We start from the raw sequence: 71,369 nt of genomic DNA, 5'->3' as shown, positions 1-71,369 counted from the left end.
TATGACAGAAAGAATGGTATGACTAAAAGAAACCAATTCAGAAAGTTTCTTAAAAAGAAAATTCATATTATTGATTTGAAATTCTGAATGCGTGAGGAGTAAGTGCCTATTCATGTGATTCTTTTTTTTACTTTTATCAAAAGGGAAAATAAGTTCTAATAGAAGACAAGAGTTCCTACTCATACTTACGATAACATCTACAACAAAAGATAATGCGACATGTGTAGAATCATACATATTTATCAACTCAAGGTGAAATGCATCCATCCTATGGAGCTAACCTAAACAAGACACATGCAAATTGCAAAACAATTTAAAACTAGGATCCACCTTTAGCAAGAAATTTGCTCCAGCAACAAGACAATCCATTTCATCTTCTTTGTCCAGACTAACTCCAAGTCTTTCTTTGAAAAGGTCAGTATACTTGTATGCTCCACCACCAGTAGCCTTTGTCACAAAATTGGAGAATTAGTATAGTACTTTAATAGCAAGACCACAGAAAGAAGCAAAAGAAGTGCTACCAAATTTCTTAAATCCATGGTTTTGCAGAACAGACACTGTTTATGAGCAATACTACAAGCAACAAACAAAACCAATGGAAACATCCATGATTTTTGTTTTCCAATACAAGGGAAAAATAACACAGTCATTATTTTACAATCACCACAAGTGATAAATAAATTACAAACAATAATTTGAGGATATACCCACTGTGCGTTTACACACACCCACTATAAAGAACAACCGTCCAAATATGTTAAAAATAAAATAGCAGACTCAGAGGCACCTTAATTATCGCATTCCCATCAGTTGCACCATCAGCGTACGGTGATTCTGCCCCTATAAGCCAGACAAATCAATAATTCATTAAGCCTTAGAAGTGTTGAGTGAAGTTGAAGGAATGGTATCAAAATTACAAAATAATATTGCATGCATAATAATATCTTAGAAAAAAAATGTGGTAGAGAAGAGACTAATACAAGTATTGTAGTGAATAAGACTATACCGCCTCGATGAAGTTGCTTTGAATTAATGAAATCTAAGCACTCATTAATCTTTCTTGTCTCAAACTTCACAAAGTGAAGCCTCCCACCAAGAATAGGGAAGCTTCTCCTATTACCATTAGAAAGTCCAAGTCTCTCCTTCACACTCCTCTTCCTTTTATCATCAGTTGATTGGTCTTCATGTCTTGAGAAATATACCAACTTTATCAGTGATCCTGCCCACATATTTGAACAAGCTCAAGCTTTAGACATATTTCATATGCGACCAAACTTTCCTTTCTTAAAATTAACTATGTAAAATAGAATTGACCAAATCCTAAGTCATTAACTATGAAGCAAAAGTTTGGAAATCCCTTAAGGAAAAAAGATCAACAAACTGCTATGGGTACCATCACAGGATCCAATAAAGTTTGTTTTATTTCCCACAGTGGAGAGCTCAATTAACAACACAAAATTCCCAGAGGAAAGGAACAAGACCAGGCTAAAAAGTGTAACATAAACATGAAGAAAATAGAGTAAAGAACCCTTTTAGGCAGAAATAAAGGAAGCCCCTAATTTACTGTTTTCATATTAGAAGAGTAAGCATAAAATGCACTATAACTTCTCCCTGAAAATGAGAAACCATAAAAAAAACTGCATGCAATGAATGTGACAAAATAAAATTGTGGATAGAGAGTAGAAAGGGGTAAGCAACCTCACATCACCACCAACAACAACAACAACAAAGCCTTGTCCCACTAGGTGGGATCGGCTACATGCACCACCATTAAATCATTAACAATGCAGAAACAAGAACAAACCATAGCATAATCAATCAATACCTCCAATGTCAAGAGCAAGGTGAGACAAGTCATCAGACTGATTTGGCAACAAAATAGTTGGATACTTCTCTTCTACATTCCCTTGAATCTCGGCTTTGCTAACATCAAGTTGAGGCCTTGAACCTGACCTCTTGATTGAGCTCCCAGCAGAAGGAGACATATCACCCCCTTGACCTCCCTCTTCCTTGTCCTTCTCCAAAAGCCTGTTGTGTACACTCTTCTTGTTGCTGCTGCTATTCTTATTAGCTTCAGCACTTTCTTGGTCAATTCCAAGAGCTTGAGGTTTTTCTGATAAGCCAGCCATTTAACTTTATATATACCCCTAAACTCCCAAACTCCCTCCCTAACCCTTACCTAACTGCTTCCTTTCAAAGGCTATACTTTGGTCACTGGTCCAACCTACACTCAAACAAACAACAAACACATGTTTTTTATCCATTCATTCTTCATGGTGAAAAATAATAATCAATAAATGGGCAAATTACAATATTACTTATTCACTACGGAAACATTAACATAAGATGAACGCATTCATTTGAGGGTTTGTCATTGACCAATGGATAAAATTCTAACCCTACATTTCCTTCTGCGACCCAATAAACTGATCACTCGACCAATCCACAATCCAGGATGTTACACAAAAGGTAGCTTGTACTTGTACACCAAAAATAATCCAATGACAAAAGGACAGCTGAAAACAAATTCAATTCTACAAAAATTGTCCGTGGAATTCTTATCTAAACTAAAAGGTGGGCATTGAATGGCCCTAAGTCCCTAACCTAAAACGCCGTAGAAACGGGTGTCGAATTAACTTAACAATTTTTATTTGTTGTACGAAAAATATAGGCTTGGGAGTGAGATCATATAGAGACATAGACCAACCCCATGATAATTAAAGGTCTGAGTTAGACATAAAAACCACGGTGAATGAATGAAAAGGACGTGAGGGAAGAGGTGAAGACATAAGCTAAACTAAGAACAAAAAGAGAATAATATCAAATGAAAACGATAAATTACCTGAGAAGTGCGGTGTGTGAAGATGGAAGAAGTGAAAGGTTATGTTTTTGTATTCGATGGCTTCTTGATTGTTGGTGGTGAGTGTTGGAGGCGGCGCGCGTGCTGACACGGGTTTTGATCAGATTTGATTTGGAATCAGAGCTGAGTTAAACTCACGGACATTTACCATGTACGCGCCGCGTTAGCGCGTGGTGCTTCTTTGATTGCGACTTTTTCTCGGCTCTGTTCTCGTGCGTGACCAAATTATTGTACTTGTAACTTTTGTAGCTTGTAAGAATCTAATAAGAAGAAAATGGATAACTCGGACCAAAATCAAAAAGAGAAGAAAACATAAACCATCGGTTTTGAAAAATGAATTAATCTAATCCAATATTATATATATATATATAAAGATGAATTAATCTTAACTTAAACTTTAAATTTATTTTAAATTATATTTAAAATTTTGCTACTGTTTGGTTCAAATTATTTATTCGATTTAAATTTTAAATATTAGAAGATAAAACTAATTTAAAGTTAATAAATTAAAAAAAAACAAAAATAAGAAATCATTTTTAACTATAAAAGATTTAAACGTCAACAAAATTAATTATAAAAGAATAAAACTAACTTTATACCCATAAAAGATGAATTATGTTCGGCAAAAGTGATCAATCGTTAATTTTCTTTTATCAACTTTGCTAAGTAATCAACTAAGGTACCAGAAAACTACAATGTGGCACTACAAGAAATACACTAAGTACCGTTGGATTTAGTGTCAAACGTTAGCAGCGAGATTCCCTCGGATTTACCGTCAAATTAGGTAGAAAATTTATAACCCTAAAATATTACCGTCCGAATAATATTTCCGACGGTAACGTCAATGGTAATATTTGGAGGGAAAAAAAGAAATTTTTGCTGCGCCCACTACTGTCGGATTAATCCGACGGTGAATCCGATGGTAACAGTGCCCTAAACAAAAGCGCGAACGTTGTCTCCTCCATTTCGAATTTCACACACTCTCTCTTCATCTCCATCCTCTCTCTCTCATCACTGCCACCACCTCCGTTTCCTGCCCCCTCTCGTCGCCGCCGAGAGCACCGCCGTCATCACCCCCTCTCCGTCGTCACCACCATTTGCCGCCACAGCAAGTCAGCAACTTTGACAACCACCACTACAACATTCACGTCTTTCTTTATTTCTGTTGTTCTTTATTACAGGTTTAATGAACAACTCTTTTTCCAATTCATTTAATTTTAGTTTAATGTAGTTTAGGTTTGAGTAGAATTTCAATTTTAATTTTGAATCGGTTTTAAAGTTAGTTCAATTTAGTTTTCTGATCTTAGTGAATTTAGGTTGATTAAGTTAGGTTAGATTCAATACATTAGGTTTTGAATAGTTGAAGTGTTTGAAATTGTCTAATTATGTTAATTGTTGTGTGGATGACTATTTTGCGGAGAGTATTTGATAATTGTTTATTTTAGTTTTGGTTTGAGTAGAATACTAGAATTAGAATTTTAATTTTGAATCAGTTTTAAAGTTAGTTCAGTTTAGTTTTCTAATCTTAGTGTATTTAGGTTGATTAAGTTGTGTTTGATTCAATATATTAGATTTTGAATGCTTGAAGTGTTTGAGATTGTTTAATTGTGTTAATTGTTGTGTTGATGATTGTTTTGCTGAGAAATTGTTGCTAAAATTATTTTGTAATTTTTTAATTTTGGTTTGATTTAGTTTAGGTTCGAGTAGAATTAGAATTTTAATTTTGAATCAGTTTCGAAGTTAGTTCAGTTTAGTTTTCTAATCTTAGTGGATTTATGTTAATTAAGTTATGTTTCATTCAATTCATTAGGTTTTACATTATTAAAGTGTTTAGAATTGTCTAATTGTGTTAATTGTTGTTAATTTCTATGTTCATGACTGTTTTATTGAAAAATTGTTGCTAAAATTGTTTGATAATTTGATATAAGCAAAGGAAGGTGGGTCGACCACTCCGGCTGTCAATGATTCAATTTGGGGTCACCCGTATGACCTACAGATAGAACAAAATCCACCTGATAGGTTTACTCTGTCGCGGTTCGGTCAGGACATGATGGGCAAGGGACTGAACTGGTTGGTTCGAAAGAAGTGAGCAGAGGTTTAGTATGTTTAGGTTCAATTTTAAAAATTAAGTTAATGTAATTTTTTGTTAACCTTTTGTATGTTTACCTAATCGAATTTTAAATTATGCTTTAAGAATTAAGTTAATGTAATTCTTAATTAATCTTTTGTATGTTTACCTAATTTAAAATACAAACACGACGAACATGAAAAACAATAATGGATTAACCCTAATTTAAAAATACAAACACAATGAATGGTATAGTTGAACTTTGATTGGACTTCCGCAATTATAGATTTGACCTTGATGGACGGGTCAGTCTCAACCAATGGCCTTATAGTCTCAGCAACTGTGTCCGAGTCCAACTTGGAATGATCCTATGAAATCATTCCTATGGTGCACATGTGCCTACCATTGTATCTCCGTATCTCCCAACAACCTTCTTTTTGTATCAAGCTGGCTCGAATAAGCCAGTCGCACCTACGCTTATACGTCTTGCATTTTGCATAGAACGTCTGTGGCTCAGACTCATAAACATTGTAGTCGACTCCTCTAGAGATAGTATAACTTCTGATTGCTGCGACGACAGACTTTCTAGAACTATATTCCATTCCGATCCTAAACTCCATGTCCTCAGGATCAGTAACACCTACATAAAATAGAAATCGTTACTGATTGAACCATCCAAAATATAAATGAAGACAAACGTATTATTCACTCATCACATACCTATGTTTACATATTCGGGAAATTCCGGTGCATGCAGGGCATCAAGATCCAAGATACGCATAAAAGGTGGAACGCTCATCAGTTGACTTACTGCGGGAGGAACCAATACATTCTCCACTGCTACCTCACCTCCCACAACACCATCCTCATCTTCGTCACCGGCTTCATAAGTAGCTTCGAAGACCTCTTCGCTATCACTGTTCATTACTTCATACACTTCAACTCTATCATCCTCTATATCTGAATAATGTTGAATCCCATCTTTTTCTACATTTTCAAACTCAACATAAAGCTCAATCTTTGGCTGTCGCACTTGAGTCTGCCGGTGAATTTGGAACATATTTTGCATACTGGCTTTGTCAATGATCGGCATAATATCAAACTGTATTAGACCACCAAAAACTATAACAGGATTTCGATACGGAATATTGCTCACTCTCCTCAACATATCGTTCTCCATGCTTTCACAAAGACCGTTCTTAAGCTTAATGAACGTCATGGTAAATGGAACTACAAACGAAAATGGATTCTCGCACACAAAGCTCACTCCCTCATGAGTATTCTGTATAATCTCACCGTTGTGATACACCAACAAATTTTCGGTACCCTCCATTACACTAGTAAAACACTAAAAAACTCTCTTCTTCGCAATGAAATGGTACTGAGCTTTGCTTTATATAGGGGGAGCACTCAGCACACCTTCCACGTGTTGCACCACCAACCAACAAGAGTGAGAAACGTGTCAACATGCCCCCACGTGCTAACTCAACACGGCCCCACGTGTTGCATCACCAAGCAAGCAGACTTCGCCACGTGGCAACCACGCCCTCCACGTACTGCTGGCAACACGCTCCCTGCATGTTGGAGCTTCTTCTGACATGTCCACTAATTTGCAAATACACTCACTGCACCCATTTTCAACTAAAACACCAATAATATTTCTATTTTATAAAAAATTAGCTGCGTTATCTATCACACTACTGCAATAATATTGTTGAAATCTTATATTAATAAAACAAATAATAGTTAGAATTCTACTTTTTATTTATATAAATAAAATGAAAGATCTATTATATTTATTACTAATTTTACAACCAAAATGTGCCACATATCACTTTCTCATTGCAACTAAAATCAAATCTTTTCTTCCAAAATTAAGGAATTCTCTCCTTCTTCTTACTAACTTTACAACCAAAATATGCCACATGTCACTCCCTCATTGTAATTGAAATCAAATCTTTTCCTCCAAAATAAAAAAATTACAAGTGTAATAACCCGTGCCATGCACATGATAAAATTAAAATCATAATTTTAAGTTGTTTTGTTAAAATTAATATGAATTATAATCATTTGATTAATAAAAAAGCAACATTTCATGCGTTGTTCATTTTTTCTTAATCTGGTGTTAAATATATAAACTCTAATGTAGTTATTAATCATTTTCATTAATATACTCTAATGGCGAACACGTGACAATGTGACTGGGTGGGCGGCGATGGCGAGCATTTGATGACGCAATAAGTTTGTTCTTTATGTCGTTAAGTGACCGCTAGATTTGTTCACTTCTTTGGGTTTAGAGTTGTTTGTGGGTTTGGTTATAACAGGTAGCAGTTAGACCCCAATTATGATGAGTTTCGTGATCCTGGTCAGCGAAAGAGGGGAATTGCTAGGTAGATTTATGAAAGTAGGTGAGGTAGTTAAATGGGTGGGTTAGGGAATTCTTTGCTGTGATTCTGTTTGGAGCTGGGTTAAATGGATTATGTCTGTGTTTGTGTTTGTAATATCTATTTAGTTTAAATTTTATTTTTATCATATGTTACAGTTAATTTTAAAATATTTATTTAATACACTATGTGCTAATACTAAGAGTATTTTTTAAAAAGATATATACGTAAAAATAGATATAATATGATTACAGATATAACGTAAATAAATATATTAAATAAAAGGTTAAACCAATATGCTTACCAATGCATTTGTTAAGTTTCGCAAATTGGAGAATAAGCATGTATTCGGTTGCTTGGTGATCACGTAAATAATTGAGTAATTGGGTTGCAAATTGATTCCACAGTGTGCACCTTATTTTTTCATCATTTCTAAATAAAAGCAAAAATTAAGAGAAATAAGTAGTAATATATCATGAAAAAGATAAAAGATTTTTGCATATGAATAGATAATTGTTACAAAACAAAATCTCGTTATAAAATATTAAAATTTCACATACTGCAAATCGTAAAGATCAACCACAATGTAATAGCCACTTCTCCTTATTTTTGACCATGATATAAGCTCTCTTTTTTCAGTCAAGAGTCCAATAACATCTAATTAAAAAAAACTGAATTAAAAGTATCAAATTAAGGACAAATAAATGAATAATATAATAAATTACTTATAATTTAAAGAGATTTTATCAATTTATTTTATACTAAACGATAAAACTAACAATATATTAGTAAAAGGATATACCTTTAAAAAAAATTAGAATACAATTTCAAACATTTGCATAACTTAAATGTTAAAATTTATGTTATCGATAAAATGATGCTATTATATAATTTCTTGAAAAAATTAAAATAAAAAAATAATTTTGTGTAGGTTAATACAACTTAACTACATACCAAATAAGTTAGACTGTTCATTTATTTGTTTTAATATATCAGCATGAGCAAGAAAATTGAAATGATTGTCAGAAATTTTACGATCATTGACCGTATTTACTATACGTGACTCCTTCTTAAAAGTTATTCTACACACGTGTGCAGTTGGAAAATAAATTTTGCTTGATTCCTTAATCACAAAATTTGAGAAGACATAGACCCTCCACTCGATCAGTTCATTCTCAAATATTTTTGTCAAATAACTCTTGATTGAATAATGAGTTTTATCACACTATAAAACAAATTAAATATAAAAGCTGTTAGCACTTATAAAGCTATTAAAAATATTTATAAACTAGACCTAGCATCATCTGAAAGAATCATAAAAAATAATCAACTAACCTTATTATCCATTAGAACCATTTCTATGTAAGCCATCTTGCTCTTATCAAATTTAGATGGGACTTTTCATAACCTTATAATTCTTACCTTTATTTTCCAAACTTTTTCATCACATAATCTATCATAGGTAATACTATTGATAGAATCGTAGCTTTTTTTTTGTTGCCCACGGTATCCCCCAGCCCGACAGGCCAAGAACTAATCCGTCGTGGATCGGAGCTCCATTTAAGGGTATGCCGCTGGCCAATGGGTTGCTGCATGTACAAGGCGGGATTCAAACCCCTGACACTTGCTTAAGCGGACGAGTGAGCTGACCACTCGACCAACCCAAGTTGGTTTGATAGAATCGTAGCTAGTAGCCATTAAGTATAAAAAATAAAAAATAGAAGAGAAACTATGTCTCAATTATGAATCTTTAAATGATAAATAATTATAAAACATCACTGTTACTCAATATCTATTAATATATAATGGTTAACTAGCCAAACAATAAATTCACACACTGTTTTGCACTGTGACCAATTTCTCACAAAACGACGCATGGAGCCAGACTTTTTGAATAACAAAACCCTATTTTCCATTGCGGCAACTTGCTTTCAGCGATACCTGGGCGTTTTAATGGTTTGTCCAGCGAGTAATACATAATTCTACAATTAGCATCTCTTAAACTGCATCCCCTAATTCGTTTTTTCCTCCTTGATGAAAAATTCCCACCTGAAAAGGGAGGAGGGAGAGGTTTGTCCAGTGAGTTGAAGGGAGGCAATGTTGCAGCAATCCCAAAACAACGATTTAGAGAAAGAAATCGGAAATGCTAGCTTTTGATTGGTGGATTAAGGTTAACAATGGATTGCCAGCCACGTTCTTTCTTGGTAAATAGGGGTTTAATTTTGGCGTCGTAATTTGATTTTCAAATTCATGGTTGTACTGCCTGTGTTTCAGTTGTGTTGAACCTATCCAAGAGAAAGCTCTATTTCCTTTGGTTCTCACATTTTAATTTTAGTAATCCCAAATTTGAGAGAAAATTTTTCTGCCTAAATTTGACTCTAGAAATCAAATTTCAGTACTCATTTATCTCTCTCTCCTGAGTCTCTCTTCCTCTTCCCTTTACTCTCATGACCACCTCCTTCTATCTGAACCATTCCCTTATTCTCTTCTCATGATCACCCTCTAGAAGCCATGACAGCAAGAGCTGCGCACAACGTAAGAAGAGAGATGGCGAGAAGATTTAGTGGAAGAGAAAAGGTAAAGGAGCATGGATAAGCTTCGAAGTCAACATAAACAAGGTCCAGTATCGAGGTTAGTGACTTAATGGCTACTTAACAGACATTCTGCTGAAATTCTCAATTAGAAATACTACTTGATGCTTTTAACTACTGATTCTTGCATCGTCTGAAAATTAGGTTCCGGTGACGATTTTGTCATTTTTATTGTCGGTGGTAGTTGTTTTAAAGCATCTAGATATTTTTTTTGGTTATCTTGCAACTCAACTTAATTATTTGAGCTAGAATTTAGTCACTCTGGAATGGTTGTTGAAACCTATAATTGCAACATGAAATCTGGATGCCAAGTAAGAACTTTGTCGGGCCGTATTGGTGAACCTTCAAGTTACCAAGCTAAAAAAATTTCACCTCCTTGACCAAAGATTCGCTTCAGATAACAACATTATATAATTAATTAACAATCTGAAATGTTTCTATATGTATATAGAAATTATGCTGATGTACAATGTATGCTATTTATTTAGTGGGTTGGTACTTTATTTGGTACACTTTAAGAAACACAATTCCTGTCCAATGGCATAAAATAACTTTGAATGCTTTTGAACTTGGAAGGATCTCACATAAAAATGAACTAAATTTGATTACTTGACCGAATTTTATATTGATAATTATCTACAATTTTTAGTTAAAAATACTCAAAAAGTGTACTCATTTGGGTAAGGTAGACAATTTATGTTGTTGTTACCTAATTCTTGGTTGGTTGCAACAATTATGTGTAATAATTGAAGATGAAGTTGTTCTTCTCATTTACACTACACTACATGATCGGGGTTGTTTCAAAAGGAATAAAAAAATATATTTTATGTACTCACATTTTAAGTAGATAAAGCTTTTAAAAATTATTCTTTACATCAGATTTTATAATATTTGTTGTATTTTATTGTTTTTTTTTTTGAAAATTGCTCTTTACATTATCTATAATATTTTATTATATTTTGTTGTATTTTTTAAAAAGCATCTAATTATTTGATTAAAATTGCATTTTGTTTGCTGTTGCAATAAAAAATTTAAATAATCTTTTTTAAAGCATATTCTCATTCTTGACACATTAAATCCACCATCACTTAGACAGTGTTTGTTTTGTCATACATGTCCATCAACACGGTGGTACATGTTCACCGTTTGGTTTATTAGACACAAATTTTCGATGAACACAGTAGCACAGAAAAACACATAAAATATATGTCTTTAGTGTCTCTCCTTTAATCTAAGACACTAAGACACAAATGATAAGACATAAACTTTTTCAATATTATCCCTTCTTTTTTTCTTTAATTCAAATTTTATCCTTTTTTCCTTACCCTCTCAACTTCTCTTTTCTCTTTCTCTGATTCACCTCCTTCCATCGTACATTTTCATCTTCTTCTCCTACTCTTCCTTCATTCTACCACCGTCTCTCTCCATTGCAATTCTTCGCCGCCGTCGCCGTCGCCACTACTGTCATCTCCTCCTTCACATGTTGTCACAACCACTGTCGCGTTCCTTTGTCACGCCGCCTCCGCCATTGTTGTCCCCTCCTTCACATGTTGTTGCAGTCACTGTCGCTCTCCTCCTTTCTCGTTGTCATCGCCACTATCGTATCCCTCATTCATGCATTGCCACCGTTCTCTGCCTTACTGTCGTTGTCGAGGCTTCCTCCAATATTTGATATTGAGGCATTTTCAAATCTAACTCGCACCTCGCTTTCTAGATCTGCCTCCGTCTCTCTTTCACGCCTCTGCCTCTCTTCCACCATGTGGTCATCTATCTTGATCTGGTTCTATTCCTGCTGTTTTTTTCTTTTCAATTCTTTGAGGTTTTTTGTGATGAGAATAATTCTCTATTTTTAATTTCAATTTCAATTTTTTTTGTTTGTGACTGTAACTCGATTGTGCTTTTTGCATGCAAGATGAGATGAAGATAATTGGGAAGAGAGTTCTCTGTTTTTTTTATTTATTTTTTATTTGAATTTTGATTAATCTTTTTGTTAGAGTGATTTTGTGATAGTTTGTTGATTTGTTGAATTGAATTTGTAATTGTATTAAAAATTATTAATGGTGATAATCTGAGTTAACATGATAATGGTGATGGTGATAGAGACAGAAAGGTGATATTAGTGGTAGGGTTAATAGTGTCATTTTATTAGAATTGTAATTTGAATGCAGGGTCATGTATTTGAATATCAAACAAGTTTAAAAATTTATGTCCCACTGTGTCTATGTCATTTTATGTCTTTATGTCTTATGTATTACCACCCACTAACCAAACGGAGCCTTATGTCTCATTATCAATTCATTCTTATTTCCTATGTTAGATATTTTAATCACTCTGACCAAATTAAAAGAGTAGGGTTAACAACGTTTATGTTGCTATTGGCCATATAGCTATTGTTATTCTCATGACAAATTAACATACTCAAATAATCTACTTTTATTTAGTTTTTATTGCCTTGATGAATGAAGCAAGAGAGGTTAGTCCTTTCTTCTCTCTCTATATCTCTTACAAATTTTAGTGTATTATATTTGATGAAAAGGCTTTGTGTACACCACAAAATCAATCATGACTTAAACTAGACAATATATTGCTGAAATTTTTCAAGTTTATTGTTTACTTTCTCCTATCATTTTTCCACTATGACATTGTTTGAGCTTCATAACTCTATCTTACTAAAAATAAGTTACTCAAATCATGACTAGATTTTATTATTGTGACTACTAATTTGTGATATGTAGTTTAGTTATACAATTATCAATTTGTGATCTTTCAAGTTTTATTTATCTCAATCTTTTATTTATCTATAACTTCTGAACCAATGAGTTTGTGTTAATTGTCTAGTCATTTTCATATTAAATTTCTTGCAATACACAAATATTTAGTTTTTTAATAATCCAACCCACTAAAGTTTATAGTGAGCTGTTCTTATTAATGCACTATGTGGATATCTAGGCTCAAAATTGCCTTTTATTGAAAGCCTATTTTTGAATCGAGAATAAGTATCACTGCTGGAATAACATCATATATGAGAATCACTATATGACTTTGGTGGAATCAGTTGATCTTTTAGCTTAGTTTTCTTGAAAGCACTTGGTTTCATTGAAATGGTGTGTTATATTTGTTCAACAAATAATATAATTTGCAGATTGACTAGCTAAACTATAACTATTTCTATTTGGATTGTTTGGGTGAATCTGTTTTGTATGAGATTGATGATTTGATATGTGAATATGGCTGCAGATATTCTTTCACTAAGGCTTTCGGCATAGCATTTGTGATGATTTTCTTTTCCATATTTGATGCTCCTTTCTTCTAGCCAATCTTGCTCTGTTACTGGAGTCTTCTCTTTGTCTTTACAATGAGACGCCAAATTGCACACATGATAAAGTACAAATATATTCATTTTAACATTGGAAATCAAAATTATTGCTTACTGCACTCTATTGCTTTTGCAAGTTTTTAAAATGCAATTTATGCATGATTCGAGGTACAATGTTGCTAATTAATGATGTATGATTTTTCCTAAGTGACTCAATCTTTTTTTTATTTGTGAATAATATCTGATTTCAACAGATATGATGAGCAGGCAATATTCCTTGATGAATCAATTAGAAATGCAAAATGAAAGCAATTGGAGTCTAAGGCATTGGATGTAAGTCTTTCTGCTACCTTCTATTTGCTTTATTTATTTATTTATTTTTATTCATTTAGATTAAATTTGAATACTAGCTACAAGTGTTGTTTGAATGATTCTGTAATTCAGTATTCTAAAATTTTAAGATAAGCAAATGAATTCAATCATATAAAAGTAACAATGCAGCAACATTCTTTAATCTAAAAAAGTGTTATTATGCTTGCTCTTTTGTTATTACTTTCTATAATTTAGCATTCTGTCTAAACACATGATAATTAGTTTAATTACTTGCTCTTCTTTCAGTTATACTTACCAAATAAAGGAATGCATGGAAAATTTTATGAATGAAGCTCATGAGAAGTTGAAGGTTAGTTTAGTTGCTTTTGTATTAATAAGTATCTTTTTAAGGGATAGGTTATATTGGTTAGTGGTTACTTTAGGTGGAGAGGGCTGATGTAGTGACGTGTTAGTGTAATTTGAACTTATTATTCTTATTATAGTATACATTATAATTATGCATTTGGCCTTTTTTTTATTAATTCATATGTTTTTTTACTGATCTATTCGGATTTAATTTTTTCGTTCTGTTGATAAGTTTCTTGCTAATTTGCTCTTTTTTTCTATTGATATTTGATATGGTGAAGTTTTGCTCAAGGAGTTTCTTGCAAAGCATGTCAGTGAGAAGAACAAGAAAAATTCTGAAGAAGTGTGTAGCTACCAATTGAAAAGGAAGAAATTACATAAGTCGAGAGGGTTCATTGATATCTCGGTTTGTGTTTCTAGGGAAAAAAAAGAGCCAATTTCCCATTTAGGTATGTGTTTATTCTTTATCTTTTCTATCACTATTAGTAGTATTTTTTATTTATGTTTATTTGAAGGGTAAGTTGAGTGTTATGTTATTTTATTTGAAAAATAATTGACAAAAATTAACAGCTTAGGAATGAGGGTGGGTGATACTGACAGAATCATTTTGCATATTTGAATTATGGGTCAGATATATCACTGTGTGTTTAAGTTGTTAACTGCCCTAATAATTTCTCATAACTCTTTAAGTTTACAGGACCTTTAAATTAGTTTTGGACTTTTTCAAGATAAAGTTAATAGATTTTTTTTGTATATATTTTCAGATATCTAAAAAACAACACCTTCTCATCTATTTTTATTTTTATTTTATCATAGCATATATTTCACTCTAATAAAGTAGGGATTTTTTTCTTGCAGAGTTTTTGAAGGCGAAGTGCTTGATGAATGGTGAAGTTTCATTGATTCTTGAGTATGAGCAGCTTCAACAAACTTATGATGATCCCATGAATCAAGTTGCTCAGAGAGTGAAATCCCTTCTTTTGCTAATGTGTGGGTTCAGCATAAAGATCAGTTATGTAGTTCCTTTTCAGGGTCTTTAGACTGTCATGGCATTCATGGTATTAAGATAAAGAGCAGACTCCTGTTTTCTTTTTTGACAGTTTTAAGGTATTTGAAAAATAATTCCAGGATGTGAAGCGCTTTAGCCACTACAAAGATCCTGCTAAAGATTAAAGTACTATTTTAGAATTCACTCTCAAGGCTGCATCATTTGAATTATTTATTTTTAAATACTTTATATGAAAATTGGTGAGTAATCTACTATTTCTTTTTTCAGAAAAAGAGGTCATAAAGATTAAGGTAAACGTGGCACTTAACTATGTATATAAATGACTAGTATAGTCAATTCCACTACTTTTATTAATTGAAGTTTTGTCTGATCACTTCTTTCAGAGGAGGGCAATGTCCAATCAGCCAGGATAAAACGAGAACCTGATCAATTGAGTATAATATTTGGGAGACAAATCTCAAGCATTTGAAAATTGAAACTCAAATTTCTCGGGATTGTAGTTCAGGGGTATAGACGATCTCACTATGTGTTGTTATGGTTTCAATTTTTATCTAATCAGCTCTTCTATTAAACCAAATTTAAAGGCACTATGAGTGAAAACTTTAGAATTTTTCAAAGTGGCTAGGAATCCACAAAAATAAGTATTTGTGTTAAGTATCTAAGGAAAGTGGAAAACCACACCTTAAAAGCTAGCTGATAAGGGGAAAGAACCACTCTCCTTATATATAACATCAAGTATCCCATACTACCCGATGTGGGACTTTGAGCATCTCATAATACCCAAGTCCCTAACAATACACCGCCCCTAGAGAGCCGATGTCCACGGCCGCTTCACTCTATTGACACTGACCCAATGGTAGCCACTTTGCTACGGCTATTAGTATTCGGTACTACGGCTATAAGTATTCGGTATTCACCTTAATACAGCCTATAGGTAGCCCTTTCCATGGCGCCGATAACCACGTTCTGATACCATTGTTAAGTATATAAGAAAAGTGGAAAACCACACCTTAAAAGCTAGTTGATAAGGGGGAAGAACTATTCTCTTTATATACAACATCAAGCATCCCATACTACCCGATGTGGGACTTTGAACACCCCATAATACCCAAGTCCCTAACAATCTGCTTTCAAAATAAAAAGCTGAAAATATTGGTTTTGGATTTTTTCTTGCTCCTGTTTAACAATTCCCTGAATTTGAATTCTCAATTCTCATGTGTGCCTTTTAATTTATTATTTTTGAGATATTTGTATCCATACATTTTGGAATAATTGAGTTTACAAACTTATATATGCTAGGATTGTGTTGGAACTTTGTGATGATCTGAAAAAGACTTCATCTTTGTTTGAGCAAGCAATTCAGGTTACATCTAGAAACTGGTACAAATTTTGATTAATGGTAAATTAGGATATAAAATAGCTCAAGTGTGTCTCATGTATTATTATTATCCTTTTCTCATGTCATCATTATTTGAATGTATAATGGAAATGGACACGAAGTTTGCTGACAAGGGGTGGGTGAGTAGTGATGAGATAATTTAGAGGTTGCAATTCCATGATTGTTTGTGGTTATGGTCTTATCTGTTGTATGGATAGTTTGTTTAGGTATCCTAATGTAACAGTCTTTTTTTGGTTATTTTAGTTTATGTTATTTTTTTGTATTAGTTTGCCTTGGATGTACCTTGTGAAATTGATCTTACTCATTGTCTTTTGGCTTTGTTGAGTTGAATTTATTGGGAGAAAAAATATAGAAAATAACTTGATAGCATATTTTGTGTTCAAGTTTCCATTTATGAAGCTATTCAATTGTTTGATTTTTTTAGTTAACGACTAAAAAATATTTGTGAGGAGCATACTAAAGACTTAATTGATGTTTCTGTTTAATGTTGGATGGATTTTATTTATCTTAATGCTTGATTTGACATGAGTAGTAATGTTTATTTGAATCAGTGAATTATTACTAAGTTTAATTTATGTTTTGAGAGATCTAAAAGAAGATTTATTACTAATATTAGGCATGTATAGGATGATCATTTTCTGCAAAATAAATTCTCTACTGTTAAAGCAAACCATTTTAGTTTGCTTAATTCAGTGATCTGATGGAAATGTATTCACTAACTTTAGTTAAAGCAAACCATTTTTCTCTTTAATCTAAATCTGTTTCATTTTTAAAGTTATTGTTTCTATCTGAATGTTGTTTTGCTAATTCTTTTTTCCACTTTGCTCAAATTCTCCCCCTTTACACTAGATAGAGGACTTGAGTGGAGTCTCTTCTTCCCAAATGAAAATATATACGTTGTGGTGGCTATTCATATGATGGATATATAAGCTTGCATAATTGTATTATTAGGTGTTTTATCACTATTGTAAATGAAGTGAATCCTTAAATGATAATTTTGATTAGGTATTTTATTCTTTTTTTTATGTACATGTATTTGTACATGTCTAATTTTCTTATCACAAACTTATTAAGGACTTCTTTTTTTAAGGGCGGTTTAAATGAATGTTGTGAGTAGGATTTCAATCACAAATTGGAATTTGTGCTTCTAAAATTATTTAATTTAATGATGGTGTATTGGATGACCTAGCTAAACATGCGTTGGCTTCTCTAGCATTGCTAATGTTGGGATATCCTTCTTTGATGTCTAATTTACTGATGGTGTGTTTTCTGTTCCACCAAACTTATCCAATTCTTCGCTGCCTATCTTAGTTGTCATGAGAAAATAATAGTATGTATAGTTTGATATTCTTTTTCATTTATTTTAAAGAAAATAACAGTTCATGATATTTATTGTTTTTTTTTAATGTCAATCTTTTTCGTACCTCAAAACATTCAATAGCTTAATAGTTTATATCCCTGTCAAGTTCTAACATATATATATTACAACATCACAATCTAAGCAACTACCTAGCCCCAAAAGATTCGAGTTGCCCATGATTTGCATACATACAAATACGAATAATATCTACCTTATAATGACTTGGATGACTTGATAGCATTCACCACCTCCATAGCCTCATGTTTTAGTTTCTTATACAGTGATAAGCTTTTGGTACATATTTATGTGTATTTTTATTTTTCAATTGTTCATTATGCACTATTGGATACGTGTTCTTAGTCATTGAGAGTTTGGAGAGTGTTGAAACCTATGGTGTTAATTAATTGCTTAAAAATAATGCCATGGGTGCTATTTTGAACATACAAAATAATAATATCGTAAAGTATATTTTGAGTCTTTTGATATATGTAATAAGTTGGTGGCTCCTTTTGGGTTAACCCCTCTTTTCTTAAACATTGAACATCTGACATCGTAGTTGACCTACAATTAAAATTTGTTCCAAATATTTTATTGTTGGATAACTTACCATATTTATCTTCTATTAACTATATTGCTGATTTTTTTTTTTTTTGCTTTTTCCATGTCTTATGTCATTTTTTAAACATGGAGGGTGTAAAGTTTTGATTGACCTGTTAAAAGTTTAAGTCTCTCTAATTATTTGTAGGAAAAATAGCAGGCAAAGGTAAAGGAGAGGATTAACAAATGTGTACAAGAAAAACGATGTTGAAATTTGTTTTTTTATATTTGCTTATAAGAGTCTGATTGGAACTATGTTAGCATAATTGTCCAGAATTTAATTGGCAGTTTTCTTTTATGCCTCAATATCAATGAACTTTGTATCTTTTTTATGCTAGAGTAATATATTTTGTGATAGAGTTCTATATCTTCTGTTGAATATGCTGAGCTAAAAAAGCAAAAAGTTTCTGAAGCGAAGACTGTGTTAACCAATTATAGTTTAGCCAAATATATATGCTTAAGTAGAATAAAAATGTTGATTATGTTGTATCAATTACTGTGTTAGGTAACTGCACATCTCAACTACTACTTTTTTTTATTGGAATCATTATGCTAATGAAACTATACGAGGAATGTGTGTAATTTTTTAGTACATATTATTAGTTTATGTGATTAAATACTTAGAATTTGTTTGATGTGTTTGAGCAAGTTTTATTGGATATAAGTTTGAAAAAATACTTTCAATTTTTTTTTTAGTTGTACAGCAAAATGACCTTTTAGATATGCTAAACATATTATTCATAAAATACTCATTAAATAATAACTTATAAATAAAATAAAAATATGTAACAAATTAAATAAATTTAAGTAAAATGTTAAATTCAATCATTAAATAATAATAAAATTTTAAATTTTATAATATATGATATTTTATAAGAAAAAATTACAATGAAAAGTAGGCTTAATGTATTATGGTTATATATAAAAAGTTATGCATAAAATAAAATATGTTAATGCTTAATTTTAGAGAAATGTTAGGACCAATACTTTAGACCAATATTTTTTTATACTATTAAAATTTTATAATAAAATTAATATTTAATGTTTAAAGTGTAAATCAAGTATTGAAAAAATAATAAATTTTATTGGTCAAGAATACATATAAAATAATTAATTTCATCTTTATATAACAAATTTATATACTTATTTGTTTTATAAATTTAATCAAAATATACTCTAGAATTTACTAATTAAAAAATTATTAAAAAATACAAATAAAATATTAACTATTTTTAAAGGAATATGTTCGGTTGTTCGGGTCCGAAGCGGATCTGATTCTACTGAATTCGAGAGTTGGTGGGTGGTTGGATGCCTGGCTTGGGCGAGCTCCGAAGGGCAGGTGAGCGAGACTCTTTCGAGCTGATGAGGAGGGGGATGCCACCTGCAAGGACTCCAACGCTCAAGTCAGTGTTCGTACAAGAGGCAACAATTAGAATAATGTGAGTGACGTACCTGGGGGGAGGGGTAGGGCCTATAATCTGTACTAGAGCGGGTCTCACATGTGTAGACCCTCTTTTTTGGAAGTTTTCTTTCCAGCTGTCTAGGGGTTCTGATCAGGTAGGGGAGTAAGGTGAGTTGGCGGGTCAGGAAACCCGTCGGGTCGGCTCTCGGGGAGCACCCAAACTCAACTTGCTTGTAGGCTGGGCCGGAACAGTGCCCCCCAACGCGTTAATCACTAAAATAGGTGATTGGCGTGTTAGTGTAACTCGCCTCTTCTCTGGTTGAGCTCCCTGTAGATCGGGAGTCCGTTGATCGAGGACACGACTTCGTGCGCGTGTTCTGCCCCTACGCGTAGCCTGGCGTGTCGCTTCGTTCTTTGCACTGAGTATTTAATGCTCATAATGATTGATTTGAAAACCCAGGAAAAAATACTATTGTGCCCCTATCTTTTCGCGCTTCCTCTTTTGACGGTTACCATTCCGATTTTCTCAAAACCACCATCTTTTTCATTTGCTTCCACACTTTCGTCCCCCTTCTCATATGCTTCTGTTTATTGCCTCATTTTCTGGATCGCTCTCAAGGGAACTTCTGCGCGCAGTTCTTCATCTGATTATTATCTTCTTTCTGCACATTTCTCTGTAAGTGCTTTACGCTCCTTCTGCTATTTCATTGCTTTGTTCCTTCTTGTTCTATTCTGTGACTGTCACTTTCGTTATGCATGCCATTTTTTCCTTTTCGCCTTGGTTCATGTTCGCTTGAATAAATATAGTTCATGTTAGATAGTTGCTAGGGGATACCATTCAGGTGTTTATAGTGAATCCAGGCTTTAGGTACTAGCGCAGGTATCATAGATCAGTAATATACTTGGTCGCAGATCTGTTTTGTTTATTTTCCGACTTAGCGATCTCCCGGGTAAACTTGAGTGGTGCCCCTACTGTAGGTATGGTGCGACCGCCGGCTCCAAACGTTATTGACTTTTATGCCTGGGTGACCTCGGATGTGAAGGACACACCGTCTCGGGTGACCAGGGAGGAGCTCTAGGCTCTCCGGGACACGGGTTCTTTATGCGGGGGAGGTCCTAAGGAAGTCGATACGAAGTCTATGTCTCTAGCGATCGCGAGAGGGTGTGCCATAAAAACATGGCTTCACCTCGGGTGGCCGACTGGCTGTGGGTATATAAGCCCATGTTTAATATGTTGGGTCTTCGGCTTCCTTTCTCCCCTTTCGTGATGTCACTACTCAACCGCTGCGATGTTGCCCCGTCACAGCTTCATCCAAATAGCTGGGTTGTCGTTTGGTGTTTCGAACTGGTTTGTGAGTACTTGGAGATCCCGGCCTCTATAAACGTCTTCCTTTATCCCTTTCTTCTAACGAACCCCTCTTGTGAGGGGAAGACGAAAAAGGGGTATATGTCCTTCCAAGCCGTTCAAGGCCGTAGAATATTTGACCTCTTCGAAGATTCCTTCCATCACTTCAAGAGTACCTTCTTTAAGGTATGGCCTGCCCTGGGTCATCACCCCTTCTGGCTTACCCTGGAGGGGAAAAGAAGGATCCCGACCTACTGAGTTTTGGGGCGAGCTCGGACTATTTGATAAAACAAACTTACAAAGGGATAAGTGAGGAGAACCACCGGATTGCCGATATTCTGTTGGCAATTTTTGGTTCCAAAAATCTGAATCCCCACCTAGTGATGGGGGACCGGGAAGTCAATCGAACTCATGTCGGTAGGTTATCGCCTCGTTTTCTTAGACGCTTCCTTTCCATTTATTCTGGTGTTTCTTATTGCCAACTTTGGTATCTTATTTATGTTTCTTCTGCAGTTTCCATGGATGATGGGAAGACCACCATGGCCGATCTTATGGCCCACTTCCTTGGAAGTGATGACGATGATTCCTCGGCTACCCATTCAGACAACCTGGGCTCCAACACCGTTGGCGAAGGGAGCGACCAAGTTGTTGCAGGAGGTTAGGACGACTCTCAGCCTTCCGGGAGGTTTCAGGCCGAACACCCTCCAGAGAACGCGGCTGTGGAGGAGCCGATCTTGGAGCAGGAAACTGGCCTTGAGGCTGATCCTGATTTAACCATCATGCCCAATCCTAAGAAACGAAAAAGGACCTGTTGGGGAGACTCTAACAGTAATGGAGAGGAGTTTTGATGCTGGGGGCTTTATTGACTCTCAACTCCTCCCGGAGATCGAGGAGTTCTTTCGGGAAGAGGATTTTACTGCCCAAGCAAAGTGGGTTTATCGCAGCCTCCTTCAAGCTGCAACCATTGCCCGGAAGGCAGAGCCTGTTTTGGCCCATCGCCAGGTTCTAGAGGGAAAGCTTTGCGCCACCCACAAAGATATTTCCAACCTGACGGCCTGGGAAGGGTCCCTCAAGACTCAGCTCACCGAGAAGGATAAGAAGGCGGAGGAAGATGCCACCGAGATCAACAGGCTGGCGGAGCGTAACCTTTCCCTTTCTAAGGATTTGAATACCCCCCGGGGTCAGGCTATCTCTGCGGAGGCCAAGGTCAAGGAGTTGGAGAAAAAAATTGAAAGAGCTAGAGGAAAAGCACGGTGAAGTCAAGAGGTCGGCTCAGGCTGCTCAGCAGGTGGTTGCCTTCTTGAAGAGGAAGAACAAGGACATTGTGAGGGACGCCAAGAAGGTCGTCATGGCAACCAAGGAGGGGATCAAAGCTCAGATTGCCGTGTTGGCACATGATCTCGATACTTCCTCGGTTGGGGCCTTTAAAATGGTTCAAGACGGCAAGATCGTGGACATTCCCAAGAAGGCGGGAGCTCCTTAGTAGCTATGGCCTGTTTTATGTTTCTATAATTTGAACTTTCCTTTCGGGCCGACGTGTTGTTCTTGTTGTAATACTTTGACGTGTTGCCATTGTTTTGTAACTTTTGATTTGTTGGGCCAATGTGTTGCCCTTGTTTTGTAACTTTTGACTTATTGGGCTGATGTGTTGCCCTTGTTTTGTTGCGCTGACTCGTTGTATACATATTTTTTAGCCGATTAATTACCTTTGAAAATGTATTATTTTCCTTATCATCAAGCCGGTAGGCTTTGAAGGCCGATTAGTTACCTTTGAAAAATAATTGCATGTTGCTATTTGCTAGCCTTATCATTTGGCTAGTAGACCGCATATTTTACTTATGGCACTTAACACCGATTATGGATTCCGGGGTGATCAGTCCCGGTTAGCCGTGTAAAAAATAAAGGCGTAACCCTTAAAATTAGCAAAATGGCAAAATGCAATGTTCATGAAATTTAGAATGAAACAAAACATGATAGCAAGTGAGATAAATCATGGTAACAAATGAAATAACAAAAACTAGATGACGAAAGAGCGGAAACCCGTTAAGTTGTCATGTCGCCTTTCAAGAGTAAAATCTTTTCACGTTCACTACGTTTCATGTCCTGGGTACCTCGCTTCCATCCAAGCGTTCCAGCTTGTAAGCTCCTTTGCCGAGCACTTCTCTTAAACTGTATGGGCCTTTCCAATCTGCTGCCAACTTGCCTTCTCCTGGGGTCAGTGATCCGATGTCATTTCTCCGCAACACCAGGTCGCCTGTCTCGAAGCTTCTCTTCAGCACTTTGGCATTGTATCTTAAAGGCACTCTTTGCTTCAACGCTGTTTCTGTCAAGTGGATCATCTCCCTGGTTTCGTCAATCAGATCCTTCTCCACCGCTTCGTCTACGCCCCCAAGGAGCAGTCTCGGGCTTGGTTTCCCGATTTCAATTGGGATGACGGCGTCGACCCCATAAGTAAGCCGAAACAGGGTTTCCCCGGTAGAAGATTGGGGTATCGTCCTGTATGACCATAAAACCAAGGCGAGCTTGTCAGCCCAGGAACCTTTCTTCTGGTCTATCGTTTCTTTAGGCCACGAAGAATGACCTTGTTCGTAGCTTCCACTTGGCCATTACTCTGCGGGTGTTCTATCAAAGAGAATTTCTGCTTGACCCCCAGTCTTGAGAGGAACTCCCCAAACTTCCTGTCTGCGAACTGTGTCCCGTTGTCCGAGATGACGACCTCTGAAATTCCAAACATGGAGATCACTTGTCTCCATATGAACTTCCGACAATTCGCCGAAGATATACTGGCCATCGATTCTTCCTCGATCCACTTAGTGTAGTAATTGATCGCCACAATTAGATACTTGACCTGCCTGAGACCTACTGGAAATGGGCCCAAAAGGTCTACCCCCCATTAGGCGAATGGTCGCGACGTCAGCATCGAATTTAGCTCCATTGCTGGGGAATTATGGAAGTTAGCATTCTCCTAGCACTTCTTACACCTTTTTACAAATTCTTGGGCATCCGACATTATGGAGCGCCAATAGTATCCGGCTCTGATGAACTTTCTGGCTAACGCCTTTCCTCCAATATGGTGGCGGCAGCATCCTTCATGGACTTCGCTAAGAACGTAGTCCATTTAGTCGGGGCGTAAGCACTTCAACAGTGGCTGATTGAGCCCTCGTTTGTATAGCTGGCCTTGTATTGCTACATACCTGGTTACTTCCCGCCTTACCGCCCTGGCTTCCCATTCGCCTTTAGGGAGCTTGCCATTTTCTAGGAAATGGCGGATTGGATCAATCCATGAGGGGGGGTTCAGTGCCTGTATGACACAGAGGGTTACCGACGCCTCCTTGATCAACCCCTGGATCAGAGATCGGTTTCCCATCCCTGGCTTTGTACTTGCTAACTTTGACAAGAGGTCGGCCCTCGCGTTTCTTTCTCTGGGTACATGTTGAATCATGACCTCTTCAAAGTCTTCACATAACCTTTTTACCATCTCCAAATACTTCTGGAGTAGGGAATCTTTGGCCTGATAGGTCCCATTAACTTGGGAAGTAACGATCTGGGAGTCGCTGTTGACTTTGACCCGCAATGCCCCGACCTCTCTGGCCAAGAGTAGACCCCCTATCAAGGCTTCATATTCCGCTGGATTGTTAGATACCGGGAAATCAAACTTGACTGATTGCTCGTAAGTCATTCCAGCTGGGCTTTCAAGTATTATCCCTGCCTTTCCAAATGCCTGGTTGGAAGCTCCGTTCATATAGAGCTTCCACCGTGTGCTCGTGTGCTCGGGCGGGTCACCGATTACCTCTACCAGGAAGTCCACTATTTCTTGGGCCTTGATTGCATGCCTAGGTTCGTAGTGCAAATCGTACTGGGGCAACTTGATAGCCCACGCCATCATGCGGCCCGCTAAATCAAGTATCTGGAGAACTTGTCTAATGGCTTGGTCGGTCCTGACAGTGACCGGGTGCCCTTGGAAGTATTGTTTCAACCTTATGGATGAGATCAACAGGCCATAGGCCAATTTTTCTAACTTAGTGTACCTCAGCTCTGCTCCTTGGAGTGCCTTACTGACAAAGTATACTGGTTGCTGGATCTTGCGTTCCTCTCGAATGAGGGCAGTTGCTAGGGCTTGATCTGTAACTGCCAGGTATAAGAACAATGATTCCCCTTCTTTCGGCTTGCCGAGGATAGGAGGTGTTGATAATATCCTTTTGAAATGGTCGAATGCTTCTTCACATGCTGGGGTCCATTCGAAGGCTATCCCTTTCTTCATCAGATTGAAGAAGGGGAGGGCCTTTGTTGCCAATGTGCCCAGGAAACAAGATAGGGCAGTGAGCCTTCCTGCCAATTTTTGCACATCCTTAACATAACCCGAGCTTGTCATTTGCAAGACAACTTCGCACTTATCCGGGTTGGCTTCTATCCCCCTTTGCGTTATCATGAAGCTGAGAAACTTCCCAGTTTCCATGGCAAAAGCGCACTTAAAGGGGTTGAGCCTCATGTTGTGCTTTGAAGAGACTCGAAAACGGTCTCGAGGTCTCTTACCAGATCATTTGGCTCACTGGTCTTTACGAGGATGTCGTCGACATATACCTCAACCGACTTGCCGATGAGGTCACCGAAGACTCTGTTCATCATCCTTTGATAGGTTGCCCCAGCATTTTTCAGTCCAAATGGCATCACTTTGTAACAGTACGTACCGGTTGGCGTTATGAACACCGTCTTTTCCTTGTCAGGTTGGTGCATGGGTATTTGATTGTACCCAAACTAACCGTCCATGAAACTCAAGAAACGATATCACGCTGCTGCGTCGACCAGGGCATCGATATTTGGGAGGGGAAAGGAGTCTTTGGGGCAGGCTTTATTGAGGTCCGAGTAGTCCACACACATTTTCCACTTCCCGTTGGCTTTCTTAACAAGGACTACGTTGGACAGCCATGTCGAGTACTCGAACTCTCTTATAAACTCGGCATCTAGCAGGCTGGCCGTCTGCTTGGCCACCTCGTTTGCTATTTCCTGCGACATTTTCCTCCTCCGCTGTGCTACGGACTTGGTGTCCAGCTTTATGGCCAGCTGGTGGGACATGAAGTTGGGGTCCACTCCTGGCATATCGGCTGGGGTCCAGGCAAAGAGATTGCCGTTCGCTCTCATAGTCTTCATGAGAGGCTCCTTTAGGTTGTGGGGGAGATTTCTATTCACGAAGGTAAACTTTTCCTCCGAGTCCCCAAATCGAAACTTCTCTAGGTCACCTTGGGGCTTTGGCCTCGGGTTCTCGTCTAGCCTTGCATCTAAATTGGCCAGAAAAACACCGGCTGCCTCCTTCGACCTCTTTCTCAGGGAAAGGCTGGTGTTATCGCATGCAATGGTCATTTCCACATCACCTCTTATGGATCCGACGACCCCATCATCTGTGACGAATTTCATGACCAAAAACTTAGTGCATATTACAGCCGAGAATTCGTTGATTGTCTTTCTTCCCATAATAACATTGTAAGTTGTGGAGTCTCGTAAGACGACGAACTCCGCCATTACTGACTTCTTTGCTTCATTCGACCCTATATAGACTGAGAGGGTGATCACTCCGTCGGGCCTTATGTAGTTGTCCCCTAGGCCTATGACGCTGTGTTAGTGGGCCTTGAGGTCAGCTTCCTCGAGCCCCAGGGCATCAAATACGTTTCTGAACATGATATTTGAGTCAGCTCCCGTGTCAACGAGGATTCGTTTGACTAGACCTGTGCCAATCCTTGCTGTGATCACCATAGGCGGGTTCTCTAGGAGGTCATGCAGCCATTGGTCCTCTGGGCCGAAGGACATCCTGGGTGGGTCCTTGGATAGGGTCCTCGGATTCCCTGACGACGCAGTTGCTGATTTTGACATCCTTCCTTGTTGTCGATTTTGACTTGGGAGGTCAGTCGCGCTCTACCACTACGTTGACAACTACCGTGGGGGTGTTGTCCGCGTTCTCTGTGCTATCTTGCCTTTGCTTCACAGCCCGACTGCGATCCTCCTCGGACCGTTCGCGCTCCCGTCTTCGGGCTCCCTGATGAATTGGGAGAATTCAACTATCTTTCCCTCACGAATAGCTTGCTCCAGGGCATCCTTGAGGTCGAAGCAGTCTTGCGTCTTGTGGCCGAAGCCTTTGTGATAGTCATAGTACAAGTTCTTGTTCCCCCTGTCCTGTCCTTCAACTGTTGAGGCTTTAACAGGATCCCTTTGTCTGCTATTTGTTGGTACACCTCTGTTATAAGGGCTGTGAGGGGGGTATAGTTTGTGAACTTACCCACCCGAGGAAATGGTTTGGGTAGCTTTGTCGGTGCTCCTTCCCTGGGGGTCTCCCTTTGTTTTTTTGAGTAGACGGGTTGCCTAGGAGGGGGGTTAGCTGGCTGCCATTTATTGGGTGCCACCACCTGACTAACTTCCTCATCATTGATGTATTCTTTGGCTGCATTCTGAATTTCTTGCATCGTCTAGACGGGTCTAGTGGTGAGGTGCTTTCTGAAATCCTCATTTAGTAGGCCGTTTTTCAAACACAAACTCGCCACCGAGTTTGTTAGGCCGTCTATTTCTAAGCACTCATTGTTGAACCTGTCTAGGAACTTCCTGGTCAGTTCTCCGATTTTCTGGGTGATCCCTAGTAGGTTGATTAGGTGCTTTGCCTTGACAATACACGTGGTGAACCGGGCTAAGAAGCTGTGCGATATGTCCGCGAAGGTCGTAATGGACTCTTGCGGGAGTGCGTTAAACCAACAGATCGCCGGGCCTGCCAGCGTCACCGGGAATGCACGATACCTCACTGCATCGCCTACCCCTTCGAGATTCATCCTGGCTTCAAAAGTCGTCAGATGTTCTTGAATGTCCTTGGTCCCATCGTACTTCATGTCTATCAGTTTGTCGAAGTGTTTGGGTAGGCAAACTTTGAGGATGGAGGGGTGGAAAGGGGTTGGTTGCCCCTATGATGACGGGGTCCCGTTTTTCCTTCCTCCGTTTCCCCATGGCCCTCGGTCCTTTCGGGCATACGGGAACAGGTTCGAGCATTGGTCTCAGCTCACCCGTCATCTCCTCCCCAGCTTCCCTCACGGCCTTCCACTCTCCTGAGTGGAGAGCGGGTGCGGGATAGGCTTGGCCGGGAGTCCCTGCTACGGGAGGGGCGATATCGATCTCGTGCCGCTAGCTCGCGTTCGAGATTTTGCACCCTGTGTCTGAGCTCCTGCATGATCCTTGCGTAGTCGTCTCCCGTTCCTCCGAAAGGATGCCTCTCGGGCGCGGGAGGCGCCTGCAGAGCTCACCCTGCTCCTTAGGCGGGCCCCTCCTTCTTCGCGAAGCTCGTCCAAGTGTAGGAACAACGATGCCATTCAATCCAGGTCCCCACAGACGGCACCAATATTCGGTTGCTTGGGTCCGAAGCGGATTTGGTTCTATTAAATTCGAGAGTTGGTGGGTGGTTGGATGCTTGGCTTGGACGAGCTCTGGATGGCAGGTGAGCGAGACTCTTCCGAGCTGGCGAGGAGGGGGATGCCACCTGCAAGGACTCCAACGCTCAAGTCAGTGTCCGTACAAGAGGCGGCAATTAGGGTAATGTGAGTGACGTACCTGGAGGGAGGGGTAGGGCCCTCCCCTTATATAGTCTGTATTAGAGCGGGTCCCACATGTGCAGACCCTCTTTCCTGAAAGTTTCCTTTCCAGCTGTCCAGAAATTCTGATGAGGTAGGGGAATAAGGTGAGTTGGTGGGTCAGGAAACCCGTCGGGTCAGCTCTCAGAAAGTACCCGAATTGCTTGTGTGCTGGGCCGGAACAGAATTAACCATTCTAAATTTTATATATTGAACTTTTATAATTTGATTAAACATTAACATAAGAAGAGATTAACTACTCAATTCATGTATATGCTAATTAAATTAATTCTTTTATTTGTGAACCTTTAATATAATAGTACGTTTGCTATTGCAACTTGCAACAATAATACGGTGTAGATAAATTTATTTGGATATTGGTCTATATTGTATTAAATTTTATTAAAGCTTCTAATTTTATTTGAAGCCTGAAATAATTTGTATATGCTAATTAAATTTTATTCCAATTTTGCAACTTTTTATTTTTTTAAATTATTTATTTTTGTCCTTTATTTATGTGTCATGTGTGTGTTTGATATACAAAATATCAAGAATGATGTATTTCAAAAAATATTTTTATAGTTGTATTGACAATATTTACACGATTAATTTTTTTAGTAGGATTTTGATTGAGAATGAAAGCTGTGAACTATTTGTGGTGGCGACTGTTATAATAATTTGTTCTCAACTTTTGGTATTGATGATTAGTCTGTGGCTTTGGATTTGACGATATATAGTTGTAGTAAAATTAACTCTAACTTTTAAGTAGTTGGAGAAATGAAAAAATCATGATGTTTTGTATTTTCTTGAAATGTATTTAAAGAAGGTTAGTCATGTATAATTTTTTAACTAAATTACATACTTTTGTAGCTTTTAATATGGTTGATGATTAACTATGTGACATATATCTTGCTAATTGATGATGTGAGATATATCAATGATGTAGATTTAATATAAATTTATTTCATTTTTACTCATTAATATTCTGAACATATCAAGAGCTAATGTATAAAGATAATAAACTACCTCTAGCTTAAGACATGTCTCTAGATAGTTTCTAAAAAATTAATCTTAGTTTTCAACCTTTCTCTTAGTAATGCTTTAATTTTAATAATTTATAAATTCTATTAATATAACATATTTATGTCTCTATTTATTTTTATATAACAAAAAAAAGCCAAGTTTGAATTTATTTTTATATGTAGTTATGCATGATTCCAAATATAAACATATCTTGTAAGTTTGTTTTCTTTACTTTCAAACGTTAATTTGAGAGCTAATAATATAGGTGGCTTGCAGATTTTGCAACATGTCGAAAGTATTCAGGTTCCAACAAAATAGAAGCAATTATGAAAGCTTTATTTTTACTTTTCTCCCTCCCCTTTTTGTGTATCTTCCTATAGTTTATCTATCAATTTATGTAGGTGAGGTTATTAGCAAGAGAGATAGATCTACTCAATACAAGAAAAACAAGGTCACTTAAAGAAAAGAAGGTGCTTAAAGTGCATGTTGTCAAGGGATGCAACAAGGCCAGAAGATTGTATTTGAAGGTTTAACTGATGAAGTGGTAGGATGAAATTACAATTTAAAAATGGACCATGATCTTATCCAAGTAATGGAGAGATATATACACATGCTTGAAATAAATGATAGCAAATTCTCCCAATTCCATATTACTAGATATAACCCCATAAATGATACAAGAAGGAGGCTTCAGTGGATTGTTTATGACGATAAGGTGAGACTGAAATCACTTATGAAACTTTGTATCGTCGTGTATGACATAATGCATTTAGAAATGGCAAAGTTGTACTTAACAAAAGTGTAGGGGTTTGTTGTTAGTCATTTTTACTGGGAATTAAGGTCTAGATCTAAGTTGTAATGTTGTGTAATGTCAACTTGGTGTGTCTATTTTTCTTTTATTTTTTGTTTTGCCTTTATTGCACTACTTTTGGAGCTGGCGTCTTTAGTATGGAAGTACTTAGTACAATGGCACTATATCAGCAATTGGTCTTTTGTTTGTATGTTCTTTTTAAAATTCAGTCTTTATCTATATTATGTGTTGTTACAGTATGTTGAAATCAATAAAAAAAAACATGATGTACGTAATATAGAATTTTAGTAATCTATTTTTAAATACAAAAATATCACATTATATCTTGATACAAAATCGAATACTTAATATTAAAAAAATATTAATTAATTCCTATGACTTAACTACAACATTTTTTGTTCATATTTATAGACCAATAAATCATACCAATAAATGTCAAATATTCATGAATTACAATTATAATGTAATAAAAAGAAAGTCTAAACATTTAAAGTGTAAAAATCCTTACGTTAAATACATAAATAGTTAATTCTGATAAGGAGCTATAATAAATCAATATGCCTTATAATAATACCATTTTAATCAATTTAAGAGTATAATGTAGTTTATCCAGTTTATAATTAGAGTCGACAAGTCATCAATTTTCTATTAATAGTACACAATTTTTTATATCATCTCCTTAAGTTCATATACATTTCACTTGGTTTAATAGAAATACAAAGTTTAGTAATATGTTAAATTCTTTCCAAATTTAACATGTACTTTAACAATTTATATAACTTTTTAAGTATTAATACTTTTCGCAACGTATCTTATATAGATAACTATAAAGATAAACAAATAAATAATTACAAAAAAATAACATAAGTCCATCACAAAGTTATTTAAATGTTTTAAAGAGTAGTTATAATAATTAAACACTACTACCCGCTACCCGCGCGTATGCGTGGGCTTCTGCTAGTGTATATATATATATACACACTAATTGTACACGATAATAATTAGCCAATATTTTTAATGGAGATATTTGCTACAATTAGGTGAAAATTATGTCATTATATTTTATTAATCTTTATGATTAATTCAATAAAAATACTTGCTCAATATATATATTATCTAAATAGTTAAAGAAGTCAAGAAGAGAAAAAATATATAATACTAAATAAATAAATAATTGACAAATAATATAGAGTAAAAATTTTGTATTTTATAAAGAATGATATAATCTCCAATGTATTCATTATATAAAATAAGTAAGTTAAACTTATTATCAAAATTTAAACACAACTAAAAATATTATTGGACATGTAAAACTTTTAATAAATATTATTGTTGATTTATTCGTACATAATTATTAATTATTTTATTATTTATTTACAATAATTTTACATAATTGATTAAAATAATTGTCATATAAAAAATAATATTTATTATTTGCAGTTTTTTTAACTTAACTATTTTTTTTCCTTAGTTATAATGAGAGCAAATAAAAATAACTTAAAAACCAAAAAAAGAAAGAAATTTCATATTCAAAAATTTAAAAATAACATATTAAAGAAGAAGAGTCGTAATATATAAATTGAGATAACAATTTAAATTTAAATTAATCTAAAACTAATTTAATCAAATACCAATATTAGAACTAAATTACTTAAATATATTTAATCTATTCTTGTCCTTAGACACATATAGATTAGAGTCATTCTCGTAATAAAAATCAACTAAAATATCATAAGTTCGAACATTTAGAATTCATGCAAATCAGACCATCCCCTTGTTAAATAAGTTTCATCATCCGCTATCCATGCAATGCGACAAAGTATAGAATTGCCACACCGAGAATCTAAAAAGACGTTTATTTCCCTTAATTACATTGCATTGATACAAAAAAAATGCTGGTAATTTAAAAAAAAAACACAATATGTTATAAAATTATTTTAATTACAAAAAGCTAAAAATAAGAAAATTTGAATATATTACCAATTGTTGAAATTGCATCTGCAAGTTTGACACGAATTTACCAAAACTGAACTTAAATTAAGGAAATTCAATCTCATTATGTGCTCCAATTTGAAGATTTCCGAGCAGACGTAGAAAGCATGGAGGGGATGAAACTTGAACTTGGCCTACAAAGCTCCGAGAAAATAATTCCTCAATAAAAAATCGAACTCCTCCCTAAAAAACTAACTTTACCCATATTTCATTAGGTTGGTCATAATATGTGAGTAGATCCAACCATCCTTTGGTAAAATAAAGAGTTTACTGCCCATTCACTGGACACTTGCATCCATATAATTAGAATCCAAATAAGTGAATACAACTTAGATGGTATTTGATGGATGTGGTGCATTGTAAATTATTGCGGCAAAAGACAATCGCACTGGAACATTAGACGAAAAGAATAAGTTGGAGTAAGAACAATCATTAAATTATTAAAAGAATAATATAATAGAATGAGTCTATAAAAATACTATAAAAAATTATAAATTGTACCTTAAAGGATCAACTTCGATGAAAAACGAAGAATACATTCTTAATTTCTTATTCTATGAAGTAGTCAAAGAAGTAATAAATTAAAAAAAATTGAGTTGGTTCTCAAATTTAGGCTCACAAAAAAATTATATATAGCATTTATTAGAACAACAATAATTATATAAATTAGTTATTATTAAGTTAATTTTTTATTATTTACTTTATACATCATATATTTACCGTGATTGAATAAGTCATTATCATATTATATACATTTTTATTATGATTAAAATCATAAATTTTTGTTTTAATTTTTCAAGGCAGAAATCAATATCAACTTGTCGAAAGTTACGGTTAATTTAAAATTATATTACAATGATTGAAAATTAAAATTATTGACAATTAACATAATTATATATTAAATGCTGATTTGATGTATAATTATAAAAAAATTATTGACAATTAACATAATTATGTAGAAAATAAAATATAACAACTAAAATTAAATTTGTTAACTAATTGAATATAGGTAAACAATGTTTGACAATTATCTATTATTATTATTATTATAAATAGGCCACCATTAACATAACAACTTGCCACTAATAAAATTATTGCATAATAAATGAGAATTAATTAAAATTGTATCAATATAATTAAAACGATTAAAAATATTTTTGATTAATAATTAGTTTAATAATGTATTAAATATTGATTTTATATAATTATAATAAAGATATTTTTCTAAATTAGTATAATAATGTATTATTCATTAAATGCTAATTGTAATATAATTATAATAAAGATATTTTTCTAAAATAAATTTAGAAGACAGAATAGTGTTTTCATTTTGGAGGAAAAATAAATTCATGAGAAATTGGCACATCACTTTTATTAGTCGATAATGTATTAAATATTAATTTTATATAATTATAATAAAAATATTTTTCTTAAATTAGTATGTATAATCATGCATTATTTATTAGATGCTAATTGTAATATAATTATAATAAAGATATTTTTCTAAAATAAATTTAGAAGAGAGAATAGTGCTTTCATTTTGGAGGAAAAATGAATTCACAAGGAATTAATACCTCACTTTAATTAGTTGGGAAAAAATTCAGTTTTAATATATTAAGTAGATTTTCTCCTCCCTATTAATTTTGCAACCAAAATGTACTACATGTCACTCTTTCATTATAATTGAAATCAAATCTTTTCCTCCAAAATTAAAGAATTATTCTCTCCTCCTTACTAATTTTACAACCAAAATGTGCCACATGTCACTCTTTCATTGTAATTGAAATCAAATATTTTCCTCCAAAATTAAAAAGTCTCCCCTCCTCCATCTTCCTTTCTCTATCTCTCTCATTCCTTCAACCACTCTATCTCTTTTATATATCATTATTCATTATCAATGACTAATTATGAATTTGACAATCAAAATGTACAACATGATATTCTTTAATTGCATTAAAATTAAAATATTAAAATTGAAATTAAAATATACCTATATTATGTATCATATATTACTATATAATTTAATAACCAAATGTGTCACATGACACTCTCTTATTAAAATTGAGAGAAAATATTTTCCTCTAAAATTAATAAACTCCCTTCCTAAATTCTCACATCTACCTCTCTCTATTTTTCTATTTCTCTCTACCATTTTCACTCTATATATAATTTATATTTTATATTAGTAATTTGACAAATCAAAATATATCATCCGATATTTTTTTATTATAATTAAAATAAAATTTTTCTTCTAAAATTAACAAACTATCACTCTTATTCTTCATCTTTATCTTTTTCTCTTTTTTTCTCATTCTCTATTTTTTATACCTTTCTATTCTACAGAAAACAAAATTAATAAAATAATATAATTCAAATAAAAAATAATATTATTATATACATATTTTTTTATTTTTTATTTAGTTTTAAATTTTCACCGCTTATCTTTTTAATTTATATTTTTATTTATTTTTTTCAAATATTTATTACATATAATTTGGAGAGAATACTAATGTTATAATTAAAAGTTAGAATCAAGATTCAAGTGTTTAAAAAATATTAATTTTGAATTAATTTTATAACTGTCAATATAATTTTTTATGCTAATATCTAATTATATTTTTATATACATAGAGAGAAAAAATATTATTTTTAAATAACAAGTATAAAAATTAATTATTTCTATTTGTGCAACAGACTTAACGTCTAATTAAATGTAAAAGTATATACGTTAAATTATTTTAAATTTTAAATAACGAATGTTAAAATTAATTATTAATAAAAAATTAGACTTTTTATATAAAAATAATAATTAAAAATTTTATTATTTGATTTTTTATCTACAAAGACCTTGGTCTTCTTAGTTAGAAACTTTTGTCAACTTACAATTTTTTTTGTAAAAATAATTTTATTTTATAAATCTTTTATATTATGCATAATTTATATTGTCAAAACAAAGTAGACCGTAATTTTAAAAAAATTATATTATTCCCGTAACAACTAAAAATACTAATTATATTATAATTTCATGTCATTGGGATTTAACGAAGCATCGAAGGGTGAGGATTTCTTTCCCCACCTCCATCCCAATTTATTCGTAGGGACAGGTCTTCATTCTCGTAAAAACTTCGCAGATCTTTGTTTTCGTCCCAGTAGTGGGTAATTTTTGCCGATACCTGTTTTATAAAACCTTTTTTGAAATCCCAAAACATAACCCTTGCGTAGTAGCTTACAAAATCCCACAATTATACACGGGATAATGTAAGAATACAGATAATCAAAATCAAACTTGAAGATTTAGTATTATATATGCCTGCACAATTCATAAAGGTACACTAGATACAGACATTAACACCAATGAATCACATGGTCTTTTATTAGAGTCATCAACATGTTGGCACATTATGTAGATTGATAAGTGTATGTGAATTCGTGGATTCTGCTGTAAACACAACTGGAGGATCTATATACTTTATCAACATTTTTGCTGGGCTTTCTGAACAGAATTCCTCAGTAAGGATATTACTTCAGCTGGTTCAGGGGCTCCAAAAACCGAACTTCCTGCGACAATGCAGTTTGCCCCGGCAGACGCAGCCATCTCTATGGTCGAAGGCCCTAAACCACCATCGACCTGCAATTGAAATTGAGCATGTTTTGATCATTGTAAAACAAAGTATCACTAGTGTTCATGAATATCACTTCTCCATGAACTCAAGAAGTGAGCACTTAACGAAAAATGTAGAAAGGAAAGTTTCAGTGACAAACTTATACAAGATATGGAAACATGCAGAAGCAACAACTAATAAACATAATTTCACTGGCACGGCCAGAGTCATTCGATGAAGTGTGAGAACATAACTGAGTGTAAAATGTGAAAATCAATCAAAGCGAAAGAGTCTCGAAGAATATGCATGCAACATGTGATGTTAAAGGAAAGAAAATATGATTAGATAATACCTCTATATCAAGTGATGGATACTTCTTCCTCAGTATCCGTACCTGGTTACAAATTTAGAAGGGAAAACAAATTAAGCAAAATACCTAATCAAAAACTGATTCCCACCATTAGAAGAAAATAACACCACATGATAATATACGAAAATTAAACGTAACCATACCTTATCCATCATCTCTGGCATAAATTTTTGTCCGCCAAATCCAGGCTCTACAGTCATCACAAGAACCATTTCAACAGGGGCTTCAGCTTCAACCTGAGAAAGGAATAAAGATAAAAAGGGGCACAAAAAGAAGGAAAAGTAACACATACTTAAGAATAAATTATCTATTAGAACACACTTTAAGGATAAATCTTCTAAGTGAGTGGATATATTGCATGTTCCCTAAATTTATAAACACTGATTTGGGACAATCTCAAAAAGATAATGATGATAATAAAATCCATACAGTTATGACAAGATGAGAACCAAGGGGGATCATACCAGAGGATAAACATCTCCAATAGGTGTCCCAGGCTTTAATGCTACACCAGGCCTCATGCCCAGTGACTTAATTCTTTGAATAAGTTCTTGCCAGTTATCTGTTTGTAGGAAACATGAATAAGAAAGTGAAAAGTAAATAAATAATAGATAAATGTGTGAATAAGAAAATAGCATACCATGAAGAATAACCAAAAGAAGGAAGCGTAAGGACCAACCTTTAGATGCTTCTACATGAAATGTAAAACCAGAAGCACCAGCTTTCCCCAGAGGCTCAACATAATCAATAGGATTTGTAACCATCAGGTGACAGTCCAAATAAGCCCTGCAAGGGTTAATGAATCATGATTTAAATGCACACTTTATAATGTTATGAGAAAAATACAATTTTCGGCTTTAAAAAAGATTTAGACCAGTATGGAAGGAAGATAGTTACGTTGTGTGCTTTCTCAAACTTTCAATAACTGGAGCACCAATGGTCAAATTCGGGACAAAGTGCCTGCATGAAATCGAAAAAGAAGGGGAAATGGAAAAAGGCACCATGAGCTGACTCTAATTCATCCAAAACAACAAAGTCAATTTGACAAATAAAATTTCTCCTATTATTACAAAATTAATCATGAAAAGAACTAGCACCCAAAAAAGTTATAAGATTTTATGCTTCAAATCATAGCAGCTACTATTAAATATTAATATTCAAAGCATCTAACTCTATGCCTGTTTAATGAAATGAACAAACTACATGTCACTTATACAATTAGAGGGAATTCAGAATAGAGAATGCAGCACTGAAAGCCCTAGCAGAACCTAGAATGAGTTCTTGACATTGCTTGGATCCTGTTATTGCTGTTATTTAACTTGAACGAAGATCTACTTCCTAGTTCCTATGTAGTGAAAAGAAAGCCTTAATGATGATAATCCAGTCAATAAACAACCTGAACAGATACAGCATGACCAGCCTTAATGACGATAATCCAGTCAATAAACAACCTGAACAGATACAGCATGACCTTCCACAACTGAACAATAATTCTTATCCCTACTGCTAAAATATCACTATTAAGAAAAAATACTTATTTGAATGAACTGGGATGAATACCTCAAAGACCAAAGCTACGCAAAAAAAAGATGTACCTTTTGAAAGAGTACCAGAAAAAAAAGAGAACCAAGAATATGATCCGAACTTGTTACGTCTAACGAATCATCCCATGTACATATATTGCAGTTTTTAGAAATAAAGCTACTATTTGCACGAAAAATTACCAACCGCTCTTAATTCCAAAAGATCAAAACCTTCTTATTTTCCACAGATGTAGAGACACTCAACAATACCAATCAACTATAACAAACTAACAAAGAAGTCAATAACTACCCTGCCCGCCGCGGGGTGGGATTTGGAAAGCACAGAAATAAAATGAATTGAGAAAAAAACCCCAGTGGCCAGTAGTCAACTCGGCGTAGGCCAGCGTAGCAACAACCTCAGGGTTCATTGGTTCAGGACAAAGATAGCAGCATAAGAAAAACAAAGACACCTTACCCGTCCTGCAAACGAATAAAAATGAGAAATATGAGAAATCATGATCAACTTATGAAACAAAAGATGCACAATCTCATCAATTCTTGACTAATTATACTAACAAATACACATGTCGTATTCATCCACCATAAGAACATTAATATGATATGTTTATTGAATTGCTAGAAAATCCTAAAGTTATGGCATATAAAATACATCAAACTGAGGCTAATAACAATAACAAGTTCTTTTAAGAGCAGCCAATCATAGCGTGGATCTTGCGCATTGTTTCAGAAGCAATCGAATTTTTAAGCTAAGGTTAAAAATGACACGCAGCAAGTTACTGACTAAAAGTTGAATTGAGTCAGAAAGAGTATGAAACAATACCATGATGTCCATGTGGAGCCAATCGGCGCCGGAATTGAGCATCCGTTGAGTCTCAGAGGCCAAATTGGCGAAGTCAGAGGACAGCATCGAAGGAGCGATTTTTGCTTTCACTTCCATCTCTTTACTCCTTTTTTCTTTTTCAAAATTTGTTTGGTTTCGTCTCTGAGGATTTATCTGTAAGGCTATGGTGTATGGACGGAGGGTGCCGACGGCGGTTGATAAAGGAGATAGAGGACGCTGAAGGGTGGCGCGTGGTTGTACTTGCGGCTGCTGTGCTGTTGCTGTTGGGGTTAGTATTTGTGTTTGGCGTTGGGGGTAGTTGAAGTTTATAGCTTTTCATTTCATTTTTTAGTTTAATTTTCTCATGTCCTAAAATACAATCACGTTTATTATTTTAAATAATTATTCACGAGATTAATGTTAAAAGACAATTTTTTTTTGTAATGTCATATATTTAAATTTTTTTGGTAATTAAAATTAAACAAATTGGTTCAAATATAAGAGTAAACTACCATTTGTACCCATGGAAGTTGAAAACGCTGACAAATCTACCCACAAGAGACGGAAACTACCAAATGTATCCATCAATCATGATTTCTGTGTGCGAAACTAACCAATCCGTATTCCGGCGTTGACTCCGTCAGTAACACTCCCTACGTGGCATTTCACGGCGTGACATGGCTTAGGAGGCTGCACACGTGGATTGCTGACATGTCTGACCGTTATAGTATACCCTAAATTCCCAAATTTCCCAAATTCAAACATTCTTTCATCCGTTATAATATACCCTAAATTCCCAAATTTCCCAAATTCAAACATTCTTTCATCCAAAGCACGAACCCTAGATTCTCAGTAATCTTCGAAATAATACCAATGTCGAGGCGAAGACTCTTCACTCCACCTTCGAATGGCAGCGGTAGTGTCTCTGGAAGATCAATTTCAAAACGGGCGCAGGACAGGAAGTTCAATGGCAGATGTTTCTGTGGGTTGGGGGTGACGCTGTTACAGTCTGGGACGGCGATGAATCCTGGGAGGTAGTTCGTCCGTTGTCCCAATTGGAAGGTAACCCGTTGTACACCCTATTCTGTGGGAGTTGAATGTGCATCTGATTTTAGTTTTTTGCCATGGATAGAACTCGGACTGCAACTTCTTTGCATGGCTAGACGAAATCGAAGGGCAGTGGGAGGGTGAGGGTTTGAGGAGAGCACTGTCGGAAAGAAGGGTGCAGGAAAATGTTGATGAGGCTGAGGCTCAAGTGAAGATGCTCACCAGAGTAGGGAGCGTCGAAGCTGAGTTTAGCAAAATTAGGTTCTGGCTGATGATGATATCAATGGCAGTTGTTTGTAATGCTGTCTGCACTGTGTATCTGATTATTAGGAGGGTTTGATCCTTATTAGTTCTTAGTGTAAGATCATGACAAATCTACCCACGATCGATTCAAAAAATGTCATTTGTACACAATGGTTTTTCAATTAAAGTCAGATGTAGCCTTATAAGTTATGTAAGATGCAAAAATTAGCTGGTACTAAATGCAATTGTTGTTTGCTTTCTGGTCCAAAATAACATCAAAGACATGCATAATATCCTGATAAGTATGTAGTAACTGGCTTACACAAATGTGCAAGATACTGCTAATAGTTATCAAAACGTAAAGAAAATAAGGCATAGTGTGTGACATGTCCAACAATTGTGCGATAAACTTCCAATAGGATTACACAAAAAACATAACTTATAAAACTATTGCTTCACGGAATTGGAGTGGAGTTGCTGCTTCCGCTCGACCCCTCCTTCAAGTGTGCAGTTGTTGACCCCCTTTTGGCTGGTGGACGGAAGGCTGGCTGCGGCCACCTCCTTGAGGTTGATACTCGAACTGTGGGAGTTGGCATGAACTCCATGAACCTTGATGTAATTCCCTGGGAGGCAGCTTGCATAGTTTGAGGTGTCACGGTGGGTGGCACATCAGAGGCTGGGGGTGGTGGACTAGTAGTAGTTGGTCTTGTTGGGCTGACAATAGGTGGAGGAGGTCGTGGTTGCTGGGTAGTTGGTGGCGGTCTCCTCACATTCTTCCTCTTCTTTGGTGGCCTTTTTGCAATGGGTGGCCTAACTGGGGTAGTCTCCTGTTCAGATAGAAACGTATGAGTGACATAATGACATATAAATTGTAACTTGTATAATGGGATAGCAAAATAAATCAATAGACTTACAGGCGGGGGCTGAGTTGCTGCTGCTTCAGCTGCTTCAACAGCTTCAAGAGTTTCCTCCCAGAACATTTCCTCCAGTCTTGCCGCCTCCTCTTCGTCATCCTCAGCGGCTGGCTGTTGACTTGAAGTTTGTCCCCCAGCACTCCCAGCCATTGCCTCTTTTTTCTTGGGGCAGCTGCGACTGTTATGTCCAGTCTGCAGTAACATATGGCATGAGGCAAAACATGGAGCATGTATTCATAAGTAATGTAACATATGAAGTAAAATTTACCTTTAGGCAGTACTTGCAGGTGATGGGGCCATACTTTCTGGGGGCCCTATGTGGATCTGGGGTGGGTGTCTTTGGGGCGTCATTCTTTTTGTCTCTCTTCGACTTTGGCCTCCCAATCTGCTTCTTGTATACTGGTGGCAGTACAGGGGGTAGATCAACATGCTCCCAGTATTCTTGACTTGGGACAGGTTGGATGACGAACTGGTAGGTGCTGTTATATGCCCCCATGGAAAGCCAGTTGTGTGCATGCTCCTCTGGTCGCCTATTCTGGTATGCAAGGGCAGCACATGCATGCCTGCATGGCAAGCCAGTCAGTTGCCAGAATCTGCAACTGCAAGTCCTCTTTCCTATGTCCACCATAACCTTATGTGGCAAGCACTGAACCTCATACACATTTCCAGGATCATCACCAGTGGGGAACGGCCGCCACTTATTGCTCTCCCTTTTTTCTTTTTCCAGCCTACTCTGCTGCACCGGAGCAATGACTCCGTTATATCCCACCAATGCCTTCTTATTTCTAGCAATTATGCTCATCATGTAAACCCTTATTTCTTCCAGCATAGTTATAATAGGCTTCCCTCTCATCTTCTTGATTCTAGAATTGAAGGATTCACAATTGTTGTTTGTATAATTGTCCGACTTTGGGTATTCGCTAAATCCAGACCTACTCCATTGACTTGGAGGGATCCTGTTCAGATACTCCCAAGCATGTGGATTAACCCGTCTGATCCGATCCAAAACAGCTTTGAATTCTTGGGTGGTTGTGGCCTTGGCACACCTCCACATTGCCAGCTTCAACTCTGTATCACCCCACTGTTTTCTGAAGTTCTGCCATATGTGCATAGCACAGTATCTATGATGAGCTCCTGGGTTTACTTCACGCATAGCAGGGATGAGGCCCTAGTGGGGAGAAGTAAAGCAACAAAAATGTTATCCCCCAATGAAATTCCATTCATGGTATGACAGTAGTAGCATTTTGAGAGATAATGTAAACTAGTAATTATAAAGACATACAGGAACAATAAGAATTGATAGCATTACCTTCTGCATATCTGACATAAAGTTGATTCCGTTGATTGCTGCGTCTCCTAAGTCTTCTTGGAGAAGTTCAAGAAACCACTTCCAACTATCCTTGCATTCGCACTCCACCACAGCATAGGCTATAGGGTATATATGGTTATTGGCATCGTGACCGATCACAGTCAACAATTGCCCAGGGTAGTATCCCTTGAGAAAGGTACCATCTAACCCGATAAAGGGCCTACAGCCATTGGTAAAGCCCTTCTTACAACCTTGCAAGCATATGTAAATCTGTTTGAATTTATACCCAGTCCCTTCGACATAATCAGTGCTAATCCTCACGGTTGAGCCAGGGTTGGTCCTTATTATCTCATTAGCATAATCCCGAAGAAGTGCATACTGAGCTATCTCCGATCCTTCTATTAGTTCTTTCGCCTTCACCATTGCACGGTATATCTTCCTCTCATTCACAATCACATCAAACTCCTTCTTGAAAAAGTCCTGTACCTGCCTTTGACTCATGTCTGGATGGTCACGGATCTTGTCCTCAAGCTCTTCTACAACCCATTTACCATCCGCAGATTTGTTCTTACTAACTCTGCTGCAGGTATGTTTGTTGACAAAGTTCTTCACCTGGAAGCTTAATGGAAATGACCGTTTTGCACAATATATCTGCCATGGGCAATCCTCCTCATAACATATGGCTTTGCACCTAGTTGAATCAACTCTAGGAAAGAATATGCTGCGCCCTAGGTTGATGTTGAACTTCCTAACTGCCTTTTTGAACTGCTCTAGATTCTCAAATTCCATCCCAACCTCCAGCCTTACGTCCCGCACTAGAGCATCGGGATTAGCTTGAGGAAATGCTGCTTGCTGACTGTCTTCATCATCACTTGCAACAGAATCCAGCTCTTCAGACTCGTAACAATGCATCCCTGCACTTGGCTCAGCCATATCTTCACCCTCCACAGGTATAAAGATTGAGGGATGCTTGTTTGGATCCTGGTTAGGTATGAAGGTCTGTCCTGATGGAGGAGGCCTGACTGTTGATCGTCTCTTCCGCTTCTTTGGACTACTGATGATTGGATTTTTGACGGTTTAGAATTTCACAAATGAAATCTCGTTGCAAGTATAGTTTCTAAACCAATCACTAATCCTTTCATACAAAAAGTTGTTTGTCACTAAAACAAACCCCTAAAATTTATAAACCGAAGTATTCAAACCTCGGGTCGTTCTCCCTAGGAATTGTAATGGAGTGTCTTGTTATCGGTTGTGAGTTATATTTGGGGTTTTGATATGAAGCATGAAAGATAAATGGTAAGAAAGTAAACTAATGGCTAAAAAGGTCTTGGCAAGGGTTGGTGGTCAAAGATCTCTATCCTAATCACTAACCACAATATGAGAATTGGCAAGGATTAATCTCATTAAATCATCCTCTAACTAGTAGTAAAGGAAAGTCAAATGAGCTATATCAATCCTAGTCCATAAGTCCTAACTCTCCACTAATTCAATTAGTGAGAACTAGAGTCAATGAATCCCAATCATCAATTACTTGGACATTAGTAACTCAAGAGTTCCTAAGTTACCTTTCCAAGCCAAGAACATAAAATTCTACTCTAAAATCCAACCAAGCATTTCATCAAACACTTGGAAGGCATAAAAGGAAAGCATAGTAAGATTGCAAGAAAAGTAAATCTACACTACTCAATTTGCAAGGAATTAAACAACAACAAATCAAATGAACACAATTATTATGATTTACCTTGAATTGAATTGAAAGAGAAAGGGAGGAACAAAAGTAGATCTACAACAAAATGCAAGAACAACATAAAAGAAATTACAACAAAAGGATGGAAGAAGAATGAATGTAACAACAAGGAATTGAGAAGAAGAAGATGAATTAAAATCTAGATCTAAGAACTAAACCTAATCCTAATTCTAGAGAGAAGTGAGAGCTTCTCTCTCTAGAAACTAATTACAAAGCTAAACTAAACTAATTGGTAACTAACACATGTTTCCCTCTTCACTCCTTGGGTTAAATAGCATCAGAAATGAGTTGGATTGGGCCCACAAGGCTTTAGAATTCGTTGGCCACGTTTTGCTTTAAGTGAACTAGGTGGGCAGCAACGGCGCGTGCGCGTACTTTGCGCGTGCGCGCCACCATACGTGTAGCAACTATGGCAAATCTTATATCGTTTCGAAGCCCCGGATGTTAGCTTTCCAACCCAACTGGAACCGCATCATTTGGACCTCTGTAGCTCAAGTTATGGTCGATTAAGTGCGAAGAGGTCGGCTTAACAGCTTTCCGGTTCTTCCATTTCTTCATGAGTTCTCCAACTTTTCATGCTTTCTTTCTTCATTCCCTTGATCCAATATTTGCCTCCTAAACCTTAAATTACTTAACAAACACATCAAGGCATCTAATAGAATCAAGGTGAATTAAATTTAGCTATTTTGAGTCCTAAAAAGCATGTTTTCACATTCAAGCACAATTAAAGGAGAATATACAAAACCATGCTATTTCTTGAATAAATATGGGTAAAAGGTGATAAAATCCCCAAAAATCAATACAAAACAAACCGTCAAATTGGGGTTTGTCAACTACCACCACCCACATCTGGGTTTGTAGACGGTTCAGGCTGTGAACTGCTAGGTTGAGAACCTTCGCAAGGCGTTTCATTCTCAGGTTGAAAGCTCTGCTCCTGAGACTCTGGTTCGTTGCAAGGTTGTGGAATATATTGTGTGAAAACCTCATTAGAATCCGCAGGCCCTCTATCAACTGTGGGTGCCACTGACTCCGCAGAAACTGGATTTGGGTGCCCTATTTCTTCACTTCCAACTGACACATGTGGTTGTTGAGTCTCTGGAGGAGTCTTGTCCAATGGCTCATGTGGAGGCAAATTGGGTTCGGTGGGTGCATCTGGGGACTGAATGATCCTTGGTGGCTCTTCAAAGGTTACCTTTGGTGAGTGTGTGGGGAGAGTTGGTTCCTCACTGCCAACTTTTGGTTGTTGTGTGTTTGTTGTGGTAGGATGAACATCTTTGTCCACCGCATCATCCTTTGTTTGGGTATCCGGTCCAGGTCTTCCTCTGGTTTGATCCTTACTCTTCACCACTCTCTTGTGCTTCTTCTTTGGGGTTGGGGGTCTCCTAACACATACTTTGGTTCTGTGCTTGGCTTGGGTTTTCGTAACATTTAAATTCTGACGCTCCGATTCAGGTTCATTGGTTTCTTCTGCAAACTCAGGGAGATTAACTGGATGCTCAGTGAACACCTCAATTCTCCTCCCATTCGCAATCGCTGCTTCGTACATAGCCACGACATCCATGTCACGTCTAAGCAACCTCAACCCACCATCCAACTCCATCCCAGGTTGAAGCCAGTAAAGCTCGCACACATCAGTGTACCCTATATCCTTTACTAAGTCATTCACGAAGAACCTATTTAGGGTATCCACATTCACTCGTTCAATCTCTGTTTTCTCACCCCCAACGTAAGCCAGTCTGCCATCATCACCCTTTTCAAATTTTCCTCTGTGACTAATGACTAACGTAATGTGGATAGTTGCCATCTGCAAACAGACAAACCCTAATTAACAACCAATTCATAGCAACTACAAGCACACCCTAATGAAAACCCAGTTTGCACAACCATGCATCGAAAACAAGAAAACCATGACATAGAGATGAACGGTTACTACTTACCTATGGATGACACCACGCAACTCCACCCGCTGAAACGATCCCCACCAGCAAGCACCCTCTCCTCAATACGGAGATTATCGTCGGCCTGTGAGGTTTTCTATGAGTGGTGAAGATGAACAGTTTCTTCCTAGGTCTCTACCCTTTGTTTTCAGGAACGCGCGAAGATGGAAAACCTTTGCTAACTGTTCATTTCTATTAACCCTTTCTTTTTCAAAAAAAAAATTCAAAACTCAAATCTTTTTTTAACTAAATGTAATTATAATATCCACGTGTGCAGCCCCCTAAGCCATGTCACGCCGTGAAATGCCACGTAGGGAATGTTACTGACGGAGTCAATGCCGGAATACGGATTGGTTAGTTTCGCACACGGAAATCATGATTGATGGATACATTTGGTAGTTTCCGTCTCTTGTGGTTAGATTTGTCAGCGTTTTCAACTTCCATGGGTACAAATGGTAGTTTACTCCAAATATAATAAAAACTAGTTTCATTATTAATATTACCGCATGTAAACATGCTATTTTTTTATATGTTGCCGTTTTTTTTTTGCGATTTTTTTTATTCTTCTTTTTATTTGTGTTTTTTCTTCTTTTTCACATATTTTTTTGTCGTCATTCTTTTAGACTACGTTTAGTTTTGAAAACACGATAAGATAAAATAATACAAAGAACAAAAATACAAAAATTAATATTCTTATATTTTGTTTGGTAATAAACTATAACAAATTATAAAAGTTTAATTTATTTTTATTTTTTTCATTCAAAAAATTTAAAAAAATATATTAATAAAAATATACAATTATAAAAATTAATAAATATAATGAAAAAAAATAAGTTGTATCTCTTGTTAGTGTCTCTGTGTCATTCCTGTTAGGATGGATACAAAATACGTCTCTCTAGACAATATTTTTGTCCATGTCTCATCTGTCAAACACGATTTTATATATCTATGTCCGGTCTTAGTGTCTCGTGCCGGTAAACAAATACAGCCTTATTACTTTGCTATTGTTATATATTTTTTTCTCCTCTTTTTGGTTATTTTTGCAGCATTATGTATATTTTTTTTTATTGTTTGATTTTTTTCTCTTTTTATTGTTTAATTTTTTCTCTTTTTCTTATTTTTATTCTTGTTACGAGGGTAAAATAAAAGAATTATGAGAAGTTGAAACAAAAAAAAAAAGAAGAGGAGTTTTGAATTATGCAGAATTTATTAGAAAATAACATCAAAATTTTTTTACCGTAATATAGAAATTTTAAGTTACACTTATTGGATTGGATTCTTGCCTAAAAAAAATAGCACTGAAATTTTATAGTTTTAACATCGAAATTTTATTACAAAACATAGAAATATTTTCTTTATTGCTGCATTTATTTTGCTTCTTATTCCTCTTTCTTTCTTTCTTTCTTTCTTTCTTTCTTTTCTTTTGTTCTTACATCTTTTTTCAGGAGTATTGTTTCTCATATTAAACTTGAATGAACATGTATTACAATCTTATTTAGTTGAATGAATGTAGATTCACATTTATTAGATTGAATTCTTGTTAGAAACAAAAATAACACCGAAATTTGTTTAAAGTGACATCGAAATTTCGGTGTCAAAACTAAGATATCTATATATTATTGTTAAGAAATTTCAGTGTTATTTTTTAGATAAATTTTATATAATTTAAAACTTTCTCTTCCTCTTCCTTATCTTCTGTTGTTGCTTCTTCTTTTTCATTTTTTCTTCTTTATTTTATTTTTGTATTTTATTTTTTCATAATTTTTTTTTTGTTTTATTCTCTAATGATAATGATAATGATGATGACGGGGGAGAAAGAAAAGGAAGAAGAAGAAGAAATTCAAACAAAAAAGAATAAGGAGAAAGAAAAGGAGGTGGCAGTGGCAGCGGCGGTGATGGTGTCAACAACAGCGATGACGAAAGAGAAATACGAGAAAAAAAAGAAGGAGAAAAAGAAAAACCAGCAACGTACGAAAGAATAAAAAAAAGAAGTGTGCATAAATTTAAAAAATGGTTATATAATTTGGTTGGACTTGGTTGGATACATTACTTGATTGTAGGATATTTTTTATTATTTTGTTATATGACATTTTATAATTAGATGTAGATCGAAAATTACTTTATACTGATAGTATATTAAAATTAAATTTATAATTTATAAGACATTAATAGTGTCATTCTAATTTATTGATACTTCATCCAAAAGAAATTTTATATAACAAAATCAATAAAAATAACTAAAATGTCTATTTTAAAAATAAACTAGTGAAGTGCCCATGGACCATGGTAAATTTAATGAAAACCATTTATTATTAAAGTGTTTTTATGTTAAGAAGTAAGAACATAGGTATGAATGTTTTATAATAAATTGGATCGATAACAAAAAATATTTATATCATTACCTTTTTTTAACATTGAAAGAGCATATAGGTTAAGATTTAGGGTGTGTTTGGCAACCACGTTGGAGAGGATAGAAGTGCGTTTAATTTTATTGAACATTATTTTTTAATGTTTGGCAACTTTTATTCTCTGAACGCAGAAGTGATTTTGCATTCCAAAAATCCCGTTCACTTGAAGCAAAAAATTATAGTTTCTGTGTTCACTCAACGTACGTTTAAGTTTATTGTTGGTCATTATTGGTTTTCTTCATAATTTTTTTTATCACTTTTAATACTTTTTTTTCATATTTTAATTTATTTTATTAAATTTTTTATTGTATTTTTATTATAATATGAATTATTGATTTTATTAAAAAAGACAAAATAAATAAAAGATTGATCATATATAATAATAGAGTCATAAGTAATAAATTTTATCATTTAAAATAATACTAAATAAAAAAATACTAAGAGTATTAAAATAATTATTCTAATTTGTGTGTATTGTTTATTATTCTAATTTTTTATAATATATATTATTGTTCTTATTAGAAATGATAAATTAAATAAAAAATTAATAATAAATAATAATAAAAATATAACTAATAAAAAGTTAGAATCTAAAATAATAATAAAAATATAATTATTAAAAATACTTGAAAAAGTACTAAAATGTGTTATTTTATATGTTATTTTTAATTTAATAAATAAATATTAATTTTTATTATAAGAAAAAATACTTAAAAAGTTGTCATTTTCATATGTTATTTTTAATTTCATAAATAAATATTAATTTTTATTATAATAATAAAAAATTATAATATACTAAAATAGAGTGCTATAAAAAATATTATATAAAAAAATATTAGAAGTAGTATAAAAAAAGATTAAATATACTTAAAAAAATAATATTATAATTTAATATTATATTTTTTTAGTAATTAATTAATTATTTATCCAGAAATAATTTTAACTAATATTATCCAAATAATATTTATTTTATCAAAATTAATTTTAATATAAAATTGCCAAACATAAATTATATTGGTATAAATTCACTTTTATCCAAAATTAATTCTACAAAATTACTTTTATTCAAACTCCAATATCACCAACATAAATCCAAACACACACTTAAAGTGGCGCTTAATTGTAATAAACACGTTATAGTATAATCATATAATGACTTTTTTTAACAGAACAATTCAGAAGAAAAAATTTTGTATCTTTACATAAAACAGTTCATACAAAAAATTAACAACTTTCGTAGAACATAAGTGTTTAAAAAATACATGTTGTTAAATAGAATTTAAAATCTTACATAGTCAACAAACATTTTAAAAAAAAATTCTATAAACCATGTTGATGGTTGTACTTTTAAATCTGAAAGAATTATTCTCAATTAATACTCTTAACTTAGATTTTGATGTTATCCTTGAAAGAGCAACATAAAGTTGATCGTAGGTAAAGATAGAATTAGACAAATATAAACTAGCAGTTGTTAAAGTTTGACCCTAAAATTTGTTGATGGTAATCAGTGGCTAAAAGAAGGGGGAGGGTTGAATCTTAGCCCCTTTTTGCTGAATATTAATTTCTGAGTTTTCGAATGAACTTCAGGAAATTTTTCTACTTTTGTCTCGTGCTGTGTTGAGAGACACTTTTGTTTTGTCTCCTGCCGAGTTGAGAGACACTTTTGTTTTCGTCTCCTGATTAACAAAAACAGAGAAAGGAGTAGAGAAGAAGAATTGACACAAGATATATCCTGGTTCAGCCACTAGGTGCAATGTGGCCTACATCCAGTCTCCAAACAATGATGAAATTTCACTATCTCTTTTTCAAGATTACAAACACCAGTTCTCCCTAGAATCTACCCAATCCTATCTGGGACAAGTCAAGATTCTAACCCAACCTGAACTTGACTAGGATTCACCCTAACTTTCAACAGCAAAATGCTCACCCAACTTGTAAGGGAACAAGTCCAGATTCTAACCTAACCTGAACTTGACTAGGACTCAAACCTAACTTTCAACCGCAAAGTACTAACCCAACTTGCAAGGGAATCCCCTCAAGATCATGACAACAAAACAGAAATACATACAAAGAATTTCTGAGATAACTATAGGTTTTTCTTTAACTCTCTGTCTTTTTCCACTCATTGGCTTTTTCTTACAAAACCTCATATTTTACTTTTTACCAATGAAACACAGACAGACTAAACTGAGAAAAAGAAATATTAATGAAAGTCATGAAGGAGAAGAATCAACAGCTCAAAGAGCTATGGGAACCCAAACTTGTGCTCTCACTCGCTTGCTTCAATCCTTGGCCGTTCACCCTTATTACAGAAGGGGAAGCTTCCAAGGTTGAAACCGGTTCAACCAAGCAACTTCTTCTCCAACCAAAAGAAGTAGCGGTTCGGACAAAGAGAAGAGAGAGGAAAAATCGAAAACCAACATGCATGTACCTCTCTCAACCCTTTTCATCAAGCCTCTTCAATCTGAACCCTTGATCTTGTCTTTGACTCCAAGAAAGGATTCAGACCCTTGATGAGCTTCTGACCCAAGACAACTTCTTGCCTTCCAGTTTTGCTTTTTCATATGCGTAGCTCTGGAGGCTATCTTCTTTCTTTGATGAACAAAAATGAAAATGAACTTTTGCAACTGAGATCTTCTTCCTGATAGAGGCGGATTATTTCTATTTTTGGTAAAGAAAATCTTGAAGCCCTTCTTCAAATCATGCTTTCAATGGCAAAAATCTTGCTTTTGTTTTCTTCAGATCTTCACCTCTGAAAAATATTTTCAATAACCTTTTTACTTCATAGCCTTTTTTATAGGCTTCTGATAACTTCTTCAATCTTCTTTCTTCTTCTCTAATGATAGATGTGACCGAAAGCAAGAGAGAGGAGAGATAAGAGAGAGAAAATTTTTGAAGGAAGCTTTCAATGTGAATTAAACTCAATTGAATTTGGAGTTGCAGTTACCAAGAAATGTAGTAACCGAAGCATGCTTTTAATAAAATTAAACTCAATTGAACTCCAAGTTCCAGTACCCAAGAAATGAAGTAACATGTGTGGCTTTTGCAAAGTGGGACTTTTTGATTTTCTTCCTTTTAATGATCAGCCACTAATTTTGAATTAATATGGTACAGGGCTGAATTTGTTTAGTAATCAAATTGGGCTTTCATCACTTGGGCTTTAGACATTTGTTCCTTGGGCCAACTTGTTTCTTTTTATTTCTTACACAAAACATGTGGCTTGTTTTCTTTTTCTTGGTTCAGCCTTTTTTCATTTTAGATCAAGACTTGGAGTAATAGAATGGGCTTGCTCAATGAATGATAAAAATGCATCTTATTTAAAATTTGAACTTGCCTCAAATAACTCTGGTCTGAGTTACATCTCTAACAATGAGGCCGTTTTAAAAAATCTTTCTTTCACAAAAGAGTCTCACGTTCTAGAAACCCATTTGTGTCAAGAAATTCTGGTTTAAGATTTTTTGCAAAGAGGAGGTACAAATGTTAGAGATGAATCTTTCAAAAGAGATGCACCATTCTTAAATACCAGAAAATTCAAATCTTCTAGTCTCTATCAGCATCATACCTTTAATCATTTTCAGCAACATGCCCACTCAAATCACTGTTTTAATTGTAATAAACCTGGTCACTCTTCTTCCCAATGTTTTATTGACAAAAGAAGAGTAGGAAACAAAACATACAAGGTTGTTTGTGATTTTAATGCACTTGGGCAACCAAGAAGGGTTAACTTCAAAGGATCCAAATTAGTTTGGATACCTAAGGTCACTTAAAAGATTTGTGCAGTTTTGCTTCGCATTCAAGAAGAAGAAAGACATGTGATACTTGAATAGGGGATGCTCTAGGCACATGACCAAAAAGTCCACTTTTTTCATCAAGCTTGATAAATTCGATGGAAGCTTTGTGACTTTCGGTGACAATGGTGAATAAAAAATTGTGGTCATAGGTAAGGTTGGTAAGAATTTCTCAACTTTCATTGATGTTGTAGTTTGAGTTGATGGGTTGAAACACAATCTGCTAGGCATTAGCCAATTGTGTGATTTATGTTGTTTGGCTATTTTCAAGAAATTGGAATGCTTGATTGTATGTGAAAAATATGGTGAAATATTGCTTGAAGTTCAAAGATGCAATAATGTGTATGGACTAACCTTAGAAGAACTAAAAGAACAAAATGTATATTGTTTTACTTCTATGGAATCTAAGAAATGGTTATGGCATAAGAAATTAGAACACGCAAGCATGCTTCGAGTTTCTAAACTTGTGAAAAAGAATTTGGTTAGAGATCTTCCTTAAATAAGATTTGACAAAAACATCATTTGTAATGCTTGTCAAGTGGGTAAACAAAAAAAAAATTTCTTTCACACCTAAGGATGACATCTCAACCAAAAGACCATTGAAAATGCTACATATTGATCTTTTTGGTCCTACAAAGACTCAAAGTCTTGATGTTAAGCACTATAGCCTAATGGTGTTTGATGACTATACTTAGTTTGGATGGATTCTTTTCTTGGCTCATAAGAATGATGTCTTTCTTACCTTTTCAACTCTATGCAAAAAAGTTCAAAATGAAATTTTTTGACAATTATTTCCTTAAGAAGTGATCATGGAAATGAGTTTAGAAATTAACACTTTGATGAATTTAGTATTTCATATAATTTTTCATGTTCTAGAATACCCCTATAAAATAGAGTTATTGAAAGGAGAAATAGAGGCCTTCAAGAAATGACTAGCACTATGTTTTGGTGAAAATGAAATTCCAAAATTCTTTTGGACTGAAGCTATAGTTTGAATAAAATCATCATTAGAAAAGTTTTAAAGAAAACACCATATGAGCTTTGAAAATGAGTACCACCAAATCTTAAGTACATTCATACTTTTGGATGCAAATACTTTGTGTTAAACACTAAAGATATTCTTAGAAATTTTGATCCAAAAATCTTATGAAGGTATCTTTGTTGGATATTCAACCATTAATAAAACTTATAGAGTTTACATCAAGAAATATAGAATAATTGGGGAGTTCATACATATCATTTTCTTATGATTCTAACTCTATTTCAAGTGTTGTTGAGAAAATTGATGCAGGAACTGAGATTGCACAAAATTCAGATAGAATTCAAGGAAAAGACAAATCGGAACCTATAATGGATTCTGCATACCAGAATCCGGGAGAGGGTTCTGTTTTGTCTCCTCCTGACACAAGATTTCTGAAAATTTCAATGGAACTGATCATGTTCATACTCAACCTGAGATCACCTCGCCAAAATTAAGAATGGAAGTTCTTGAAGAACCATCCACATGAATTCATCATTAGAGATCCCTCTCATGGACTTACCACAAGATTCTCAAGAAGAAAGAGAGCCAAAGTTAATAAACTCGCTCTTACATTAGAAGTGAAACCCCAAAATGTGAAGGAAATAATTAAAGATCCCTCTTGGATGAAGGGAATGGAAGAAAAGCTGGTCCAATTTGAGCAAAATGAGATTTTGCTGAGATCATGTGAATAGAAGCAGCATTTCAGAGATTTGTTGTTGACTTGGACAATCCGTGTGTGGTCAAGCAAGAAGCAAGCTACCTCTGTCAACGGCTGAGGCCAAATATATCTTAACTTCCTCTTGTTCTCAATTGACTTGGTTCAAAGCACAACTTGCACATTACAAATTGTAAGTCAATAGTATCCCTATATTTTTTGACAACTTGAGTGCAATAAATATTTTTAAAAATCCTATTTTACATTCAAGAACTAAGCACATTGAAGTAAGATTTCATTCCATAAAAAAACATGTGCAAAAGGGAACAATTGACATTCAATTTGTGAAATTGAGAACTACTATAGGGACTGTTGATTGTTGAGTTTTTTTTGAATTAAATATGCTTAAAAATTTTTTTGGTTGTTTTTGTCTCTCAGGTTACAGGGAGACAAAACTGGACAGATGATGACTCCCTCTAGGTTCCATGAAATTCAGACTATGTGTTGATAATTTTAAATGAATTTGGATCTGAACTAAATCTTTGGTGGTCAAATGTGTTTTCTTAAACCACCACTAAACCCAAGAGAAAGTTGTTTTATTTTATGTAGTGGGTCTCATTGCTTGTTTTGATCACATACACCAAAAAGGAGAGCATTTGCATTCATCATTTTTCAAATCAAATCAGTCTCAAAATCTTTTCAATCTTTTATTTGACTTGCCATTTCAAAACTGTCTGCATTATTTTTAAAATTCAAAATTCTTTGAATCTCGTTTTGTTGAATTGGTTTGTGTTTTTAAAAGATTTTTGAACATTTAAAGCAGTTATTATAACCTCTCATCTTCTCCACTACTCCTATTTTTTCTTACATATAGAATGTTGTTAACTTGCATTTTTGAGTATTTTAGTGTTGATCTGAGTAATGAAACCCAAGACAGAATTTTAAATCTTAAGGATCGTGGTGCTATAAAAAATCTAAGAAAAATGGCACAAAGGCAACCAAGGACACAATTTTGAAAGAAGAGAAAGATCCTCCTACAACCAAGGATGAGGGATCTAATGTCTAGCCCAATTTGATGCAGCTGTTTTCTTATAATCCATTTTTTATGATACATTTTACAAATTCTGTTGACACTAACACTCATACTTATTTTGCACTTGTGGATTGCATATTGAATTGTTTTGTATGTAGGTTTACTATTCTCGATAACAACAGGAGGAGTAAGCATTGTGTGAAAATAAATTGAAATAGTTATAGTGAAACAGTTGAACTTATGATGTTTGAGACTGGCTGCAATTTTCTTTGTTTTACATTATTCTTTCACGCAGCTATGATTATGCATATTGGTCTGATCGTGAATATTGCTTATACTTATTATAGTTTTTGTCTTATTTTGGTATCTGTGTTTTCTTTTTTATTTTTAGGGATGCTCCATGATGTTGCTGCTGTTGCTGCTGAAAAACTATTTTTGAAACATTGGTTTATCATTATTTTTGCTATATTCTTGGATTTTAGTTGTTGAACTCTGTTGGGTGACTATAACTTGGCTTTTACTTTTTTACCTGATCTACACTTTTTGCATATATGTTGAACTATTTCTTCATGTAGGTATCTGATGGTGGCAGAAATTGACCAGTTAAGAAATTAATAAACGAAATGCGTTGCAAGTACAGTTCTCAACCAGCTAAGATCCGCCTTCTCAATTTAAAAAGGGTTGTCATAAAAATTAGAATTAAAAATACTGGGAGTATGAGTCCCAGGTCGTCTCCCAACGAGTTGCAGAAAAGAGTGCTAATTTATTAATTAGAAATTTTCCAGAAGGTTTGAGTTGGATAATGAGTAATTAAAACAATTGTAAATTAAAGCAATAAAAATAAGAATTATTATTAATATAAAAAGCTTTGACTGGGAAATTGATTAATTGGAAGTTCTATCCTTGTTGGAATCTTCTCAAGTGTAATGTAAAGCGGTTGTTGTTTTCACTTAGTTAACCCTTGCTGAGCAAAGGAAAGTCAAGTGATTGGACTGATTCTTATCCACAGATCCTAGTCCTTTCCCTTGGGAAGGTCTAGCGTTAGTAGATATAGAATTAGCCAACAATGTTCAATTTAACTAAGCACTTGAGCATTCCAACTCAAGTGTCTCCTCTTAATCAACCCCATGTCAAGTAGAAAATCTACTCCATTGACATGGAATTAATATTCATAAAAATATAAGAAGACATATTTGAATAAAATAAAATAAAATAGAGATTTAAAATTAATTAAAAGTAAAAGTAACTCTATATATTAATAATTCCAAAATGCAACATACTCATTTGAATAGGGTCAATGATCAACTGAAAAGAGTAAAGGAATAAGGAAACAAACTAAAGTAATAACTTCGACGGAGGTAATGACTCTTCAGCATCCAAAATCCAAAGCAAAAGCATAAACTACTAATGTAAAGCTAATCTCGATTCAGATCTAAAACTAAGAGTAATCCTGATATCGATGTATCTGAATGTGTGTGGATGCATGATGAGTCTCTGCATGTTTCCTAGGTTTAGTCTGTGTTTTTGGGTCGAAAACTGGGTTAAAATGCGGCCCGAAATCGCCCCCAGCGTATTCTGTTATTTTTGCAGATCGCGCAGGTCACGCGTACGAGTCGTCCATGTGTTCGCGTCATTTAGCAATTTTCCTTGTCACGCGTTCGCGTCGTCCACGCATTCGCGTTATTCGTGAAGACTTCAATCCACGCGTTTGCGTCAGGCACGCGTTCGCGTCGCTGTGATTTCCTCATTTCGCGCACTCGCATGAGCCATGCGCTCGTATCAGTGTTCGCTGGTCATCTCCTTAGTTTCTTGTGTTTCTTCCATTTTTGCAAGCCTCCTCTCCATTCTCTAAGCCATTCCTGCCCTATGAAGCCTGAAACATTTAACACACGGATCACGGCATCGAATGGTATAAAGGAGAATTAAAATACATAATTAAAAGATCTCTAGGAAGCAAATTTTCAACCATGGAACAATTTTGGGAAGGAATTGTAATATCATGCTAATCATATGAATAAGTGGATAAAGACTTGATAAAACTACTCAATTAAACACAATATAAATCATAAAATAATGGTTTATCAACCTCCCCACACTTAAACATTAGCATGTCCTCATGCTTAGCTTAAGGAGATAAAGTAAATGAGTAGAGAAATGCAAAACTCATGCAATGCAATGCAACCTATATATATATATATATATATATATATATATATGAATGCAGCTATATGATTCTTGTCTACTTGGTTAAAAATAAATAAGCTTTTCAAGACAAACATAGATCAAATTCCACTAATTCAAATTATATAGTGAGAACAGATAAAAATATAAGAAGATAGCTCATGAAAGCAGGGAACATAGAATTAAGCATTGAACCCTCATTGATGGTGTATGTGCACTCTAGTCTCTCAAGTGTATAGGGTAATCACTCAACTCTTCTCTGATCATGCTTTCTAAATTTTGTTCTTCACCTAACCAATCAACAAATATTTAATGTATCGTTGCAAACATCATGAGGTCTTTTCAAGGTTGTAATGGGGCTAAGGTAAAGGTGAGGATATATATATATGGCTAAGTGAGCTATGAATTAAATCTTTGACTAGTCTAAGCTCTTACCTAACATACATACACTCTATATAACAACTCTAGAATCATGCTTAGCTACCCATAGTTTTTACTTTTGCATTACATACTCATGTGTTAACCTTTTATCTTAACTTGTATCACATATGCATTGGAGCTTTACTTAACTTAGAATTGGGGTAATTTTGTCCCCTTATTTATTTAAATATTTATTGAATATTTTTGGATATATATATATATATATATATATATATATATATATATATATATATATATATATATATATATATATATATATTTAACTAGGAAAATAAACATAGCTTATCAATGCACATGGTTGTTTAATTTTTATAGTTTCACATGAGTAGGTACCCAAATTCCCATTATTTTATCATGACACGTTCCCTTATTGACCCATGTTCCCACAATCTTCCTATACTCAATTGACACACACTTTCTATCTTAAGCTAACCAAAGATTCAATTTGTGGTATTACTTGTTTTTCCGCTTAAGGCTAATAATGTGGTAAAATATAGAACAAATGGGATTAAAAGGCTCAAAGTGGCTGACAAGGGTGACTTAAAGGGTAGGCTTATTTGGGATAAGTGAGCTAAACAAGTAATGGCCTCAATCACATGCATGCATATAAATAAATTAAATATTGGATATATAGGATGAAACAAAATAAAGATTACAATCATAGAGAAGTAAACACACAAGAATAAAATATTTATGGTTAAATAATGTAACCATGTAATTAGACTCAAAATCTCACGGGTTAGCTTTTTAAACTATGTTCCAATTACAACTTCAAACAAATTTAACACAAAAGTTTTGATTTAAATTAGTGAAATTTTTCAAAAAAAAAAAATAGGGTCTTAGAAGAAACTTATTATTTCTCAATCAAGTAGAACATGCATGCAATTAACCTATTACTATGCAATCTATTCTATTCTAAACAAAAGAAAAATTAACTAAATATTCTATTTTATTGGTGTTTTAGGGAATAGAATTATCTCCGGAAGTCAGGTACTGATCGACCTCCCCATACTTAAGGCTTTGCACCGTCCTCGGTGCCATCTGTCAGGAATAAAGGAGGGCTAGTAGCAGCATCTCCACCATCGGGACCGTCATGGCTCCCTGTGCTGGTAAATGAAGTGGAGTCCAGGGTGTCTGGGTCTTCTCTAGGTGGTTGGTTACCAACAAGTAGCTCCTTGAGGTATGTAAATCTGCGCTTGTTACGGCGCTCTCTTTGCTTTCCTTTCCGGTCAAGCCGTTCTAGCCTCTCAAGTATCTGATTGAGCAGTTGGTTTGTTGAAGGTGCTTGTGGTGTGGAAGAAGAAGGAATGTCTTCTGCTGGTTCTGTGCTCCGGTTGATAGTGGCTACTGGTGGTCTGATATACTTCCCGTTAGGGACGTATTGATCATCTCGTGGAATCATGGCTTTGGTATTCCCAGCCCTGTAGAAGACTCCGGCTGCTGAGATGAGATCTGAAACCAAGGCGGGGAAAGGTAAGTTGTCTGCAATTTGTACGTGTCTCATAACATGCCGAATGTGTCTTGGTAAATTGAGGTGCTGGTCTGTAAGGATACACCAGAGTAAAACAGCCATGTCTACAGTGAAGGAGGACTCATGAGTGCTCGGAAAGACGTAATGAGACATGATCTGTGCCCATACGCGAGCCTCCAAGGTGAGTGCTGAAACCAATATTCCCTTAGGTCGGGAACGTTGGTATCCGTAGATCCATATGCTGCCAGGTTGTGCGATAATTTTGAGAACGGCGTCCCAGTCAAATTGGTATATCTGGCGCTTGAGTGAGGCTTTTTGGAATGTGTTCAATCCTTCTGGAGCAGGGGGAAGATCTAAAGCTTGTTGAATGGCCTCTTCAGTTATGGAGACTTGCTTCTGACGAACATAGACAGACTGCATGGTTGGCATGTGAAAATTTGAGTAGAATTTAACTACCCATGATAGATTAACCTGTCGTGGCTGTCTCCGTAGGAATTCCCATTGTCTTTGCTCAATGCGGGGCTCAACAATTTCAGTAATGTTGGTCGGGAGGATAAGAAGGTACTTATTGTTATAATTCCTTTCAGCCAGGATGGGAAACATCTGCTCACAGTAGCGGTTAGTGAACCGCGCAGTGTCCTTTGTTGGAAAGGCTTTCTCTTTTTCATCGAACTTGATGATCCTCTTGATTCGTTTTGTTGAGGGTTTCACCGCTGTTGAAGATGGCTCTGCCATTAATGTTCTTTTTGTTTCTCTCCTTGCTGGTAGTTTAGGAGTAGCTTTCTCTTTACCTTTCTTGGTGACCATCCTGAAAAAGGAAAAAGAAAGTAATATGTAAGGCTAAGGGTTCGAGCAAGGGAGCGAAAATTAAGGGTGGTAATCAATGCACGGTAAAGAAGGATGTCGTTAACACATTGTCTAGACTACATATGAAAAGTTCATCAAAGGTAATATAGGAAGTGCATGTGATGGCAATTAAATGCAAGATGTTTATTGGCATGCCGGCAAAGGCATGAGTAGCATAGATCAAGTATTCAATGTCCAAGTTGGATTACCAAGCCTTTCAAACTAATAATCTATTTGTATTGACAATTATATTAAATCAATAAAATATAAAAGGGGTTTTGTGAAAAATAGGCATTAAAGTAGTAGAATAGAATAATTTAAAATAATGCACAATGCCATACGGGCTTTTTCACAAACACTTAGCATGCATGGTAAATATGTTATTGAAAGTAGTGAATTGAACATGCAAGCGACCCTTTAAGGAGTAATATTAATTGTCAAACAAATTCATAATAACTCACAAGCAAAATAGAAAAGAATCACCTAGTTAAATATCTAACACCAATTAAAGGAATAAAAAGAAAGAAAATAAAATATAGATAATAAAAGTGAAAAGAAAAAGAAGAAGAAAACATAAACATAAATAAGAGTAATAATGGAAAAGTAAAAGGTAAAGAAAGAAAGAAAAGAACCTCGAGAATGGATGTGAAAAATAAGGGAGAAGAAGGTAAAAAGTGACAAAGAATAGAGAAGGAATAAGGCGGAGGAAAGAAATAATAAGGGAAAAGAAAAATTAGGATTTGGGGAAGAAAAGATAAGATATTTTGGCTGATCTAGATAAGCTGTGCGCCGCGGGTGACGCGGACGCGTGGGTCATGCGGTCGCATGGTGTGTGATGTTTTTCAAGTGACGCGGACGCGTGGGTCATGCAGTTGCGTGACTTGATTTGTGCGAGTGGCGCGAGAGCGGCCTCGCGTTCGCGCGACTCTCTGTTTCAAACTCATTTTGCCAAAATTTAGGGTGACGCAGTCGCATGGGTGACGCGATCGCATGAATGGCCATATTTTGAAACGACGCGGCCGTGTAGGGCATGCGGTCGCGTGGTAGGGCTGGTGCTTCCAACATCATTCCAGCCCAGCTCCATCATAACTTGCTGCCATACACCTCTTTTACGTCGATTTTTAGGGGCACGCGGTCGCCTGGGTGACGCGAATGCGTGGGAGGTGCTTTTTCCAAAATGACGCGGCCGCGTGATTGACGCAGTCGCGTGGGCATAGTTGTGCCTAAGGCACGCCTCCAGCCACGCTTTCGTGTGACTTTCTGTTCAATTCTCTTTTCTTCCCAACGCACCTATGACGCGGTCGCGTCAGCGACGCTTACGTATCGCGTGCGTGCTTTTTTTTTATGCAGAATGCAAATGCAACTATAAACTATATGCAGCTATATGCTGAGAATATGAGAAGAGTCATCATCATAAATGAAAATAGAATAAAGTAAAATAAAACTAAAACCGAAAAAGAACGATCATACCATGGTGAGTTGTCTCCCACCTAGCACTTTGCTTTTACGTCCTTAAGTTGGACGCTCGTTAGGATCATTCTGCTTCTGTTGGTGGGTCTTCCAAGAGGAAAACCTCTAGTTCTTTGTTATTCTTCATCTTCTCACCATGATAAAGCTTCAGGCGATGTCCATTGACCTTTAAGAATTTGGAGCTAGAAGGATGACGCAGGTGGAAAACTCCGTATGGCTCTGTGGTGCGCAGAAATTGTGATCCCTGAGATTGTAAAATTTGTTGTTCGTTCTCTCCCTGGCAATGGCGCCAAAAACTGGTGCACAGAACCATGGTCCAAACATAACTTCACAACTTCGCACAACTAACCAGCAAGTGCACTGGGTCGTCCAAGTAATAAAACCTTACGTGAGTAAGGGTCGATCCCACGGAGATTGTCGGTATGAAGCAAGCTATGGTCACCTTGTAAATCTCAGTCAGGCGGATATCAAATGGTTATGGAGTTTTCGAAAATAAATGATAAATAAATAGAAAATAAAGATAGAAATACTTATGTAATTCATTGGTGAGAATTTCAGATAAGCGTATAGAGATGCATCGTTCCTCTGAACTTCTGCTTTCCTGCTGTCTTCATCCAATCAGTCCTACTTCTTTCCATGGCTGGCTTTATGTAAGGACATCACCGTTGTCAATGGCTACTTTTCATCCTCTCTATGAAAATAGTCTGATGCGCTGTCACTGCATGGCTAATCATCTGGAGGCATCACCAGTGTCAATGGCTGTATCCTATCCTCTTTGTGAAAATGGTCCGATGCGCTGTCACTGCATGGCTAATCATCTGGAGGTTCTCGATCATACTGGAATAGGATTCACCCTCCTTTTGCGTCTGTCACTACGCCCAGCACTCGCGAGTTTGAAGCTCGTCACAGTCATTCAATCCCTGAATCCTACTCGGACTACCACAGACAAGGTTTAGACTTTCCGGATTCTCATGAATGCCGCCATCAATCTAGCTTATACCACGAAGATTCTGATTAAGAGATCCAAGAGATACTCATTCAATCTAAGGTAGAACGGAAGTGGTTGTCAGGCACGCGTTCATAGGGAATGATGATGATTGTCACGTTCATCACATTCATGTTGAAGTGCGAATGAATATCTTAGAAGCGGAATAAGTTGAATTGAATAGAAAAACAGTAGTACTTTGCATTAATTCATGAGGAACAGCAGAGCTCCACACCTTAATCTATGGAGTGCAGAAACTCTACCGTTTGAAAATACATAAGTGATGAAGGTTCAAGCATGGCCGAATGGCCAGCCCCCAAAACGTGATCACAGGATCAAAAATACAATCCAGGATGTCTAATACAATAGTAAAAAGTCCTATTTATACTAAACTAGCTACTAGGGTTTACAAAAGCAAGTAATTGATGCATAAATCCACTTCCGGGGCCCACTTGGTGTGTGCTTGGGCTGAGCTTTAGCTTTCCACGTGCAGAGGCTTCTTTTGGATTTGAACGCCAGGTTGTAACGTATTTCTGGCGTTCAACTCTGGCTCGTGACGTGTTTCTGGCGTTTAACTCCAGACTGCAGCGTAGAACTGGCATTCAACGCCCTTTTGCATCATCTAAACTCGGCCAAAGTATGAACTATTATATATTGCTGGAAAGCTCTGGATGCCTACTTTCCAACGCAATTGAAAGCGCACCATTTTGAGTTCTGTAGCTCTAGAAAATCCACTTTGAGTGTAGGAAGGTTAGAATCCAACAGCATCAGCAGTCCTTCTTCAACCTCTGAATCTGATTTTTGCTCAAGTCCCTCAATTTCATCCAGAAAATACCAGAAATCACAGAAAAACACACAAACTCATAATAAAGTCTAAAAATGTGAATTTAACATAAAAACTAATGAAAACATACAAAAGTAACTAGATTCTACTAAAAACATACTAAAAACAATGCCAAAAAGCGTATAAATTATCCGCTCATCACAACACCAAACTTAAATTGTTGCTTGTCCCCAAGCAACTGAAAATCAAATAGGATAAAAAGAAGAGAATATACTATAAATTCCAAACTATCAATGAAACATAGCTCCAATCAGATGAACGGGACTTGTAGCTTTTTGCCTCTTGAATAGTTTTGGCATCTCACTTTATCCATTGAGGTTCAGAATGATTGGCATCTATAGGAACTCAGAGTTCAGATAGTGTTATTGATTCTCCTAGTTCAGTATGATGATTCTTGAACACAGCTACTTTATGAGTATTGGCCGTGGCCCTAAGCACTTTGTTTTCCAGTATTACCACCGGATACATAAATGCCACAGACACATAATTGGGTGAACCTTTTCAGATTGTGACTCAGCTTTGCTAAAGTCCCCAATTAGAGGTGTCCGGGGTTCTTAAGCACACTCTTCTTTTGCTTTGGACCTTGACTTTAACCGCTCAGTCTCAAGTTTTCACTTGACACCTTCACGCCACAAGCACATGGTTAGGGACAGCTTGGTTTAGCCGCTTAGACCAGGATTTTATTCCTTTAGGCCCTCCTATCCACTGATGCTCAAAGCCTTGGGATCCTTTTTATTTACCCTTGCCTTTTGGTTTTAAGGGTTATTGGCTTTTTGCTCTTGCCTCTTGGTTTTAAGAGCTTTTGGCTTTTTCTGCTTGCTTTTTCTTTTTCTTTCTATTTTTTTTCGCTATTTTTTTTCTATTTTTTTCTGCAAGCTTTTGTATTCACTGCCTTTTCTTGCTTCAAGAATCATTTTTATGATTTTTCAGATTATCAAATAACATGTCTCCTTGTCATCATTCTTTCAAGAGCCAACATATTTAACATTCTTAAACAACAACTTCAAAAGACATATGCACTGTTCAAGTATTCATTCAGAAAACAAGAAGCATTGTCACCACATCAAAATAATTAAACTAAGTTCAAGGATAAATTTGAAACTCATGTACTTCTTGTTCTTTTGAATTAAAACATTTTTCATTTAAGAGAGGTGATGGATTCATAGGACATTCATAACTTTAAGACATAGTTACTAAATACTAATGATCATGTAATAAGACACAAACATGGATAAGCACTTAACATAAAGAAAACGAAAAACAGATAATTTAAGGACAAGGAATGAATCCACCTTAGTGATGGTGGCGTTTCCTTCTTGAGGAACCAATGATGTCCTTGAGCTCTTCTATGTCTCTTCCTTGTCTTTGTTGCTCCTCCCTCATTGCTTTTTGATCTTCTCTAATTTCATGAAGGATGATGGAGTGCTCTTGATGTTCCACCCTTAATTGTCCCATGTTGGAACTTAATTCTCCTAGGGAGGTGTTGATTTGCTCCCAAAAATTCTGTGGAGGAAAGTGCATCCCTTGAGGTATCTCAGGAATTTCTTGATGATGAGCTTCCTCATGCGTTTTTTGAGCTCCATGAGTGGGCTCTCTTGTTTGCTCCATCCTTTTCTTAGTGATGGGCTTCTCTTTCTCAATGGGAATGTCTCCTTCTATGTCAATCCCAGCCGAATTGCATAGATGGCAAATGAGGTGAGGAAAAGCTAACCTTGCCATAGTGGAGGACTTGTCAGCCACCTTGTAGAGTTCTTGAGGTATAATCTCATGAACCTCCACCTCTTCTCCAATCATGATGCTATGGATCATGATGGCCCGGTCTATAGTAACTTCAGACCGGTTGCTAGTGGGAATGATTGAGCGTTGAATGAACTCCAACCATCCTCTAGCTACAGGCTTAAGGTCCAGTCTTCTCAGTTGAACCGGTTTGCCTTTTGAGTCAATCTTCCATTGAGCTCCTTCCACACATATGTCCATGAGGATTTGGTCCAACCTTTGATCAAAGTTGACTCTCCTTGTGTAGGGGCGTGTGTTCTCTTCCATCATTGGCAAGTTAAACGCCAACCTCACATTTTTCGGACTAAAATCTAAGTATTTCCCCCGAACCATGGTGAGATAATTCTTTGGGTTCGGGTTCTTACTTTGATCATGGTTCCTAGTGATCCATGCATTGGCATAGAACTCTTGAACCATTAGGATGCCGACTTGTTGGATGGGGTTTGTTAGAACTTCCTAACCTCTTCTTTGGATTTCATGTCGGATCTCCGGATACTCATTTCTCTTGAGCTTGAAAGGGACCTCGGGGATCACCTTCTTCTTGGCCATAATATCATAGAAGTGGTCTTGATGAGCTTTGGAGATGAATCTTTCCATCTCCCATGACTCGGAGGTGGAAGCTTTTGTCTTCTCTTTCCCTTTTCTAGAGGATTCTCCGGTCTTAGGTGCCATCAATGGTAATGGAAAAATAAAAAGCTTATGCTTTTACCACACCAAACTTAGAATATTGCTTGCCCTCGAGCAAGAGAAGAAGGAATAGATGAAGAAGAAGAAGAAAATATGGAGGAGAGGAGGGAGAGGTGTATTCGGCCAAGAAGGGGAAGAGAGGGTTGTGTTGTGTGAAAATGAGGAAGAATGGAGAGCTTTATATAGGGAAGGGAGGGGGGTTAAGGTTCGGCCATATAGGGTGGGTTTGGGTGGGAAATTGGTTTTGAATTTTGAAAGTAGGTGGAGTTTATGAGGTAGGTTTATGGGGAAGAGTGGATGGATGTGAGTGGTGAAGTAGTGATAGGGAAGAGAGATTGAGGTGATTAGTGAAGAGTTTTGGGGAAGAGTGTTTATTGGGAAGAGAGAATGAACATTGAGAAGAGGGAAGAGAGTGAGTGGAGGTAGGTGGGGATCCTGTGGGGTCCACAGATGCTGAGTTGATCCTGTGGGGTCCACAGATTCTGAGGTGTCAAGGATTTGCATCCCTGCACCCATTAGGCATGTAAAATGCCTTTGCATGCAATTCTAGCGTTTAAACGCCGAATTGATGCTTGTTTTGGGCGTTCAGCTCCCAGATGCAGCATATTTCTGGCGTTCAGTGCCAACTCTTCTTCACTGTGCATTTCTGGCGTCTGAACGCCAGGATACTGCTTGTTTCTGGTGTTTAACGCCAGATCCATGCTCTGTTCTGGCGTTGAACGCTAGCCAGATGCTCCTTACTGGCGTTTAAACGCCAGTAAGATCCTCCTCTAGGGTGTGATTTTTCTTCTGCTGTTTTTGATTCTGTTTTTGATTTTTCTATTTATTTTGTGACTCCACATGATCATGAACCTAATAAAACATTAAAGAACAATAAAATAAAAATAAAATTAGATAAATAAAATTTGGGTTACCTCCCAACAAGCGCTTCTTTAATGTCAATAGCTTGACAGTGGGCTCTCATGGAGCCTCACAGATGTTCAGAGCATTGTTTAGACTCCCCAACACCAAACTTAGAGTTTGGATATGGGAGTTCAACACCAAACTTAGAGTTTGGTTGTGGCCTCCCAACACCAAACTTAGAGTTTGACTGTGGGGGCTCTGGTTGACTCTGTTTTGAGAGAAGCTTACTGTGCCTCTTTTCCATGTTTACAGAAGGATGTCCTTGAGTTTTAAGCTCAAGGGAGTCCTCATTCAATTGAAGGACTAGTTCACCTCTTTTAACATCAATCACAGCTCTTGCTGTGGCTAGGAAGGGTCTTCCAAGGATGATGGATTCATCCTCATCCTTCCCAGTATCTAGGATTATGAAATCAGCAGGGATGTAAAGGCCTTCAACCTTTACTAATATGTTCTCTACTTGTCCATAAGCCTGTTTTCTGGAATTATCTGCCATCTCTAATGAGATTTTAGCAGCTTGTACCTCAAAGATTCCCAGTTTCTCCATTACAGAGAGTGGCATGAGGTTTATTTCTGATCCAAGGTCACATAGAGCCTTCTCAAAGGTCATGGTACCTATGGTACAAGGTATTAGGAACTTTCTAGGATCCTGTTTCTTCTGAGGCAATCTCAGTTGATCCAATGTATTTGGTTCATTGGTGAACAGGGGAGGTTCATCTCCCCAAGTCTCATTACCAAATAAATTGGCATTCAGCTTCATGATTGCACCAAGGAACTTGGCAACTTGCTCTTCAGTAACATCCTCATTCTCTTCAGAAGAAGAATACTCATCAGAGCTCATGAAGGGCGTAAGGAGGTTCAATAGAATCTCTATGGTCTCTAGATGAGCCCCAGAGTCCTTTGGTTCCTCAGAGGGAAACTCCTTATTGATCACTGGACGTCCCAGGAGGTCTTCCTCCTTGGGATTCACGTCCTTATCCTCTCTTGTGGTTTCGGCCATGATGGTCAATTCAATGGCCTTGCACTCTCCTTTTGGATTTTCTTCTGTATTGCTTGGGAGAGTACTAGGAGGGATTTCAGTGATCCTTTTACTCAGCTGGCCCACTTGTGCCTCCAAATTTCTAATGGAGGACCTTGTTTCATTCATGAAACTTACAGTGGCCTTAGATAGATCAGAGACTAAGTTTGCTAAATTAGAGGTATTTTGTTTAGAGTTCTCTGTCTGTTGCTGAGTGGATGATGGAAAAGGTTTACTATTGTTAAACCTATTTCTTCCACCATTATTAAAGCCTTGTTGAGGCTTTTGTTGATCCTTCCATGAGAGATTTGGGTGATTTCTCCATGAGGGATTATAGGTGTTTCCATAAAGTTCACCCATATAATTTACCTCTGCTATTGCAGGGTTCTCAGGATCATAAGCTTCTTCTTCAGAAGATGCCTCTTGAGTACTGTTGGATGCAGCTTGCATTTCATTCAGACTCTGAGAAATCATATTGACTTGCTGGGTCAATATTTTGTTCTGAGCCAATATGGCATTCAGAGTATCAATTTCAAGAACTCCCTTCTTCTGAGGTGTCCCATTACTCACAGGATTCCTCTCAGAAGTGTACATGAACTGGTTATTAGCAACCATGTCAATGAGTTCTTGAGCTTCTGTAGGCATTTTCTTTAGGTGAATGGATCCACCTGCAGAAGTATCTAATGACATCTTAGCTAATTCAGACAGACCATCATAGAATATATCCAGGATGGTCCATTCTGAAAGCATGTCAGAAGGACACTTTTTGGTCAATTCCTTGTATCTCCCTCAAGCTTCATAGAGGGATTCACCTTCTTTCTGTCTGAAGGTTTGAACATCCACTCTAAGCTTGCTCAGCTTTTGAGGAGGAAAGAACTTGGCTAAGAAAGTCGTGACCAGCTTATCCCAAGAGTTCAGGCTATCTTTGGGTTGAGAGTCCAACCACACTCTAGCTCTGTCTCTTACAGCAAAAGGGAAAAGCATGAGTCTGTAGACTTCATGATCTACTCCATTAGTCTTAACAGTATCACAAATCTGTAAGAATTCAGTTAAGAACTGAAAGGGATCTTCAGATGGAAGTCCATGAAACTTGCAGTTTTGTTGCATTAGAGAAACTAATTGAGGTTTAAGCTCAAAATTGTTTGCTCCAATGGTGGGGATGGAGATGCTTCTTCCATGTAAATTAGAATTAGGTGCAGTAAAGTCTCCAAGCATCCTTCTTGCATTATTATTATTTTCGGCTGCCATCTCCTCTTTTTGTTCGAAAATTTCTGAAAGGTGCTTGCTGGATTGTTGTAATTTAGCTTCTCTTAGTTTCCTCTTCAGAGTCCTTTCAGGTTCAGGGTCTGCTTCAACAAGAATGTTCTTGTCCTTGCTCCTGCTCATATGAAAAAGAGGGACAGAAAAATAATAATAATAGGGATCTTTTTTGCCCAAGTATAGAGGTTCCCTTATGTGAGTAGAAGAAAAGAAGAAGAGAAAATCTGAACTCAGAGAGAGAGAGGGTTCGGATTTTTGGTGAGTGAGGGAGAGATGTTAGTAGATGAATAAATAAACAGAAGGAGATGAGAGAGAAGGATTTTCGAAAATTATTTTTGAAAAATGGTTAGTGATTTTCGAAAATTAAAAGAAGGAATAAATTAAAATTAAAATTTGAAACAATTAGTTAATTAAAAAGAATTTTTTTGAAAAAGAGGGAGGGATTTTCAAAAATTAGAGAGGGATAGTTAGTTAGGTAGTTTTGAAAGAGATGAGAAACAAACAAAAAGTTAGTTAGTTAGTTGAAACAAATTTGAAAATCAATTTTGAAAAGATAAGAAGATAATAAGTTAGAAAAGATATTTGAAAATCAAATTTTTGAAAAAGATAAGAATTTTTTAAAAAAAGATATGATAGAAAGATATGATTAGAATTAGTTTTGAAAAAGATTTGATTTTTAAAATCAAAATTAATGACTTGACTCACAAGTAATCACAAGATATGATTCTAGAACTTAAAGTTTGAATCTTTCTTAACAAGCAAGTAACAAACTTGAAATTTTTGAATCAAAACATTAATTTTTGATGATATTTTTGAAAATTATGAGATAAAATTAAGAAAAAGATTTTTGAAAAAAAAATATTTTTAAAATTTTCGAAAATAAATAAGAAAAATGAAAAAGATTTGATTTTTGAAAAAGATTTTGAAAAAGATAAGATTTTTAAATTGAAAATTTGATTTGACTCATAATAAAACAACTAAATTTTAAAAAGTTTTGAAAAAGTCAACTCAAATTTTCGAATTTATGAGAAGAAAAAGGAGAAGATATTTTTTTTATTTTTGAATTTTTTATGAGGAGAGAGAAAAACATGAAAATGATGCAATGCATGAAAGTTATGGATCAAAACAATGAATGCATGCAAGAATGCTATGAATGTCAAGATGAACACCAAGAACACTTTGAAGATCATGATAAACATCAAGAACATATTTTTGAAAAATTTTCAATGCAAAGAAAACATACAAGACACCAAACTTAGAAATCTTTCATGTTCAGACACTATGAATGCAAAAATGCACATGAAAAACAAGAAAAGACACAAAACAAGAAAATATCAAGATCAAACAAGAAGACTGGCCAGGAACAACTTGAAGATCATGAAGAACACTATGAATGCATGAATTTTCGAAAAATGCATAAAATTTTTAGAAAAAATGCAATTGACACCAAACTTAAAAATTGACTCAAGACTCAAACAAGAAACACAAAATATTTTTGATTTTTATGATTTTATGATTTTTTTTTGTATTTTTCGAAAATTATTTGTGAAAATGAAAAATAAGGATTCCAAAATTTTTAATATGAATTCCAGGAATCTTGCACTCTTAGTCTAAAGCTCCAATCTGAGGGTTAGACATCGCTTAATAGCCAGTCAAGCTTTAGCATGTAAATCAGGTGGATCAGGAACAGCAGCAGGTGGATTAGCAACAACTAGCTTGCTCTTGATAATGTTGGGTTGGAAGCCCCAGTCCAAATGAATTTAGACATGGCTTTACAGCCAGTCAGGCTTCAACATGCTTCATGAAACACTAGAATTCATTCTTAAAAAAATTTAGAATAATTTTCGAAAACAGATGAGAAATTTTGAAAGATTTTTTTGAAAAATTTTTGAAAATAAAACAAAAAGAAAATTACCTAATCTGAGCAACAAGATGAACCGTCAGTTGTCCAAACTCGAACAATCCCCGGCAACGGCGCCAAAAACTTGGTGCGCAGAAATTGTGATCCCTGAGATTGTAAAATTTGTTGTTCGTTCTCTCCCTGGCAATGGCGCCAAAAACTGGTGCACAGAACCATGGTCCAAACATAACTTCACAACTTCGCACAACTAACCAGCAAGTGCACTGGGTCATCCAAGTAATAAAACCTTACGTGAGTAAGGGTCGATCCCACGGAGATTGTCGGTATGAAGCAAGCTATGGTCACCTTGTAAATCTCAGTCAGGCGGATATCAAATGGTTATGGAGTTTTCGAAAATAAATGATAAATAAATAGAAAATAAAGATAGAAATACTTATGTAATTCATTGGTGAGAATTTCAGATAAGCGTATAGAGATGCATCGTTCCTCTGAACTTCTGCTTTCCTGCTGTCTTCATCCAATCAGTCCTACTTCTTTCCATGGCTGGCTTTATGTAAGGACATCACCGTTGTCAATGGCTACTTTTCATCCTCTCTGTGAAAATAGTCCGATGCGCTGTCACTGCATGGCTAATCATCTGGAGGCATCACCAGTGTCAATGGCTGCATCCTATCCTCTCTGTGAAAATGGTCCGATGCGCTGTCACTGCATGGCTAATCATCTGGAGGTTCTCGATCATACTGGAATAGGATTCACCC

The 71,369-nt window shown here is 35.8% G+C and overlaps 6 protein-coding genes and 1 non-coding gene across 11 annotated transcripts in view; 1 reads left to right on the top strand and 6 right to left on the bottom strand.

Annotated features, from left to right (window-relative positions):
- Nucleotides 1-3,188, bottom strand: part of LOC107622718 (pantothenate kinase 2) — a 10,863-nt gene extending 7,675 nt beyond the window's left edge. Inside the window, exons 1-5 of one of the 4 annotated variants that reach the window (XM_016324712.2) lie at nucleotides 2,843-3,188; nucleotides 1,826-2,224; nucleotides 1,007-1,219; nucleotides 788-840; nucleotides 331-447 (exon numbers count right to left, since the gene is read on the bottom strand). In XM_016324712.2, coding sequence (XP_016180198.1) covers nucleotides 331-447; nucleotides 788-840; nucleotides 1,007-1,219; nucleotides 1,826-2,129 — 687 coding nt within the window. In that variant the 5' untranslated portion in view covers nucleotides 2,130-2,224; nucleotides 2,843-3,188. Of the gene's footprint in view, nucleotides 1-330; nucleotides 448-787; nucleotides 841-1,006; nucleotides 1,220-1,825; nucleotides 2,225-2,318 lie in introns of all 4 variants that reach the window. The other 3 variants (XM_016324711.3, XM_021114765.2, XM_088483797.1) reach the window with 3 other exon arrangements.
- Nucleotides 3,189-5,296: 2,108 nt separating this feature from the next.
- Nucleotides 5,297-6,261, bottom strand: LOC107621485 (uncharacterized). The gene is made up of 2 exons (XM_016323500.1): nucleotides 5,649-6,261; nucleotides 5,297-5,568 (listed from the first exon to the last, which is right to left on the bottom strand). The coding sequence occupies exons 1-2, from the start codon at nucleotides 6,259-6,261 to the stop codon at nucleotides 5,297-5,299; spliced, it is 885 nt and encodes a 294-aa protein (XP_016178986.1).
- Nucleotides 6,262-23,105: 16,844 nt separating this feature from the next.
- LOC107621486 (uncharacterized) lies at nucleotides 23,106-25,498 on the bottom strand. The gene is made up of 3 exons (XM_016323501.1): nucleotides 24,204-25,498; nucleotides 23,620-23,727; nucleotides 23,106-23,505 (listed from the first exon to the last, which is right to left on the bottom strand). Exons 1-3 carry the CDS (start codon nucleotides 25,496-25,498, stop codon nucleotides 23,106-23,108), a joined length of 1,803 nt encoding a protein of 600 aa, XP_016178987.1.
- A 296-nt stretch (nucleotides 25,499-25,794) lies between these two features.
- Nucleotides 25,795-26,526, bottom strand: LOC148581852 (uncharacterized). The gene has a single exon (XM_088494090.1). The coding sequence runs from the start codon at nucleotides 26,524-26,526 to the stop codon at nucleotides 25,795-25,797; it is 732 nt and encodes a 243-aa protein (XP_088350216.1).
- A 9,184-nt stretch (nucleotides 26,527-35,710) lies between these two features.
- Nucleotides 35,711-39,114, bottom strand: LOC107623423 (ribulose-phosphate 3-epimerase, cytoplasmic isoform). Of its 2 annotated transcripts, XM_016325672.3 has the most exons (8): nucleotides 38,770-39,114; nucleotides 38,404-38,408; nucleotides 37,303-37,365; nucleotides 37,085-37,191; nucleotides 36,870-36,967; nucleotides 36,549-36,641; nucleotides 36,388-36,429; nucleotides 35,711-36,061 (listed from the first exon to the last, which is right to left on the bottom strand). In XM_016325672.3, exons 1-8 carry the CDS (start codon nucleotides 38,884-38,886, stop codon nucleotides 35,906-35,908), a joined length of 681 nt encoding a protein of 226 aa, XP_016181158.1. In that variant the 5' UTR covers nucleotides 38,887-39,114; the 3' UTR covers nucleotides 35,711-35,905. The 2 variants fall into 2 exon arrangements, with proteins under 2 accessions (XP_016181158.1, XP_088339913.1); XM_088483787.1 differs by lacking the exons at nucleotides 38,404-38,408; nucleotides 38,770-39,114 and adding an exon at nucleotides 38,299-38,368.
- Nucleotides 39,115-40,514: 1,400 nt separating this feature from the next.
- Nucleotides 40,515-46,410, bottom strand: LOC110268482 (uncharacterized). The gene is made up of 6 exons (XM_088494085.1): nucleotides 46,357-46,410; nucleotides 45,967-46,051; nucleotides 44,893-45,850; nucleotides 42,283-43,336; nucleotides 41,242-42,141; nucleotides 40,515-41,165 (listed from the first exon to the last, which is right to left on the bottom strand). The coding sequence occupies exons 1-6, from the start codon at nucleotides 46,408-46,410 to the stop codon at nucleotides 40,515-40,517; spliced, it is 3,702 nt and encodes a 1,233-aa protein (XP_088350211.1).
- Nucleotides 46,411-68,234: 21,824 nt separating this feature from the next.
- Nucleotides 68,235-68,342, top strand: LOC148581851 (small nucleolar RNA R71). The gene has a single exon (XR_015894042.1). It is a non-coding gene; the product is annotated as a small nucleolar RNA R71 (small nucleolar RNA).
- The last annotated feature ends 3,027 nt before the right edge of the window (nucleotides 68,343-71,369 follow it).

Source organism: Arachis ipaensis, chromosome B10 (assembly GCF_059453495.1).
Source record: "Arachis ipaensis isolate K30076 ecotype BB chromosome B10, ASM5945349v1, whole genome shotgun sequence".
Lineage (NCBI taxonomy): Eukaryota > Viridiplantae > Streptophyta > Magnoliopsida > Fabales > Fabaceae > Arachis > Arachis ipaensis.
This window is presented reverse-complemented; position numbering and strand designations above follow the sequence as displayed.

Bases quoted from the DNA above. Each gene is read 5' to 3' on its own strand.
- LOC107621485 (XM_016323500.1), bottom strand. From the start codon at position 6,261: ATGGAGGGTACCGAAAATTTGTTGGTGTATCACAACGGTGAGATTATA. The intron at 5,569-5,648 runs GTATGTGATGAG...TATTTTATGTAG, and splicing joins TCCCGAATATGTAAACATAG to GTGTTACTGATCCTGAGGAC.
- LOC107621486 (XM_016323501.1), bottom strand. From the start codon at position 25,498: ATGAGGCTCAACCCCTTTAAGTGCGCTTTTGCCATGGAAACTGGGAAG. The intron at 23,728-24,203 runs GTATGTAGCAAT...TTGGAATTTCAG, and splicing joins GTAAGGCGGGAAGTAACCAG to AGGTCGTCATCTCGGACAAC. The intron at 23,506-23,619 runs GTAATGGCCAAG...ATGGTCATACAG, and splicing joins TTTGATAGAACACCCGCAGA to GACGATACCCCAATCTTCTA.
- LOC148581852 (XM_088494090.1), bottom strand. From the start codon at position 26,526: ATGGCGGAGTTCGTCGTCTTACGAGACTCCACAACTTACAATGTTATT.
- LOC107623423 (XM_016325672.3), bottom strand. From the start codon at position 38,886: ATGGAAGTGAAAGCAAAAATCGCTCCTTCGATGCTGTCCTCTGACTTC. The intron at 36,968-37,084 runs GTTGGTCCTTAC...TCCTACAAACAG, and splicing joins TCATGTAGAAGCATCTAAAG to ATAACTGGCAAGAACTTATT. The intron at 36,642-36,869 runs GTATGATCCCCC...TTCCTTTCTCAG, and splicing joins TTGGAGATGTTTATCCTCTG to GTTGAAGCTGAAGCCCCTGT.
- LOC110268482 (XM_088494085.1), bottom strand. From the start codon at position 46,410: ATGGAAGTTGAAAACGCTGACAAATCTAACCACAAGAGACGGAAACTA. The intron at 46,052-46,356 runs GTATCCATCAAT...AAAACCTCACAG, and splicing joins AGAGACGGAAACTACCAAAT to GCCGACGATAATCTCCGTAT. The intron at 41,166-41,241 runs GTAAATTTTACT...ATGTTACTGCAG, and splicing joins CCTGCAAGTACTGCCTAAAG to ACTGGACATAACAGTCGCAG.